The sequence below is a fragment of the Mus musculus genome, chromosome 14 (assembly GCF_000001635.26).
Source record: "Mus musculus strain C57BL/6J chromosome 14, GRCm38.p6 C57BL/6J".
In the NCBI taxonomy this organism is placed as follows: domain Eukaryota; kingdom Metazoa; phylum Chordata; class Mammalia; order Rodentia; family Muridae; genus Mus; species Mus musculus.
Window position 1 is genome coordinate 49,791,273 of NC_000080.6, and position 72,089 is coordinate 49,863,361.

The 72,089-nt window shown below is 40.3% G+C and overlaps 1 pseudogene across 1 annotated transcript; it reads left to right on the top strand.

Moving 5' to 3' along the window:
- The first annotated feature begins 11,512 nt into the window (after positions 1–11,512).
- On the top strand, positions 11,513–16,021 carry Gm8417 (predicted gene 8417; annotated as a pseudogene). The gene is made up of 2 exons (NR_164329.1): positions 11,513–11,670; positions 14,583–16,021. The product of NR_164329.1 is annotated as a predicted gene 8417 (transcript).
- Positions 16,022–72,089: the final 56,068 nt, after the last annotated feature.

A 72,089-nucleotide genomic window follows, 5' to 3' on the forward strand; every position in this document is an offset into this window, starting at 1 on the left:
AGACCTGCAGTATGAAATAGACATAAGACGTTTACATCAAATGATCAGAACAAAGCATTCCTTTTCTAATTTGTTTACAAAAAAAGTGTTTAAGGGTGAAGGGGAGACTTCCTTTCATATCAGATGATTGAAGGCATGTCTCATACTGAGAAAATTACTTGCTTTGGGACTGCTCTAACATATGAGGCATCCACACAAGAGGACAAATGAATTTGTCCCCAGAAAAGTCCCAGTGAAGGAAAATGGGGTGGCCACGTGACAAACTTTCCTCTCTCTCTCTCATTTTGCTTTTAGAAGCTTTCTGTGACTAGGATTCATGAGTGACATGTTTTCTTTTCCTCCTCTTGTAAAAGGCACTTTAAGGCACTCACTACGGCACTTCTGCTCAGCTGTGACACTGTTCCAGCAGTCTCTGTGACATTATGTCTTCCATTATTTTTAATAAAAATGAGTTATTCTGATCGATTTATTTAATTTAGTTTATTTACCTGCCCAATTTTCCAAAACTTTTTGGTGGATAGGAATTGAAAGAGTCTTTGGGCCTACACGGAAGAGCCCTTTTGAGGATCCAAAGTTCTTCTTTCTTCCCCTTTTAATTTAATCACCTCTCTAAAGGCCCCACTTTCAACTAAAGTCTTTATAATGTTGGCGTTAAGATTTAATTGTATAATATTTGAGGGGACACATCTCAGCTGTGACACAAACCTGATTTTACCGTTTATTTTACTTTGTGGCAGTGAAGGAGAAGTTGAGGTAGGAAGGGGAAGGCAGACTTGGAAGGACAATTCATGATGACAAACTATCATGAAAGTGGAAGATTTTCTCATATTGACTAGTGTGACCATACTAGAGTATAAGAGCTGAAGCTTTACCCTGTTCCAGTCTTTGCAAAAGAAAGTCCACAAGTCTCCAACTGCACCATCTCAAAGTTCCTTATCCTCATGGCTGCTCCCCCAAACTTGTTTTCATAGCCTTAGCATCTCCTTTACATGTCTTTCCTGCTGCATGTTTCTTCCAGATGGAGAAAGGAGTGGAGATGAGGCCAATGCTGGTATTTGTGCTCTGGGCAAAAGAATTGACCTATAAAAGTGTGTGAATGAATAATCCATTATATTTTGCAAGATTCTGTTATACTCCTAAAGGCTGCCTTCAACATGGTGGCTCACTGAAATTAAAGACCCTGAGACTCAGGATTGGACTAAAGTGCTCAACCATTCCTCTTTGAAACAAGGAACAATGTACACATAGAGAATATGCACACATTTAACAGCAGCACATTTAATCTAGGAACTCAGTAGCACACAAGAAAAGGAAGTCAGGGAAATACAACGAAAATAAAAATTTAGGGGAGCACGACAAAGAAGTAGGCTGAGGTTTTGTTTGTTTGTGAATTGAACAGAACCTGATGCAAGTAAAATGTCAGAGGGCCTGCTGGAACAGTCACAGCTGAGCAGAAGCTGCAGGAATCAGTGCCTTAAAGTGCCTTTTGCAAGAGAAGGAAAAGAAAACATGTCACTGTCTGAAATCTACTCACAGAAAATGTCTAAAAGCCAAATGAGAGAGAAAGGAAAGTTTGTCACATGGCCACCCCATTTTCCTTCACTGGGACTTTACTGGGGACAAATTCATTTGTCCTTTTGTGTGGATGCCTCATATATTAGAGCAGTCCCAAAGCAAATGATTTTCTCAGGATGAGTCATGCTTCCAATCATTCTGATTTGAAAGAAGTCTCCCCTTCACCCTTATTTTATTTGTAAACAAATTAGAGTAGAAATGCTTTGTTCTGATTCTGGGAGGTGGATGTTTTATGTTTTATGTCTATTTTATGTTTCAGGTCTTCAGAAAGAATATCAAAGACAAAATATTGCTTTGGTTATTTCAAAGATTTTGATCCTGGGTTTTGAATTCTGAATTCAGCTTGAAAAAATAACTACTTTTCTTTTCTCTTTTCCTCTTCTCTTCTTTTCTTCCCTTTTCTTTGCTTTCCTTTTCTTTTCCTTTTTCTTTTTTGCCTTTAAAGCATTAAGTTTTCTTTTTTATTAGATATTTTCTTTATTTACATTTCAAATGTTATCCCCTTTCCTAGTTTTCTCTCTGAAAATCCCCTACCCCTTCCCCCTGCTCCCCAACCCACCCACTCCCATTCCTGATCCTGGCATTCCCCTATACTGGTGCATAGAGCCTTCACAGGACCAAGGGCCTCTCCTCTCATTGATGACTGACTAGGCCATCCTCTGCTACATATATACAAAGCACTAGTTTTCAACCTCTGGGTTGTTCTTTGGAAGTTGCATGTCAGATATCCTGCATATCAGATATTTACATTAAAATTCATAACAGTAGCAAAAGTACAGCTATGAATTAGCAACAAAATAATGTTATGGTTAGGAGTCACCACAACAAGAACTGTATTAAAGGATCACAGCATTAGGAAGGGTGGAAAGCAATGTTTTAAAGTCTTACACATGGAATATTTTTACATGCCCAGCTACTCTCTGAATGAACATGACTTTATAAATAAATTTTTAAAAAAAGATTACAGACTTGTGGTAGAAAAGGAATTGAAATAAATTGTCTTGCTTCTATGGTTTCAGATGTCACACACACATGCATCTGCTTTTCATAGGATGTAAGAATAAAATCAATTAAACCCCATGACACAGACTTACTTACACCTGAGCTGATCTTCCTTTAGAAGGGATTAATACCCTTCACTCTGAGGTTGGCCGCATTTTCCTTCATCTGCCAGTGGACTTCAGTTCAAATTTAAGTTGTGAAAGACTTGCATTACAGCATCCTGTATCTATTTTGGTATGAGCTCCTGGACATTATTAGTCAACAAAACCCTTTTTTGGATGGCAGCTGTCAGGGTGCTGCTGGAGGTGTGAGAGATGTGAGACTATTTAAAGGCTGCCTTCCTTTAGACAGCCTGTAGTTCTTTTCCAGAAGGAAGGCAGTTCCATCCACTTAGACTGTCACCAAAACTTCATCAGATAGTTCTTCTCAGGACTAGTATGAAGAGCGATGCGGAAAAGATATACCACTTTGAGAAAACCAACGAGAAAGATGGGATATATTATGCTGTATATTATTGACAGTTTGTTAATAGATAACCTTTTCTCCTCAGAACAGTTCAAGCTCTCTGCCATTTCATACATATGGGAATATCCTTCCACTATACTACATACTTTCTGGAATTAAAAAAAGCAACACTTACTGACTGACTGATTATGGAGCTCAATTCAATGTTGAAAGGCATAACTCATGTTGCATGATTCCCTGTGTATTATATAGTGCTTAGGTAACCCAAAAGCATTATAAGATTACTTAATTTAATTATAAGATTACTTAATTACTTAATTTCCAAAATTTATGTGGTTAGACATTGAAGGAGAATTTGAAGCTACATGAGAAAAAAGAAAGAAAGAAAACATTTGTGGAACCAATTTTCTCCTTTCTTCCTCCCCCCTCCCTTTCTTTTCTTTCTTCTCTCCTCCCCACTTCTTCCCTAACTTCCCCCCCAACTTTCTCCCCTTCTCATGTCCCTGTTAGGGCAGAGTCTCCCTTGACACTCATGCTGCCCTCCATGGTCCCTCTATCACTTTCTATGTGGGATTTCCATTTTGCCTTGGAATCTTGGTAAACAGATGTTTACATTTTGGGTGTTATCCTGACCTAGAGAAGCATAGGAATGAAAGAATTTCCGTAGAAATGTTGCTTTCTCAAACCTGGCTTATTCAGCTGACTGCTGCAGGTGGAATGTAATTTTGGCCTTTGGATATCTTGAGCTTGGTGTTAACATTTGACCTTTATTCTTTAAAAGCAGTATGAGCAATAGTATGAGTTTTTAGAGTAACAAAACTCATGGAATGTATCTCTCTGTATTTATTACAAATAATAAATACATATGTATTATTTATTAGATTTATTAGACTTACTTCTAGGCTATAGACTAGTTAGTTCAATGATGGCTGCCTATGAGTGTGAGGTCCAAGAATCCAGTAGTTGTTATGCCTATGAGGCTGGATGTCTCAGCTGGTTTTCAGTATATGCTGGAGTCCAAAAGAAGTCAGCTCTAATTCTTTTGAAGGAGTGGATGTGGTAGCAGAGAGGGCTTTCTTTTTCCTTGGCCTTACATAGGCTTCTGGAAGAAGGTGTAGCCTGGACTAGCTGTGTCTTCCCCCATCAAAAGATCCAGATTACAAAGGGACCTTTGCACTTCAAATGGTTTAAGGAAGCAAAAATCCCTCATAGGTGTGGCCAGCCATTTTTTAATTTTAGTTAATTTATTATGTAGCCCAGTTGGACAATCAAACTAGCCATCACAACAATGTTAATCAGAAGTCAGATAAGAAAACACATTCAGTAAATATAATTGGAAGTCATTCATGCCTGTAACTGATCTATTAACTCCTAACTCCTTTACTCTAAGTTAATGATGCTTCATCAAATCCATAACATAGCACATACTTAAGCTCACAGTGTTTCAGAAATCAACTACAGTTAGAATATTTGACACTCTTGCTTCTCTATTCTAGTGTCCTGGATATTCTTTGGAAAAAAAGCACCTTTTGAGCAGGGGCTTAAAGCCTATATCTGCAATGCCAACACCTGTGAAGCTGAGGCAAGAGTAGTGTGCACTTTGGACAAACATATCGGGATTACAATGTAAGATTTCATCTCAGAAACATGAGAAACACAGTAACTTATTGATCCTGAGTTTTGCCTCTATTAGCAAATCATTTATTCACTTCTACATTTCTGAGGATAAAAGAAAATAGTCTTCCTTGGCAATAAAAGCAGTGAGTATGCAGTTGCTTCAATTATAAATATTTCATGTTTATTGTTTAAGATATCAACTCTGAGAATCATTGATTTGTAATTTAAAAGGAGAAGAAGAAGGAAAAGAGGAGGAGGAGAAGAAGGATGAGGAGGAAGAAGAAGGAAAAGAAGAAGGAGGAAGAGGAGGAGGAGAAGGAGGAGGAAGAAGAAGGAGAAGAAGAAGGAGGAGAAGGAGAAGGAGGAGGAGGAGGAGGAGGAGAAGGAGAAGGGGAGGGGGAGGGGGAGGAGGAGGAGGAGGACTGGCGAGATGGCTCATTGGTTAAGAGCACCACTGTTCTTCCAGAGGTCCTGAGTTCAATTCCCAGCAACCACATGGTGGCTCACAACCATATATAATGGGATCTGATGCCCTCTTCTGGTGTGTCTGAAGAGAGCAATGGTGTACTCATATACTAAACTAAATAAATAAAATATTTAAAACAGGAGAAGAGGGAGGAGGAGGAGGAGGAGGAGGAGGAGGAGGAGGAGGAGGAGGAGGAGGAGGAGGAGGAAGACACAATATTGTCCAATAAATGAAGCACAAGTCATGGCTACCATTATGGACAGAGTTATTCCTGGTGAACAATTCATTTGCAATAAAAGGATCTATTCAATGAAAGACATGATCTCTTTGATGAGCAAGACATTTAAAGGGAATTTTTATAACCCATTTCACAAGGATCCTTTTATTGCTATAAAATTAAGATTTATTTTATGTAAATGTTTCAGCCTGAGAGTTTATCTTTAAAAGATTCTACTAAGAACTGCACTGCTTTAGACACCTGTGTTTACTCTGTCTCTGCCTCAGTCCTCCCCTCTCATATCTTGACATCTTGATGCAAAGGACAAAAATCTATTTACTGCAGTTGAATGGTGGAATTCAGGGCCTAAAGACAACAAAGAGTGAATAAGAGGTGAAACAGTGCATTTTAAAAAAGATAATGTAAGTCTACAGTATTTTTTCCTTTTCTTATGAAAAGAGTTTTAGATAAGATAGAGAAGTAAGTGAATTTGTGTGTGATTCTGGAATAAGTGTTTAAAATGTAGAAACATAAACACAGCAAATGCTAGTGTTTTGAACTTAAAAGCAACTCCTGTGTATAAAAATTTATCAGTCAAGGGAGCTAAAACCATCCAGTGGAAGAAAGACAGCATTTTCAACAATTGGTGCTGGCACAACTGGTTGTTATCATGTAGAAGAATGCGAATTGATCCATACTTATCTCCTTGTACTAAGGTCAAATCTAAATGGATCAAAGAACTTCACATAAAACCAGAGACACTGAAACTTATAGAGGAGAAAGTGGGGGAAAGCCTTGAAGATATGGGCACAGGGGAAAAATTCCTGAACAGAACAGCAATGGCTTGTGCTGTAAGATCAAGAATTGACAAATGGGACCTAATGAAACTCCAAAGTTTCTGCAAGGCAAAAGACACCGTCAATAAGACAAAGAGACCACCAACAGATTGGGAAAGGATCTTTATCTATCCTAAATCAGATAGGGGACTAATATCCAACATATATAAAGAACTCAAGAAGGTGGACTTCAGAAAATCAAATAACCCCATTAAAAAATGGGGCTCAGAACTGAACAAAGAATTCTCACCTGAGGAATACCAAATGGCAGAGAAGCACCTGAAAAAATGTTCAACATCCTTAATCATCAGGGAAATGCAAATCAAAACAACCCTGAGATTCCACCTCACACCAGTCAGAATGGCTAAGATCAAAAATTCAGGTGACAGCAGATGCTGGAGAGGATGTGGAGAAAGAGGAACACTCCTCCATTGTTGGTGGGATTGCAGGCTTGTACAACCACTCTGAAAATCCGTCTGGTGGTTCCTTAGAAAATTGGACATAGTACTACCGGAGGATTCAGCAATACCTCTCCTGGGCATATATCCAGAAGATGCCCCAACTGGTAAGAAGGACACATGCTCCACTATGTTCATAGCAGCCTTATTTATAATAGCCAGAAGCTGGAAAGAACCCAGATGCCCCTCAACAGAGGAATGGATACAGAAAATGTGGTACATCTACACAATGGAGTACTACTCAGCTATTAAAAAGAATGAATTTATGAAATTCCTAGCCAAATGGATGGACCTGGAGGGCATCATCCTGAGTGAGGTAACACATTCACAAAGGAACTCACACAATATGTACTCACTGATAAGTGGATATTAGCCCAAAACCTAGGATACCCAAGATATAAGATACAATTTCCTAAACACATGAAACTCAAGAAAAATGAAGACTGAAGTGTGGACACTATGCCCCTCCTTAGAAGTGGGAACAAAACACCCTTGGAAGGAGTTACAGAGACAAAGTTTGGAGCTGAGATGAAAGGATGGACCATGTAGAGACTGCCTTATCCAGGGATCCACCCCATAATCAGCATCCAAACGCTGACACCATTGCATACACTAGCAAGATTTTATCGAAAGGACCCAGATGTAGCTGTCTCTTGTGAGACTATGCCGGGGCCTAGCAAACACAGAAGTGGATGTTCACAGTCAGCTAATGGATGGATCACAGGGCTCCCAATGGAGGAGCTAGAGAAAGTACCCAAGGAGCTAAAGGGATCTGCAACCCTATAGGTGGATCAACATTATGAACTAACCAGTACCCCGGAGCTCTTGACTCTAGCTGCATATGTATCAAAAGATTGCCTAGTCGGCCATCACTGCAAAGAGAGGCCCATTGGACACACAAACTTTATATGCCCCAGAACAGGGGAACGCCAGGGCCAAAAAGGGGGAGTGGGCAGGTAGGGGAGTGGGGGTGGGTTGGTATGGGGGACTTTTGGTATAGCATTGGAAATGTAAATGAGCTAAATACCTAATAAAAAATGGAAAGAAAAAAAATTATCAGTCAAAATACATGCTTAAGGAAAATAGTTTTATGACAGAATTTATTCTACCTATTTACCTTATCAATAAACTGTACACCAAATAATTTAGAAGGCTTACTAGCAGTGAAGAAGTACAAGATTGGCCAAATATTCTGAATGTTTTTGGATATAAGAAAACCTGAAAAAGCACAAAATGGATTCTACCTTGGTGCCATTATTTATACTATAATCTTACCATGATTAGTAACTTCATTGAATAATTAGAGTCAGTAGCATATTTTTGAATATTACTCCATACCAAAGACTACTTCTCAGAAGTTCAACTTAAAAAATCAAAAGCAACCAGGAATTTCCTACCTGAAGAATTAGTCAAACGGTCATGGAAGAAGACTTTGGAAGAAGCTGGAAGACTCATGTGAATCATTGTTGAGCAGTGATTGGGAGGGAGGAGGACTAGTTAAACACAGCCCTTGAAGAAAATGTTTCCACGAGTGTGTTTTCCCTTTTCATTCTGTCCCAGTGCCCCACATCCTTGCTGCAGGTTCCATTTCAAATGAAAATCAGTTAGACTCCCGTAAAAACATCCTCCACCAACACTAGCACTAAGTTTGAATAAGATCTGCCAGCTCTTTGTCAAAACTTCTTGATCATGTCGTTGCAAGACCAGAGATGCAATTTCTGTGAGGATCAGAATACCTGCTAAGAGTAGACCTCCACAGAACATCTCCCACAGTGCAGAATATGAGTTTCTCCCACACAGAGGTCAGGTTGGAAGAAACACTGTTTAAAAACTTATTTATTTATTTTTAAAAATGATTTTAGATGTACAGGTGGTTTGTCTGCATATATGTGTGTTTTCATGTGTGTGACTAGTGCCTGTGGATTCCAGAAGAAGTCATGTGCCCTGGAACCAGACTTACAGACAGCTGTGTGTTGAGGTAAAGGTGATGAGAATTGACCACAGGTCTTCCCTAAGAGAAGGCAGTGTGATTAGTTTCTGTACCCTCCTTTAGCCCCAGGAATGTGCATTTTAGCAGAGTCCCATGGACCATTTGCAACAGAAATCAAGGCATTTTATAAGTACTTGTGGCTAATAAGTGATATTAGTCAGGGAGAAAGGGAGGAAAACTGTAGCTATCTACTCTACAGGTACTATTTGAAACAGGAATGTCAGCATGTCAGCTTGCCCGGTGGCAAGTGGCATGAGTAGTGCTCAGTAATACTCTAGCATCTTAAATAATCAATGCAAGGGCATAGTTCAAGCAGTATAAATCCCTGTGACTCATTTTCAAGTGCTAACTTATACAAGCTAGATTTGCAATAAACCACAACTGGCCTTTGGCTAATGAGAAAACCCACGGGATGCTTATAATTAATTGTGAGGCTAAAGAAGAGCTGATGGCAGTAGGGTCACACTGGCCACAGAGCCGAGGGTTGACCAGTGAAAGCCAGCACAGATAGTTCTTCTGTCACTTGTATAACAGTGAGAAATCTGAAAGTGACATTGATACATCATTATTTCTTCTATGTTGCATACAGAGCTGAGAAGTAAATGGTGACAGTAAGTTTAGCCAGCTGTCACTGTCTCTGTCTTAGACACATACTAAGTTCCAGGTTATGTGGAGCATGTTTGCTGATTACAAGGTTCAGTCAATTAATACTTTGTATTTCCTTCTTGGTGGTACCTAAAGGTTGGTGCATCAGTCATCTATTGGATGGCTCACAGGGCCCCCAATGGAGGAGCTAGAGAAAGTACCCAAGGAGCTAAAGGGATCTGCAACCCTATAGGTGGAACAACAATATGAACTAACCAGTGCTCCCCTGGAGGTCGTGTCTCTAGCTGCATATGTAGCAGAAAATGGCCTAGTTGGCAATCAGTGAAAAGAGAGGCCCATTGGTCATGCAAACTTTATATGCCTCAGTACAGGGGAACGCCAGGGCCAAGAAGTGGGAGTGGGTGGGTGTGGGAGTGGAGGAGTGGGTATGGGGGCCTTTTGGGATAGCATTGGAAATGTAAATGAGGAAAATACCTAATAATTTAAAAGAAAATAGAGTGAGGCTCCCATGTAGCCAGCATCCAGTTTAAACGCTCTTAACTCTGATCTAATGTGTTTCTGATATGTCCATATCATTTACTACCCCTGTTTTATTTTTAACAAATCCAATACTTCATATCATCATGCCCTTAAGTATTTAATCATGCAACTGTACACTACGATTTTTGTTATGTTAACCATATCTTTTAATCTAATGGATATTTATTCAGTAACAATGATACATTTTATATTTGTTTAAAAAAAAAAAGGTTGGTGCATTGTCTTAGTTTCCAAGACCAAACCCACTATGAGGCAGTCAAATTTATGCTTCCTTCAGTAAGAGTCATAAGAAACAAAGGCTCTGGATACCTGTTGCCTTCTGCTTTTTTATGCACCCAGTTTGCCCTGCTTTTTAAATTCTTTTTTTTTTTTCAACAAGAGCAAGAAACTCAAAAAGAGATTCCAGACAGCTGGTTTCAAGAACAGAGAATAACATTAAGGAACTGATGTACTCAAGTATGTCTACCCCTTTAGAATAGCTTTTAATTAATTAATTTTATTTGTACAATGTTTTGCCGAATTTATAGGTCACCTTCTGCTACATGCATACGTTGCCCAATGAGAACAGTAGAGGGCAGCAGATTCTGACATACTGGCATAGAGATGGTCGTGAGCTGGCCTTGTAGGACACAACGAGAGGAGTGGCATTTGGTTTTGTGAAGGCTTTCTGCCCCAGTGTAGGGGAATGTCAGGACAGGGAAGTGGGAGTGGATGGGTTAGTGAGCATGGGGATGGGGGGATGGGATAGAGGAGTTTTTGGAATGTAAATGAGGAAAAGGGATAACACTTGAAATGTAAAGAAAGAAAATATCTAATAAAAACTTAAAGAAAAAAAAGTAGGGCTGACCACTGAGGATAAAGGATTTCTAAATGAGTTTCAGAAGAGATTGTTTGATATCTCTGGCACAGCTGACATAGTTTGCTGTATGAAGGAGAGAAGTTTACTGTGAGAAAGAGCTATTTTGAAAGAAAAAAGCATCGGAGTGTCAAGTTTGTCTAGCTAGTGGCATTCTGCATTTCTGTCTTACAGGAGATACATAATCAGAGACAGGAAGATGGCAAAGTTCTGACCAGATAGTTTGTGGTGGGTCAGGCTGTGGATGTGAGAGAACAGAAGTGTATCTTGCCATCTCTTCTATTTCTCTTGGAACTGTGCGTGCATTATACACCATTCAGGTTGTTTTTATTAGGCCTGTTAATTACCAGAATTTTGGTTTAGCTGACCCAATTTTGTGTACTAGCTGGGACCTTACCATACTATAGAACTTTATATAACGAGAAAACATGACCTGATTTTCCTTGACTTTAAAAGAAAATGCTGAAACATAATGTAGTTGGGTGTGACTGATCTGGCAGAAGACCTGATATTAAGTTGAACACACATAGAGTACAGATTTCATCCATCAATTAAATTTAATCATGTTCCATTCAAAAAACATTTCCTGGCTACCATTCAAATATACAAAGCTGTTCTGAAGGGAAGTGGGAGGAATATGGTGACAGTGAATATTTGTGCACAGTAAAAAGTGTGGGAGCCAAAGGTGGGCAAGTGCTTACAAATCACACATACAGACACACACACACACACACACACACACACACACACACACACACACACACTCATATGCACCTGGGATTAAAATGACCATGATGAAGAAGGAAGATCATAAGAACCAGAATTGAGGGAAAATGCTGTGAGTTCTGTTCTAGAACTCAGATTCCAGATACTGATCCCCCTTCACAATTAGGAGAATGAAAACGGGAAACTGAGTCCCTGAGAAGCTCAAGGATGGTGGGCATGGATATCCCTGCCTAAAGTTATTGAACCAACTGCACTCCTGAATCTTCAACTCACAAGGGATTGTAATTCTTTTCAGAGCTCCTGTGTAGACTGAGAGGTAACTTACATGGGAAGGTTTGAAGCCACCCACAGAGTTCTAAAACAGCTTTTCACTGAAGACCAATACACATGGTCAGAAATTGCATGCCTTTCCCCATTTATTGTCTTTATCCTTGGCATCAAGTTGTCTATTGAGCTCCAGTGTGTCTCTCTCAGCTAAGCATCTTCTGGGCAGGCAGCTGCAGCGCTGGAGGCAGCAAATCCTTAGCACAACATCATTCGGAAAGACTCAGTCCGCAGGCCTGGAGTGGTAGCAAACGCCTTTAATCCCAGCACTCAGGAGGCAGAGGCAGGCGGTGGATTTCTGAGTTTGAGGTCAGTCTACTCTACAAAGTGAGTTCCAGGACAGCCAGGGCTATACAGAGAAACCCTGTCTCGAGAAACAAAAAAGGAAGGTTTCATAGAGTCAGAATGTTGAGTAAAGTTTATAAAGCCAGCCTGGTTTGCTCTTATGGATACAGTAGCATTTGTGACATCGGCTGGACTAATGAACTACACACTTATGCAGCTGCCTTAATATTGATTGCAAAACTCCCCAAGGCTCACCAAGTCTAAGGCAGCTACAGCAACAGAGCCAATTAGGGCAATGTGGATTTGCCTTTGTCTTCTTGAGAGGCTCCTGACTGCACATAGTGGATCTTTGTTGCTGGACCTTCAGCCTATGGTCAATTGTCATTATATAAGTGTTTTTATGCTCAGTGTGCATTCATAGTAGAAATGAGGAAAATGAACTCATCTAAGATAAAGTTTCCCTTGTGAATATCAGGTGTGCTGCTTCATTCTATTCAGTAGTTTTAAAGTTATCTTTCAAGTTGTATGACGATATGAAGATTTCCTTTCTTAGTGTTTTCCCCTTTTCTTTTTCTCTTTGTTTCTTTGTTTGTTTCTTTGTCTGTTCTTCTCCACCCCCCTTTCTCTTTCTCCTTGAGATAGGGTTTTGCTACATAGTCCAGACTGGCAAAAAACGCATATAGATGAGGCTGTTTTGAAACTCAGAGCAATATGCCTATCTTTGCCTCTCTAGTGCTGTCACTAAAGATGTGGGCCACTGTGTGTGTGTGGGGCGGGGGCATGCATTGCACTGGAAAGTGCAAGTTGGAATTTAACGTAAAGAAGCCCTTCAAGGGTAGTCTAAGTTTATTCTCTAATATAAAAACTCATTTTTCAGTTAAGATATATGTGGTCAATCTCTTTTTCTTCATATTGAATTTACTTACAGATAATGAACAAAGTCTGTGAAACTTCTTTTAGGCTCCTTGCAAAGGTCAACTAGTAGAGATCTTGCTAGGCAAATGAGGTTCATGGCCCACAAAGGACAGAAATACAGTGTTTAATTGTGTCATTGGAAAAAACTTCCTGATATGGAAACAACTACTTGCTGGAAACTGATCAGGACAGGACTCTATACTGAAAATGTGAAAAATGACTTTAGATTAAAAAACATATAGTCCACAATTGACTGATTCTACAGATATTTTAAACTGCTCATTGTAGTTTGAGGGACATGCATGTTGGAACTGTGGGGACATGGTTTTTTATTGCATGATATTCAAATCTTTCAAACTGCTCTCAGGTCTCTGTTGTTTTAAAGACCACTCTTAGAATTAAATAGAATTCATATGGTGTCGATGGTGGTGACATGAATCATGGCTTAGTAAGGGTCTCCTTATCCACACCTCTCCATGTCAATCAATGATGCCCTTTATCTCATTTGGAAACACAGTCACCAAGTAAATGTTTAGAAAATTTCACACATAAGTCTATGGCTACAGTTGTATTTTTTTAACATTGCTTTTTATGGTTCTTGAAGATTGAATATGCCAGAGTGACAAAGAAGGAGATCCTGGACTGTGTCTTTTTAAGATTATCAAAGATAATGCTTGGCAGAACAGCTTATCTGTCCACTACTGGCAAAAAATGCTGCAAATTATTCAGACAACCAAAAGAAGCCATTAGGGTTCCTTAATAGCAAGTGACAGACAGAGTGGTATTGATTAGCTCCCTAAGGAATGCTTTTTAAAGTAGGTGGAGCCAATATCTGCTGTTCAGAATTTGGTTAGAGTCTGTGAGAACTAATGAACATGGAGAGACACAGAGAGAATAGCACTGAAGATGCAATGTGAACAGAAAGTAAGAGAATAACTTCCCTCTGTTCCTTTAGTATTCTAATGTCTGAGATAGTTTAACCTGAGACACAGATGTTCACAAACAGTGACATTTTCCCTCTTCCCTTCTCCCTGCAGAGCAGCCTAAAGACAATCTGGCTTTTCTGCCAAGATCTGCTCAGCATTTCCTCTCTCCTGGGCACTTGGCCACATAGAGGGTGTAGTGTAGAGGAAAGAAAGCAAAGGCCAGAGACTAAAAAACATGCCTATAGGGTTTGTTTAGGGTTAAGAATATTAGCCTCAACATGCCTGTGGTCTGACTTTTCTTCCATATTTTCTGGTGTCATGCAGCTCCCATTGTTTGATGCTAAACTCCTAAGAGCAGTGATGGGGACCTGCACTGAGCCTGAGAGATGGAGGGATTTGAAGGTCATCTGCTAATTCCTCTAAGTGGCAGGCTGCTTGCTGCTGCCATTCCTACAGGCCATCATCAGTTTCTTTTAAAGTTGGGATGTTGTTTCCAATGGTGGAGAAAAGGAGCATAGGGCCTCCATGCACAGACCTACCATCATCAGTTTCTTTTAAAGTTCAGATGTTTTTTCCAACAGTGGAGAAAAGGAGCTGGAATCACCTGGAGATTTTAACAAGGAAAAGAAAACAGTCTCAAGGGTACAAAGAAGTAGAACAACTGTCTCCTATCTCCTTTCTCTATGAGGCAGTCAAGGAGGTCATCGCATGCCTGGTTTAACTTAAAGCAGCTTATTTACATCCATATAATAGTGTGACATGCTTTGTTTGCCTACAGGACTCAATTACTGGAATTGTCCACTCCTTCACCTGTTTTTCCCATCCACTATAAGCAGACCGACTCTGATACCCACCTGTGTGGCTTTCTGTAGCATTCTCTTCCTCACCTTGGCTACAGGATGTCAAGCTTTCCCAAAGGTGGAAACAGCACAAGAATATGCAGAGAAAGAGCAGTCCCAGAAGATGAACACAGATGACCAAGAAAACATCTCCTTTGCTCCAAAGTACATGCTGCAGCAGATGTCCTCTGAAGCTCCAATGGTACTATCTGAAGGACCTTCAGTGATACCATTAATTAAAGTATTCTCAGTCAACAAAAAGAGTCACCTTCCAGGAGCCAGGCTTCTGCATCCTACCAGCCCTGGTGTTTACTCTTTCAGTGAGCCTGTGGTCTCAGCCAGTGAACAAGAGCATGGCCCCAGCCAGCTTGAAAGAATGTCTTCTGAGCACAGCCTTTCCAAGGCCATGCTAACTGTTGCTGTATCTTCACCTACTTCTCTGAATCCTGACCAGGAGGGACCCTATAACAGTTTGAGTACCCAGCCTATTGTAGAAGCAGTCACAGATGTAACATGTAGTTCCCTGGAGTATTTAGATGACCAGTTGTTTACAACTAAAAGTCAGGAAGCAGTTAGCTTAGGAAATTCACCTTCTTCCTCTATAAATACCAAAGAACCTGAGATAATCAAAGCAGATGCAACCACGGGAACAACTGTCTTTCCTGGTGCTGATTCTACAAGAGACACAGAGCCTGATAGGGAGAGGCCTTCAGAGATGGCAGCTGATGATGTCCAGAGCACTACCACCAAGCATTTGAAGACAGTCCCCAATAATGTCCTGACTACTGAGCCAACAGCCAGCAGTATTTTGGGAGACACTAAGGTCACAGTGAGTGTCAGCACAGCTGGCCCAGTCTCTTCTACCTTCAGTGAGGAGTGGGATGACACCAAATTTGAGAGCATAAGTCAGGGGAGGCCCCCAGAGCCAGGAGACAATGCAGGGACTCAAGTGAGCACAAAGCCACCACATGGAACCTATGAGAGTTTTGAGGGGACTGAGGAGATCCCCCCTTCCACAGCAGTTTTAAAGGTGGCTCCAGGGCTCCTGGAAGGAGAACCAGCCTTGGGAACAGCCCTGGTGACTGCACTGGGGGATGAGAGGTCACCAATCTTGACCCATCAGATTTCCTTCACTCCCATGAGTCTGGCAGAAGACCTTGAAATTTCCACCATGAAGCTGTTTCCAAGTGTAGGAGGCTTCAGAGCTTCCCACCCAGGGGAACAGGACCCAGCTCTCCTCAGAGACTGCACTTTCTACCTCTCAATATGAGTCTGTGCCACAGCAGGAATCAGGCAATGTGTTAAAATGTATGAGAAGACAGTAAAAAATTCAAACAACCGTAAATAAAGCATATGCAAAGTTCGATTGATTTGGAAACTGTCAGTTTGGATTTTTTTTTTTTAAACGGGGTTGGGGATTTAGCTCAGTGGTAGAGTGCCCCTGGGTTTGATCCTCAACTATGAAAAAAAAAGTAGTTATATTTGAAACTTTTTGAGATGGGATCTTAAAAGGATTCTTTGAATTTACTGTGCCTTTGCCCCTAACTGCTAGGAATGCAGATGTGAGTCACTGAGCCTGGCTAGTTTTATTTTGTTTATTTTGGTTTTGAGATTGGATCCCACTGTAGTTCTGACTTGCCTTGACTTGTTCTCTTGACTTCATACTTATGACTGTCCTCTTTCATCTGTCCCCTTACTGGTAGGGTCACAGATCTGTGTGGATATATTTGGCTTTGGTTTGTTTATGTATTCATTCATTCATTCATTCATTCATTCATTCATTCATTCATTCATTTGACATCCTGATCTTCCATCCCTCCTCTCTTCCCAGTCCCACCCTTGAACCCTTTGCATTCCATTCCCCCTTTCCTTCTCCTAAGTTAAGGGGAGACCCCCACACCTTGGGTACCAACCTGCCCTGGCATATCAAGTTATGGTAGGACTAAGCACATCTTCTTCCATTGAGGCCAGCAAGGCAGCTCAGCTAGGATAAAGGGATCCAAAGGCAAGCAACAGAGGCAGAGACAGTCCCTGGTCCAATTGTTAGGGGACCCACATGAAATCCAAGCTACACATCTGCTACAAATGTGTAGGGGTCTAGGTGTAGAGAGCCGTGCCATGAGCAATCATGTGTGTGCCGCCAGCAATCGCTGTGGAGAACGGTGCCGCGAGCAATCACCATTATAAGATGGCGCTGGCCTCCGCGGTGCCTAACTAGTAAACAAGCCTTGTACACAGGTGCGAGAGTGAACTCACTCCTAGTCACTCCCATTCTTGGGGCGTAATAGTGGGGTGATGGGCGAGCAACGAATCCGGAGCTGTCACGCCATATCAGGTGCTGAAATGTCATGCTGCGGGCTATATAAGCGGCGCCATTTTCCCGGTTTCGGGGTCTTCCTGAAGAAGCAAGCAATAAAGCTTTTGCCACAGAAGATTCCGGTTTGTTGCGTCTTTCTTGCCGGTCGAGTGGGACGCAATAAGTGGCGCCGAGGAACCCGGGAACTACCATCACACTGGCGCAAGGAAGCTCCCTCGTTTGTGGGGCGGAACCAGAACTGCGGGACAAAAAGCTCTTCAAGGTACTTACAATCTTGAAATTTCTCCAGAGTTAGAAGCCCTTTTGATTGTTTGCACGGTGATTGCACTTTTCCTTTCGGTTTCATTTTGCTTCCACTGCTGGAACTGCTGACTGGTTCTTAGTCGCGGTCAGGCCTGGACAGCGCCAGTATGGGAATCTCCCATTCTATAGTAGTTGCCTTACACTCTGTCCTGAAGCAGTGTGGCCTAAAAATTGTCATTAAGACCTTAGAGGGATTTGTCAGGGAGATAGACCATGTGGCACCATGGTATGCTTGCTCAGGGTCGTTAGCTGTCGCCTCTTGGGACAAACTGAAAGGATATCTAGTTAGGGAACAGCAGAACGGCAAACTTAAAGCAGGGAACATGCCGTTGTGGAAATTGGTGAAATCGTGTTTAACAGATGAGGATTGTCAGCAAATCGTAGAAGCAGGGCAGAAAGTTCTGGACAAAATTCAAGAAAGTCTATCAGAGGTAGAGCGGGGAGAGAGAGTAAAAGTAGAGAGGAAACAAAGTGCACTGAAGAATTTAGGCCTTTCCAAGGGCCTTGAGCCTGAGGAAAAGAGATATAAAGGAAAGAATGCCTTGGGAGAGATTAGAAAAAGGGATGGAAAGGGAGAGAAGAAGGGAGATTGAGCTGGAGAGGCACATAAGAAAAGGAGCCTCTACCTGCCACTAGATGAGTTTAAGCAGCTAGCTGTCAGTAGCTCAGAATCGGATAAGGAACTTAGCTCCTCTGAGGAAACAGACTTAGAGAAGGAAGCGACAGGCTATGAGGGAGAAAGATACCAGTCAGATGAAAGACGAGTTAATCAGTTACAGAATAACATGAAAGCAGCTAGAGACAAATGTCAAATAGTTGTGCGGTCTTCGGATCCGCAACTTCAGGGTTCTAGTGCACCTTAGCCCTATGTGCAGAGGTACCATTCAGAGCCTTATGTGCAGAAGTAGTTGTCAATTTTTACCTACTCCTCATGTAGGGGTAAACCCTTGAGGCATCAGGCCATTACAGGTCTGGCAAATTGATGTCACTCATATTTCCTCCTTCAGGAGAAATCAATATTTACATGTTTCTATTGACACCTGCTCTGGTGTAATGTTTGCCACACTTTTAACAGGTGAAAAAGCCTCTCATGTTATACAGCACTGCCTAGAAACATGGAGTGCTTGGGGGCAAGCCCACAATTCTTAAAACGGATAATGGGCCAGCATATACTTCTACTGAATTTCAACAATTTTGTCATCAAATGGATGTCACTCACCTGACTGGCCTTCCTTATAATCCTCAAGGACAAGGCATTGTGGAACGTGCCCACCGCACACTCAAGTCTTATCTTATAAAACAAAAAGGGGGAGTTGATGAGACTCTGCCCTCGGTGCCAAGAGTAGCGATATCTATGGCACTCTTTACACTTAATTTTTTGAATCTCGACGAGCAGGGACGTTCTGCAGCTGAGCAATATAGCTCAGACCCTGATAGACCAAAAGAAATGATCAAATGTAAGGATGTTTTAACTGGTCTGTGGAATCTTAATCCTATCTTAATCAGATCCCGGGAGCTGTTTGTGTTTTTCCAAAGAGTGAAGACAACCCATTTTGGCTGCCGGAATGACTCACCCGCAGGATATTCATCAAGGATGGTGCAGAAGATGCTGACCTCCCGAGGACTGTTCCTGATCCTGGCAATGCTGAACTTGTCTCAGGTTCCTAGTATAATGGGCGAACAGAGATGGGCTATTCTCTCGACTTTCCCTAAACCAATGCCAGTTCGCCATGATGCTATAGTTTTTCCAAAATTCTTTACTACTAATAAAACAGTGGATTTGCCATATTTACCCTATGATCCCACCCGAGCACCATTAGGAGAAAATCGCTCTTTACTAGAACAGGGTCCTTTATGTTTTCAAATTAATGGACCAGGAAATTGTATCAACCTCACAGCCCGAGCTTTGGGGAAGTTTAATGAGCACCGAGGAGGTTGGGTGAGCACAACCCAAGATACTTCCAATGTAGATATAACCTTTACAAATCGGACCTTTTGGCAGGAGGCAATTTGGGTTAATGGTACATTTCTACCACCTAACTTTTCAGACAAAGATCATCCACACCAACCAAAAATAGCCCCTCATTGTAGCTTGGAAGATGAAGGGCTGATCCTGCCTTGGTCTGATTGTCAATCCTCCATCACTCGTTGGGCAGATCAGAGTAAAACTTTTTCCTTTTCTCCCAACATGTTAGATGACCCAGAGAAGGAATTTGTTATGAAAAAGGGACTTTTCATACAGGACTTTAGAATGCATCCCTTTCACAAGTGGGTGCTTTGTGGAGTCAAGGGCAGTTGTACAGAACTCAATCCTTTGATTTTTATCCAGGGAGGAGCAGCTGGAAAGGCTTCTTTTACTGGCATCTCAAGATTTGCTCAGTATTGGGGAATACATGATGCCTCCCAGGACTCTTATGGATATACTAATACCAGTGTAGAGATCACTGGGTTCAATAAAACTTTGGTAAACCAGATTAATTATTCATCTACCCCAGTCTGTGTTTACCCCCTTTCTTGTTTATTCTTTCAAATGATTAATTTGAAGTCTGTTCCAATGATTCTTGTTGGATTTCTCAATGTTGGGATGTAACAAAGAACACCCGTGCCATGGTGGCACGCCTTGACCTGGTGGAGGAACAAATAGGTGTTCTATACCAGATGGCCTAGTTGGGTTGTGAAAGAAAACTGGAAGCTCTGTGCATTACCAGTGGTGTCCAATATTTACTTATGCAGCTAATCTGTCTAGACAGCTTTCTTTATATCTTGCAGGAAATTGGTCTGAAAGATTCGATGAGACCCTTGAGGCCCTGAGAGCGGCCGTTCTAAAGATCAACTCGACATGAGTGGACCTGTCATTGACAGAGGGCCTCTCCTCCTGGATTTCATCTGCATTTTCTTATTTTAAGGAATGGGTGGGGTAGGTTTATTTGGTGTTGCCACCTGCTGTGGACTTGTGGTCATGCTCTGGTTGGTTTGCAAGCTCAGATCCCAACAAACAAATGACAAGTTTGTGATAACTCACGCACTTGCTGCCATCAAGCAAGGGGCCTCCCCCGAAATCTGGCTATCTATGCTCAAAAATTAGTTGACATTGGTGGCTGGCCTCTTTTATAGAGTTCACCCTAGGTCATTTAGTAGTTACTGTCACATAGCACTGCGGTATCCAGGGACGGGCAACTTTCCTCATGCACAGATCAACCTAAGACACGGGGCCCGGTGGCGATAGGGTTACCCTATGACAGGAAAGGCTGTGACATTGGAGGAACGACCTAAGACAGGAGCCACAGCGGATGGCCATAATTACACAGGCCTAAACCAGCCTCAAATTTTAATAAAATAAAAAGGGGAAGACTTCTTATTGCGTCCCACTCGACCGGCAAGAAAGATGCAACAAACCGGAATCTTCTGCGGCAAAAGCTTTATTGTTTGCTTCTTCAGGAAGACCCTGAATCGGGAAAATGGCGCCGCTTATATAGCCCGCACCGTGACGTTTCAGCACCTGATATGGCGTGACAGCTTCTGATTCGTTGCTTGCCCATCACCCCACTATTTCACCCCGAGAATGGGAGTGACTAGGAGTGAGTTCACTCTTGCACGTGTGTACAAGGCTTGTTTACTAGTTAGGCACCGCGGAGGCCAGCACCATCTTATAATGGTGATTGCTCACAGCACAGCTCTCCACATCTAGGTCCAGACCATTCATGCTTTTTGGTTGGTGGTTCTGTCTTTATGGGTCCTCACTGGCCCAGGTTAGTTGGCTCTGTATGCCTTCTTGTGGTGTCCCTCAGCTTCTCAATCCTCCCCTTGACTCTTCCATAAGACTCCCTGAGCTCCTCCTACTGTTTGTCTGTGGGTTTCTGCATCTGTTCTCATCAATTGCTGAGTGAAACCTCTCAGGTAACAGTAATGCTATGATCCTGTTCATGCAGTTCTATTTTTAATAGTGAGTTAGAAAGATTTACTCAAAATTTAATCAAAGGCATAAATAGTAAAGTAAATCATGTATATTCCATAAAAATTATATCCCTCTCAGAAGTCAATGTCTTCACCTGGGGACAATTTGTACATACCCCAACTCTCCTTTGTACACTTGACAGTGTTTGCAGATGTTTTTAGTTGTTTTTGTTGATACTTACTGCATATGTCTCCTGGGTAGGTGCCAGAGATGCTTTAGAATTTTCTGTGGGAATGCACCCAGAAGAAATGGACTCAGACAATTTATCAATAGCATTGAAACCATTGTAGTTGAACATTTTTCAATTGTTGTATAATGAAAATATATTAATACATTTGAAAATATGAAAGAAACAGCTATATTTTAAATAGTTTAGCAACAATGTATTATACTTATTTAGATGTTGTTGCAAAATGTGTGCATATCTTTTACATTTCTTACCAAAAATAACTAGTGTAACCTCCCTCAAGCCTGAAGCAGGCTGAGCCAGACCTCGACCTTGCTGCCACTAAGGAGATTATCTAGGGTGGAGCCTCCCTAGATCACTCTATTGTTCAGCCACTGTCTCTGCTACCTGCTGGGAGGCTGCCTATCTATTCTGGAGACTACACCCTATCCTGCACGTGGTCACCTGCAGCTGGGCTCCAAGAATGAATTGGCGGGAATGGCCCTCCCCTTCCCCCTTTATAAGCACAGTCGCCATTAAACATTTGAGCCTTGATCAGAATATTGTCTTGGCTCCACTTCTCTCTCGTCTACCTAGTTTCCCTTTCTTTCAGCGCCGGCCTGCCACTCAGGTGTACTCCGTCCATGTGAGCCGCTGGACAGCTTGCAACAATCTGGTGCTCAGACTGGGACCTGAAGAAGTTCAGGATGATGTTGAAGGAATGCTGTTTTGTGTGGAGCTCCACGGGAAGAAAAAGAAAAGGATTGTATCAGACACTGAAGCAACAGGTACTTATTCTAGCGCTAGTTTAAAATTTCATTTTTTTAAAATTAGGTATTTTCCTCATTTACATTTCCAATGCTATCCCAAAAGTCCCCCATACCCACCCCTGCAATCCCCTACCCACCCACTCCCTCTTTTTGGCCCTGGTGTTCCCCTGTACTGGGGTATATAAAGTTTGCAAGTCCAATGGGCCTCTCTTTGCAGTGATGGCCAACTAGGCCATCTTTTGATACATATGCAGCTAGAGACAAGAACTCCGGGGTACTGGTTAGTTCATATTGTTGTTCCACCTATAGGGTTGCAGTTCCCTTTAGCTCCTTGGGTACTTTCTCTAGCTCCTCCATTGGGGGCCGTGAGACCCATCCAATAGCTGACTGTGATCATCCACTTCTGTGTTTGCTAGGCCCCGGCATAGTCTCACAAGAGACAGCTATATCTGGAGGGTTGCTACGGGCATGGAAAGATACGGGCTAAGTTTGGATTCCGCGCTAACCCAGTGCTGGATTCACTTGGGTTTGCAGCAGAATTACTGGAACTAGGAACTGATTAGGCGGTTGTCCGCAGCTTTTAAAAGCTGCCTCAGGCAAGAGGAAAAGGGTTTAAAAAAAGAAATGAATCAGGCTATTGTCCTCAGTTTTCAAGAGTTGCTTTGAGCAAGAGGAGTAGGGCTCGAAGTACAATTGTTAGAAAATCTTTTAGATAGGATAGATTCTTGTTGCCCATGGTTCAAGGAAGAAGAAACTTTAGATATTAGGACCTGGCAAAAAATTGGAAAAGCCTTGAAAATCACTCAGGCAGATAATTTCACCCTTTGCCTCTGGGCACTTGTAAAAGATGCTATTGAAAAGGTGATCTCGAAGGGGTTAGATAGTAGTCAGGCAGAGCTTGATCAATCTCAGGAAGGTCAATTTCAGAGAGGGTCTTCTCAGAAAAGGGTCCTCTCAACTCTAAAGTTGATAGATATAGAGACTCTGATGATGAGCTAATTCTAGACAAAGAAGATCACTCAGAAAGAGGAGAAGCCAAATATTCTGAGGAGGATTGGCCTCCTTGCAAGTCTCCCACTCCACCTATAGCCTCCACCATGGGAGATGCTACTCATAGGGACACACAACTAAGCAAATTAGAGTTTGAAGTTAGGCTGCAGAAATTGACTAATGAGCTTTGTGAGCTAAAAAGGATGTCACATACAGGTGCTTTAAATGATCAGAACAGTAATCCAGACTGGGATAGCAACATGCTTCTGGGAGAAGGTCCATATGAGGGCCAGGCTAATCAGATTGGTTTTTCCATTGGAGTGTACCGCCGTGCTTGGGGACAGTTACGGGTTAGAGGGGATGTTGGTGGGAGTTTAGCCAGCATTTGGCAGAGTCCTGATGAGCCTTACCAGAACTTTGTGGGTAGGCTATTAATAGCAGCTAGTAGAATCCTTGGAAAATCTGACACGGGAAGTCCTTTCATTATGCAATTGGCTTATGAGAACGCTAATGCAATGTGTCACGCCGCTATCCAACTGCACAAAGGACAAACAGATTTAGTGAGATATGTCCGTCTTTGTGCAGAAATCAGGCCAGCATATAATCAGGGTTTGGCTTTCGGTGCTGCTTTGCAAGGGACTGGTGTACAAGCAATTTTTTCGCGGAAATGAGGGAATAATGCATGTTTTAAGTGTGGAAGTTTGGGTCATTTTAAAAGTGATTGTCCTAAGAACAAAGGTGATGAGAGTGGGCAAGCAGGCCGTGCCCTAGGAATTTGTCCCTGGTGCAGGAAGGGCAAACATTGGGCTAAGGTGTGCAAATCCAAGCCAGGCACTCTGGGCTGTCCATTGCTGGGAAAGAGAGGAGGGGCCAGCCCCAGGCCCTGACTTACTCATAGAAAACAGCTTATGGGGCCATGAACCTGCTGCCCAGCCAAAGAGATCATTTTTGGACTTGTCAGGGCAAAACGAGGAGGTACAAGATTGAACCTCTGTTCCATCGCCCACACTGTATTAACCCCAGAAATGGGAGTCCAAACTCTGCCTACCAGAGTCTTTGGACCTCTACCTGTAGAAACTTGTGGATTTCTTTTAGGATGAAGCAGTTCTATTGTAAGAGGCCTGCAGATTTATCCAGGTGTTATAAATAATGATTATGAGGGAGAAATTAAAATTATAGCTGCTTCCCCTCATGGTGTTATAACTGTACCCGCTAATCAAAGAATTGCTCAACTTGTTTTAATTCTTCTACATCCACCACCGTCCAGATTTGTTAAGAATGAGAGAGGACAAGGTTGTTTTGACTCCTCTGATGTGAAGTAGGTCCAATCTATTACTAATCCGAGACGAAACCTTAAATTGACATTAATGGAAAAAGCTTTGAAGGATTGATAGATACTGGAGCTGATGTAACAATTATTAGAGGACAAGATTGGCCCTCAACTTGGCCTTTGACTGATACGCTTACTCACCTTCAAAGAATTGGTTACGCAAGTAAGCCAAAATGAAGCTCCAAATTGCTAACCTGGAGAGATGGGGAAGGAAAATCAGGACAAATTCAGCCATATGTTATGTCAAATTTGCCTGTAACTCTATGGTGAAGAGATCTCTTGTCACAGATGGGCGTTATAATGTACAGTCCTAATGAGATGGTGAATAAGCAGACGCTCAGATAGGGACTTTTGCCTGGACATGGGCTAAAAAAGAAGGGACAAGGAATTAAGACTTTTGAAAATCCTAAACCTCAATCCAACACAAGAGGCTAGGAGTATTTTCGGTAATGGCCACTATCTTGCCTGCATCCCACACCGATAAAATTCAATGACTTAATGATATTCCAGTGTGGGTGGATCAGAGGTCTTTACCTAAAGAAAAAATAGAAGCCACTTCTTCACTAATGCAGGAGCAACTAGAGGCAGGACATGTAGTAGAATCTCAGTCCCCTTGGAATACACCAATTTTCATTATCAAGAAAAATTCTGGTAAATGGAGATTGTTACAAGATTTAAGACAAGTTAATGAGACCATGGTATCTATGGGACCTTTACAACCTGGGCTTCTGTCCCCAGTAGCCATTCCTAAAGGATATTATAAAATTGTGGTAGATCTGAAGGATTGTTTCTTTACTATTGCTTTGTGTCCAAAGGATTGTGAAAGATTTGCTTTTAGTGTTCCATCTACAAATTTTAAGGAACCTATGAAAAATATATCAATGGACAGTTCTCTCACAGGGCATGGCTAATAGTCCTACCTTATGCCAAAAGTTTGTGGCACAAGCCATTCAGCCTGTGAGACAACAATGGCCTATCATTTACATCATTCATTACACAGATGATGTTTTGATGGTGGGAAAAGATTCCCAGGATTTGCTTTTGTGTTATAGAGATTTACAAAAAGCTTTAGCTGAAAAAGAGTTGCAAATAGCTCCTGAAAAGATACAAGCTCAGTATCCTTATAATTATTTGGGGTTTAGACTTACTAATCAAGCTGTTTTTCCCCAGAAGATAGTTATTCGCAGAGACAACTTAAGGACTTTGAATGACTTTCAAAAATTGTTAGGTGATATTAATTGGCTTCACCCCTATTTAAAGCTTACTACAGGGGAGTTGAAACCTTTATTTGATATTCTTAAAGGGAGTTCTGATCCAACCTCCCCTAGATCCTTAACCTCAGAAGGATTGCTGGCCTTACAACAAGTGGAAAAAGCTATTGAAGAGCAATTTGTCACTTATATAGATTACTCTATGCCTTTACATCTGCTAATTTTTAATACGATTCATGTGCCTACAGGATTGTTATGACAAAAGTCTCCTTTAATGTGGATACATTCGAGGATTTCTCCTAAACATAATATCTTGCCATATTATGAAGCAGTAGCTCAGATGATTATCCTTGGAAGGAAGCAGGCACTAACTTATTTTGGCAAAGAGCCAGATATTATTGTTCAGCCTTACAGCGTAAGTCAAGACACTTGGCTGAAACAGCACAGTACAGATTGGTTGCTTGCTCAAATAGGGTTTAATGGAACTATAGACAGCCACTACCCTCAAGATAGGTTGATAAAATTTTTGAATGTACATGAGGTGATATTTCCTAATAGGACCTCTCTACAACCCTTACACAATGCTGTTCTGGTGTTTACTGATGGCTCCTCTAAAGGGTGAGCTGGATTTCTTATAAATAATCAACAGGTAATCATAAAGACTCCTGGCCTCTCAGCTCAATTAGCAGAATTAACAGCAGTACTGAATGTCTTTCAGTCTGTGCATGAGGCTTTTAATAATTTTACTGATAGTTTATATGTTGCACAATCGGTACCCTTATTGGAGACCTGTGGTACGTTTAACTTTGATACACCAGCAGGATCCCTGTTTTCACAATTGCAAAACATCATTCTTGCCTGAAAACACCCGTTCTATATTGGCCACATATGATCTCATTCTGGTCTTCCTGGACCTTTAGCTGAAGGCAATGATTGCATCGACAGAGCTCTAATAGGAGAAGCCTTAATTTCAGATCCTGTTGCTTTGGCCAAACATGATCATGAAAAATTTCATCTCTCTAGCCATACCTTAAGGCTCTGACATAAGATCACTAAGGAGCAGGCAAGAATGATTGTAAAACAATGTCCTAAATGTATTACATTATCTCCAGTGCCACATTTAGAAGTTAATCCCCGAGGTCTTATGCCTAATCATATTTGGCAAATGAAAGTAACTTATTATGCAGAATTTGGAAAATTAAAATATATACATGGTTGTATTGATACTTGTTCAGGATTTCTCTTTGCTTCTCTGCATACTGAACAAGCCTCCAAAAATGTAATTGATCATTGCCTACAAGCCTTTAATGCCATGGGATTGCCTAAACTTATTAAGACAGATAACGTGCCATCCTATTCTAGCAAAAATTTTACTTCATTTTGTAAAGAATTTGGCATCAAACATAAAACTGGAAATCCTTATAACCCCATGGGACAAGGAATTGTTGAACATGCTCATAGCACTTTTAAAAAATTGGCTTTTAAAAGCAAAACAAGGGCAGTTATATACCTCAAGGTCACCAAAGGCACATCTTGTTTTTGCTTTATTTGTTCTAAATTTTTTGCAAACTGATGTTAAAGGTTAGTCTGCAGTGGATCGCCACTGACATTCAGTTACTTCTAGTTCTTATGCCATGGTAAAGTGGTGGGACCCATTAACTAATGAATGGAAGGGTCCAGACCTGATCCTAATTTGGGGAAGGGGCTTGGTCTGTGTTTTTTCACAAAAAGAAGACAGATCTCGATGGCTGCCTGAGAGATTATTTCGTCAACTGGACACCAATCCTGAATCTTCTAGTAAGTATGACTCTAACCTTGATTATGGCTAAAAATTCTCTTTAGCCAAAAAGTTAATTTGGAGCACAGCCTCCACTCACAGAGAAGCTGCAGTCTTTCTGCAATTCTCAAAGTCACCACCCCCACACCGGGAGCTCTAAGTCTAAGTCTAAGCCTGATCGTTGCAAATTTGCAATTGAAGGAAGTACCTGGACTTTCCCAAAGAAGCTTTTGTACTGTCACTTCTCATTGTCTCGACTTTGTTTTCCAAGCAGGTCAGTCAATGCCCTTCAGCCTGACTGCAACAGGTGTGCATCCCCACCTCCAACAGCACAGGTGGCAGTTATTAATCTTCATTCAAGAAGCATTCTAAGTACATATTGTGGCTTTTGGTCTGATTTGGGAATAAGGTTTGCTATGAGGGCCGGACAGTCTAAGGCAGGCACCCAGATTTCGGAATCATATCAATCTAAACAGATGTACATGCCAGGAGGTCGTGGTTTATTAATAATACATCACAGAGCCATGTAAAAGATTGGAGGCAAAGGTTAATGTCTTAGAAGTAGTAGTCTTAACAATAGGGCAGGACATAGCATATATTAAGGCTAGAAAGGCAGAAATTTCAGATATTAGCAATAGTCACTTGGACACTTGGAACATTGATGAATTGGCCAGAGATTTAAAAAATTACCTAAGTGATTTAAATCCCCTGGATTGGGTTCAATATATAATCCTACTTGCTATTATTGGCATTATATTATTAGTAAATTGTTGTGTTTCCACTCATCTTTAGAGCACTCCTGAGATCTGTAGTTACGACGAGGCAGGCCATTCCGGAACTTCGGCAGAAATATAAGAATGGGGCAATGCTATGCACACTCCAGTGAAGTTTGCTTGGCAAGCCGAAAGGCCTGGGGGCACTCACGGGGCAAAGAGTTTCACAGAAACTCACCTCCTGGAATTTTGGCATTCTCATAACCCGTATATTCTTACCCTATCCCCGAGTTAGTCTGGTGTATGGATCCACGTGCTCTCTTTTAGTATTATCTTATTACAAGTGACTTTTAAGATTGAATTCTGACATAGCTATGCCCTTCGCCAGTGTTCCAATGTCCTAGTAAGTCCTTGAAGCTGACAAACTTGGAATTCAGTAGGAATTCAGTAAGGAAGTTACCTACTCAGTAACTAGTTAAGCATTACAAAGGACCAAGCAGGAATAGCTCAGGGCTAGTCTGCAGAGTGTTTACCTGAGGCAGTAACCAGCCTTACCCAAACACAATGGCCTAGCGAATAGGTGGGTTTACCTTGAGAAAAGTTAGAGAATCCCACTGAGACAGGTTTCTTCACTAGGCCCAAAGAAATCAGGCAGAACTATAGAGCATAAATAAATTTTATGCCTCAGTCCAGCTTTTTTTTTAATATTAATAACAGGGAGGAAATTGTAACCTCCCTCAAGCCTGAAGCTGGCTGAGCCAGACCTCGACCTTGCTGCCACTAAGAAGATTATCTAAGGTAGAGCCTCCCTAGATCACTCTATTGTTCAGCCACTGTCACTGCTACCTGCTGGGAGGCCGCCTAGCTATTCTGGAGACTACATCCTATCCTGCACATGGTCACCTGCAGCTGGGCTCCAAGAATAAATTGGCGGGAATGGCCCTCCCCTTCCCCCTTTATAAGCACAGTCGCCATTAAACATTTGAGCCTTGATCAGAATATTGTCTTGGCTCCACTTCTCTCTTGTCTGCCTAGTTTCCCTTTCTTTCAGCGCCGGCCTGCCACTCAGGTGTACCCTGTCCATGTGAGCTGCTGGACAGCTTGCAACAAGCTAGGTAGATGTTTATCTTGTAGAGTTAACTACTTAGGTTCTCTGACCTTCCTTTCCAAAATTTAGTCATCTAGAAATAATATATGGAGAAATGTACGTCATCTACCTGCTTCATTTCAAATTTTCTACATCTTTTAATATTAAGAGTTGGAGACATTGATTTGCTGTTGATGAATTATACTTTTCCTTTCCTCATATGGTTGGATATATAATATCATCTGGAACAGAAGGCTCTGCATAAAGTGTATATACTCAACTTCAAATTGTTTCAGAATGTGCAAACCTTATGACCTAGTCCAGGGAAGACTATTAATAAAAAATGTCAGACTTGTAACATGGCTTATAAAGCTTTGTTGGTGTGTAATTAAAATGGTAAAATTATCAGCTGACAAACAGTAAAAGGATATTAAATAATTTACATTCCTATTAACATTTTAGGTTTTTGAGACAGAACCTCAAGCAGTTTAGATTAAGATGTGTTTTGAACTCCTGATTCTCTTCCTGTCACCTCTTGAGTACCCTAATTATAGTTCTGCATTACCATGCTCAGCTTCTAGTTTATTTTTAAAGACTGAAATAGCTGTAAAGTGAAAATTTCTATAGATGCTTCCAGAAAATATTTTATAAGTTGCTTTGAAAACTTGGGACAGTATTTTACTATGTAGCCTGTCTAGCAACAGTACACAGGATTCATGTTTCCAGAACATGAAGACATGTTGTTCCAGGGTGTGTCTTATACAATTAAATCCATATTGCTATGTTTTAAGGCTTATAGGAGCTTCTTCAGATACAAGCTAAAAGGTAAAATGGTTAATAATAGGCTATTTTCATGATCAAATAGTCCCTCAGTAATACTCTCATTTACCTACTGCTCTGTGAACAGGCTCAGTGATTGAAATCACAGACTCCTCTTGAAGAGGTCTTGAGTTTGCTTCTCAACACCCACATTAGATGGCTCCAGGGAATCCAAGCATCTTCTTCGGGGTTCCATGGACACATAAAATAAAATAATTGTGAAAAAGATGTCTACTGTAAACTTGCTATGTGCAAAGTACTGTGCTTTGTGTTTGGAATATAAAGAGTTTGCTTGTTTCAAAAACAGAAAAAGCTAGTAGATAAATATTATTGTTCTTGTTTAGTAGCTAAGGAAACTGAAGTTTGTTGTTCAGTTTGTGAAGTTTGTTGTTCAAGACAGGCCCAAAGTGGGATCCAGTTCAAGGGGTGGTCCCAAGGCCTGACACTATTACTGAGGCTATGGAATGCTCACAAAAAGGAATCTATCATGACTGCCCTCCGAAAGACCCAACAAGCAGTTGAAAGAGTTAGATGCAGATGTTTGCACCAAATGAATGGACAGAAGCAGCTGACCCCTGTTGTTGAATTAGGGAAGGCTGAAGGAAGCTGAGGAGAAGGGCGATCCTATAGGAGGACCAGCAGTCTTAATTAATCTGGACCCCTGAGATCTCTCAAAAACGGGACCACCAAACAGGCAGCATACACTAGCTGATATGAGGCCCCCAACACACATACAGTAGAGGACTTCCAGGTCTGTGTTCATTCAGAGATGATGCACCTAACCCTCAAGGGACTGGAGATCCCAGGGAGTTTAGAAATCAGGTGAGGTGGCGGGTAGGGACATCCATGTGGAGATGGGGTGGAGTGGGGAGGAGGTGTGGGATGTAGAGCAGAAAGAGGATGGGTGGGGGTGTGGGGAGTGGACTATGTAGTATAAAAAATAATTTAAAATTAAATTAAATTTAAAAAATGCCTGCAAGAGACTGCTTCTCAATAGGTCCACAGCCCCTTTTTCCTAATAACCTTTCTCTCTTACCTCTGGTTGGTGGGGTAGAAGGTAGGTTGAAACATTTAAGAACTCAAAATAAAGTTAAGTTTTGAAAAACAAAAGAATCACAAAGCTAATGAGTAGTTGAATCAAACTTCAGACACAAGTAAACTGACTCTTTGACCTGCATTCTTGACCACTGGGTTCTAGGTTTCCATGAGTGGCATTACTGTCCTTCCTCTTTAACACAGTCCACATCCTGACTACCTTATCTGTCCAACCAAGAAACTAGGTGAGCACTGGTTATTGTAATTACTATTTTTTTATTTGTTTGTTAATTTTTAAGATGCTAACTTTCTTTCGACCTTTTAGGTATGCAAAAGTGAATAATAATATGCAAAAGTACTTCTGAAACATTTTAATGTGACATAGTTCTGCATAGTTTGTTTCTCAACAGACTGATTGAGTTAGTATTCAAATATGTCTGAGAAGCTCAGGAGCCATCTTCCCATTTGTTTCAATTATATTCTAGGTTTTTTTGTTTGTTTATTCGTTTTTACATAAACTTCCTTACTTCTGCCTTAGATTGCCCCACAACTCCCTTGAGCAGCAAAAGCAACACTGTTTACTGGTCCTTGATTCCCAAGTTCTCTTTGTTGTTCTAGTCTTTGAAAGAGCTGGCTGCCCCTTTTCTGTTTATAACTTCATAGTGAATTTAATATATAGGAATTTGGTCTACTTTAAAATGTTCCCCTCCTTTTCAGACATCACTCAAGAGAGAAAAATGGCTACTCAAGCAATGAACACTACATTTCCTGTGGTGACACAAGAGCATATGGCCACCATCGAGGTTCCCAGAGGCAGTGAGGAGCCTGAAGAGGGCATGCCATCTCTCTCTTCTGTGCCTGCTGAAGTGGGTGATGCTGAGCTGTCCAGAAGATGGGAATCTCTGGCCACTCCAGCCTCTACCACTGTTGTCCCTTTGTCTCTCAAACTTACCTCTTCCGTGGAAGGTCAGTAGGGGAGTGTGGGCTCAGTGTTTGAGGGAGGAGTGTACATCTTTACTGTTAACTACAGGAAGGAGAGAGGCAGCTGGCCCTTTCACCAGCACACACATGTTCCCTACCTGGAAAGATGGTCAGCTCTCTTTGCTTGTAGAAATGTGCTATCCTATCAACCTATGAGGTAGACTCCTCTTCTGGTTCCCAAGTCTAAGCCTCCTGAGGGCTCCTGCCTAAGAGCCAGGGTAAGGAAACAAAAATAACAAGGACTTGGGATTGAAGCCACCTTTGGTCCTGTCTAAGACTGGGGCCCCAGGTAAGCTTCTGATCGTTTGTAAGCCTCTGCTCATTTCCAGTAATGTCTACCTAGGTTATTGTAAAAAGCAAGTTAACCATGAAAAGGAGTTTCTATATCCTAGGCCATCAAATGCCCTTTTCTCTTGAACTCACCAACAGTTCTTCTTAATTGTATTAAATTTAGGTTTTTTAAATTAAAATAGAATCTTTGAAACAATACGTTCAGATAACAGTTTACACTCTCCTACTCTTTCCAAATCTTCTACACTCTCCCATCCTCCAAATCCTCATACTTTCTTTCTCTCTTTCATTAGAGCAAAAGTAGGCATCTAACAATAAAAAATACTACAAAACAGAAAAAACAAAACATAAAGGAACAAAACAAACTAACAGAAGAAAAAGAGCCAAAGAAAAAGCGCTAGAATTACTTAGAAATACAGAGACAAAAATGTTCCCACACACATAAATACAACACATAAATAAACACAAAACCCAAAGGTATGATATATTTGCAAAGGATTTATTAGGAAGAAAAAGAAGTCCCAGTAAAGCATAATGAGACAAAGCACCTCTTAAAATGTCACTGAATTCATTTTGCATTGGCCACTTACTGCTGTGCTTGGGTTCTGGCCTTAGCAGTGATTTGTACACCCAATGCGAGAAAAAACCATTTTTTCCTTTGCTAGACATTATCAATTGGAGATAGCTTCTAGGTTAGGTACAGGGTGTTGTGTTTACTCCCCTTTTAGTGCTAGGTCCCTTCTGGCCCAGACCTGTGCCAGCCTTACTCATCCTGCCATAGTAGTCTCTATTTCTGTGTGTATAGAAGACCTTTTCCTTGGATCCTTCCATTCCCTTTGGCTCTTACAATCTTTTCACCTCTTCTTCTATAGGGTTCCTTGAGTCCTGAGGGCGGGATTTGATGGAGACATCCCATTTAGGGGTTTGTATTCCAAGGTCTCTCACTCTCCACATTTTCCAGTTGTTGGCCTCTGTATTTGTTCCCATCTTCTGTAGGAGGAAACTTCTTTGTTAATGGCTGAGCAAGGCATTCATCTGTGAGCATAGCTGAATGGCATTTTGTTCCTATATTCCTTTAACAGAACAGTAGCACCTGTTTCCCCCCTAGGTTACTGGTCTATCTATCTCAGGCAAGTAGTTTTCTCAGGCGGTGGCAAGGATGGGTTTTATCTCATGGAGAGGGCTTTAAATCCAGCCAGAGACTAGTTGGTTACTCTCTGATTTTAGCAGGCAGGTCAGCAATTTCAATAAAAGGGTTTGAAACTTGGTTGGTATTTTCTCTTTTCTTTTGCAGAGTACCATCTAGTACCACGAACACTAGTCAGTAGGGATGAATGAGGGCTTGAGGTAGGCACCAGCTTGACTTCTCGATATTCTATGAATTGTGTAATATTGCCTTTAGTAATATGGCCTTGCCATCAGTTAATGGAAAGCAACCAATAGTCTGGGTTGTTTGGAAATTCCCATGAGAACTAGATTAGATACAACCCATTCCTGGAACTGAAGGCTTTCTTTGGTGATGAGAGATATTACATTGGGGCTCTGTCTTCCTTCTTTATTTGGCGATTCATTTAGATCACTTTCATAGATGCATATGTGTTTTAGGAATCTTGTACTTTATCAGGTTTCCATAAGACCCCTGAAATGGCCCTTAGTTTTAGCTGTTGCCCCTCCCAGTATTCTCTCCCTTTTCCTAGTTCTCATCCACCTTCCCATTTGATTCTCTTCTTCCAGTCCCCACCCTTTGTCCATCTATAACTATCTATTCTACTTCCTTTTCTGAGTGGGATCCATTCCTCTCTAGCCTTTTGCTCCATACCCCACCAGTGTGATTAAATAGATTGTAGCCTCCTTATCAAAGATTTAAAAGCTGACATCCACATATAAATAAATACATACCATACTCATCTTTTTGGGTCTTGGCCACTTCTCTCAGATTTATTGTTTTCTAGATGCATCCATTGATTTCATTATTTAATTTTAACAGCTGAGAAATGTTCCATCCTATAAATGTACCAAACTTTCTTTATCCATTCATCCATTCATGGACGTCTAGACTGTTTCCAATTTCTTTGTATTATGAGTAGAGCAATCTGGCTTGTTATCAGACTCTCTTGGTAATTAAAATATGCATACAAACATGCACATATAAACATATACATACAATTTTGGTCCTTATATCTTTATTTCAATTGTCCAAGTAAAGATGCTTGTTTTTATTCGTTGATCTAATTTGAACACTGTAATAAATACTTTCTTATTCTTCTAATCTTCCTTCCAAAACAAAACTCTAGAGCCGTGCCAATAACCTTCATAAAATGTGATGATCCTTGCTCTCCACCTTGCTCCTCTGACTGGTAGCCAGCATCTTCAGTTTCTTTTCATAATCCCCTTCAATCAATACCACCTCTAGGTGTCTTCTATCTGTACTTACCATTGCAAGTACACATTTTAATTTTTTTGAAAATTAAATTTTAAAAGCAAAATTAGGATTTGAGGTCAATTTTGGGGGGGAGAGATAATAAAGTGTGGCAAGGTTGATGTGAGAAGTGCTGGGCTAAGTTTACTGTACATAAGGCACTGGTTGCTTGCCTTTTTAGCTTATGTTAACATTTTCTATAATTATTATCTTGTGGGTCAAGTCTTAACTCTTGTTTGGCAGACCTAATGGATACAAGTACTGGGACAAGGGAGGAGTTCATACAAGTTTTGAGCTGTACAATGGCACCCCCTGCAATGACTGTGGAGGATCTCCATATTTATGCAACACTTCTTTCTAAAGGAAGAACTATTTGGTCCATCAGCCCAGCAAATAGAACTGCCTCCTCTAGGCCTGGAACAGCTTGAGTTTGAAGATATCCTTGTCTCTGACCACATATTTCAAAACCAACAAACAAGATGTGAGTTTTATTCACTAGGCAAACTGACCTAGTAAAATGTGGCCTGCCATTGATTTCCTATGGTCTGTGAGCTAAGAATATTTTCTATATTTTAAAATGGTTGGGCAAAAATGTAAGAATAATATTTTGTGATATGTGGAAGTTATATAAGCTTCGAGGTCCAGTGTTCATGAGTAAAGTTGTATTGCAGTCCAGCTACATGACTCATTTACATGTTGTATGTGGCTATTTGGGACCATAGCTCAAAACTGAGAAGCTGTAAATTAAATACCAAATAACAACAAAACTCAAAGTGTTTATAATATTGAACTTTAAAGAACAAGTTATTATTCATGGCATGCAAGCTTATGTTTTATATATATATGTAAGTATGTGAACATTAGGCACAACTGAAGAACTTTTAATGAATCCCTACACACACACACACACACACACAGAAAGAGAGATGTGTGTGTGTGTGTATGTGATATAAATCTTACACATATAAACACACCTATTCATTCATATATATTATGTTAGACTTATTTTGGAGAGCTTTTTAATGATTTCCTCTATCTAGGTTCTCTTGTAGTGAGTTCAATTAATATTACATGGACAGGATATGGTATTTACATTCAAAATGAGTATCTTAGTTGGTTTCATTTGCAAGCTGGATGAGAATGGTAGGTTTAATTAGAGGAGTTGAGTTTTTCTATCAGATTTTTTTTGGTGGAAGTTTAAATATGTACTGTTTTTATAGAGCCACTTTGTCAGTGATGGGTTATTCTATTAGTAACATCTTTAAGTTCCTGTCCAGAGACAGTTTTTTTTTTCTTAATTAAGGCTGAGAAATTCATGTCAAATTGTACTATCTAAGACATTGGGTTTGGTCATGAAAAATGTAATTGACATATAACTGTACATCAATAAAAAGTAAGAATGGAGATAGGGTCCACAAACATGTGACTGTTTGAGTTAGTACCCTGAAAGGTGTGAAATGTCAGGCTAAGGGTGTAAAGGAAAGAGGCTAGTTACAGGGATGCTGACCCTGAGCACAGGGGAGCTTGAAGGCAGCCAGCCATGTCCTAGGAGTGAGGACAAAAGATGTCCTGGGATTCTATGCTTTCTCTTTTGCAGGGAAGAGGGTCAGTTGAGTATGTAGGCAATTCTTTTTCTTTTTCAAAAGATTTATTTATATTCTCACTTGTTGTATGGATTTCATACTACCACTGTTTAATTTATTTCATTTTCCATTTCTTAGAATTATTTATTTTATGACTATGAGTATACTGTGCTGTCTTTAGACATACCAGAAGAGGATATTGGATCCCATTAAAGATGGTTGTGAGCCACCATGTGGTTGCTAGGAATTGAACTCCAGACCTGTTGGTGCTCTTAACCACTGAGCCATCTCTTCAGTACCTCATTTTACTTTTTAAAAGACAAGGTCTTACTCTGAAGCCAAGACTGCTTGGAACATATTATATTGCATATTATACTATACAACTATTTTATACTATACTATTGTAACTCATGCTCGAATTGAACTTGTGATGGTCCTCCTGTATCAACCTGCAAATTCTGATATTATAGGCATGAGCTACCACTCTTGGATCATACTACCTATTAATGTTTAAATTCGTATGTTATTCCCTATAAAAAGATCTGAGAAAGATGTGATTCACCTATCTAGATTTGGAAACATTAAATTTGTTCAGATTTTAATAGGTGCTGCCTATGTTTACTAGTGTATTTCTGCAGCCAAACTGCCTCTTTGTACACTGACAAATGTATCCTATTTTCTTTCCTTTTAAAAAGATTTATTTATTATTTGTAAGTACACTGTAGCCCCTGTATTCCATCTTCTATTCCAGAAAAATGTATTCCATGGAAATATTTCCTATGAAAATGGTATGAAAAGTCTAATTTGCTTCATTGTGTTAAGTTACTAAGGACAAATATTGATCTCCATCACACACACACACACACACACACACACACACACACACACACACAGAGTCTGTACATTCCAAATGAATCTTCTCTCCTAGACAGCTACAGTTAGCTTATGTTGTCTCAACTGACATCTTTACATCTTGCACAGGAGCAGGCTCAGCTCTTCCTAGTCGTGTGTGCACAATGGCCTGTCAGTGCCAGGTGCTGTGTAAAATGATGACTAAGTTCTTGTCTTTATGGTAATCATGTGTTTTCTGTCTCTTGCTGTTTGCGTGCTGTTTATGAGTCTAGTGCTCGTTTAAACCCCAAATTGAATATTTAAAACAGTGTCAATGAGGTGATGGCCCCCAATCACATCCTTCTACAATTTGCTTTGTTTTTGTGTACACCACTGGCACAAATTCTGTTTCCAAGAAGTGAAGGCTCAAAAGTATAACATATAAAATGTATCACCACAAAGTAGTATGTATCTCTCATTTTGAATAGGCTGACTCCTTTTACAGTTTCAAGAGAAAATCCACAGTAGTCAGCAGTTTTTGCAAAATCAATAATCAGCCTAGCCAATCTTTAGTTCATCTTTTCCATGGATGTGGAGTTTTATACACAGGTTTTACTCATCTACCTAAATCAAATATTCTTTACAGTAACTATTGTTGCTGAAATAACATATTTTATTCCAGATTGTGGGGCAATGGGCTACGTGCGTGCAGACAGCCTGGTTTCCAGCCCAGGCTAGATCTTGAACCCTGGGAACTGGTAGTGATAATTCACTTACATGGGATGGAAGGAGTTCTCTCATGTCTCCTGGATCCTGGCTCCTGTCGGAGTTCCCGCCCCCACAACCCCCACAGGAGAGGCGTGGCTATCAGCCACTTAGGAACGGCACTAAGCCCTCTCACATGCAAATAAGGTTTTCCCCAAACTCTCAGCCCAAGCCAATGAGAGGAGCTTGTTGTCAAACTCTAAATCACAGCCAGAACTGTATATAGGAGAGCCATGCAGGCAATGAAAGAAATTCGAGAACTATTCCTTTGTCTGACCCTTTTGTTCCAAGAGCTGTAACACTTGGGAAGAGATCTTCTCTCCCTAAGAGCCCTTCTGAGTTCCGCAGCATTCCTTCCTGGATTGTTGGCTTTTCAACGACCCAGGCTCGGAGTTACCTAGCGACCCGGAAGGCGTGGCAGAGGGTACATCTGTCTCCCTCCTGCACTCACTTCCCTTGCTAGGGCATTCCCACCCGGCCTGGATAGAGGTCTCCGTGGGAAACTTCTGGTACCTAGGCCCACACCAGGTAGCTCAAAACTCATACACATAAGGCTAGTTCAGCTTCTGTGATTGAAGTAGGTTATTTGTCTTGGCTCCAACCTTTTATTTTCTCATTAACCTAGGTTTAAGATTTATTTATCATGCATACAGCATTTTGCCTGCATGTACACCTTCAGGCCAGAAGAGGGCACCAGATTTCATTATAGATGGTTATGAGCCACCACGTGGTTGCTGGAAATTAAACTCAAGGACCTCTGGAAGAACAGACAGTGCTCTTAACATCTGAGCCATTTCTACAGCCCATTAATACAGCTTCAAATTAAATACTAAAGTGTTAAGGCTAGTTTTCAGGAAAATTTAAATAATATTTTCTATTAGACATTTTTGAAATTTAACGTTTTCAATAATATGGTGTGGATAAATATGGGGAGTTTCAAAATATGTTTATTTGTATTCAGAAGAGAGAAATAAAGTAAACAGAGAATTTTAAAGAAGCAACATCAAGGAATATCCCTTGATTTTTATATTTGTTTAGCTTGTGTGTGTGTGTGTGTGTGTGTGTGCTGCGTTTGGCATGCATGTGTCATGGTACCATGTAAAAGTCAATGGACAACTTTAGAAGTTATTTTCTGCTTCCATCATGTGGGACCCAGTGACCAAACTTAGGTCGACAGATAATTTTACTCACTGAATCATCTCACAGAACTATGAGGTTTTACTTAATTTTAAAAGATACCTCAAATAACATGTTTTAGAGTATTTGGTATTTCAGAAATTGAAAATGGAATTCTAATGAAAAACAAACCTCTTATTCAGCTTTCTGTGTCTCCTTCAATGAGATATAATATGAAAAAATTTAAAAGGTATCAAATTTCATCTCAGGGTTTGACAGGAAACTTAGTAGGTTTTACCATAGCAAAGGCTAGGTCTTGGGTAAATGAGTTTATAAGCAGGCAGAAAGGCTTCTGAGAAACATATTCTCTACCTTGGCTTTTAGGACAAAATTATGAATGGTTTCCAGAAAAAAAAATTCACAATAGCAACCCGCAGGCTTCTAACACTTTAGAATCAACCAAACCTGCAATCAGTAATAAGCAGCCACAAGTTACCAAGGGGCCAATCCGCTGTAACTGAACGACATCAGAAAAGGCAAGCTAAGTGCTGTAGAGGCTACACTGTCAGACACAAAGCATGAAATAAGCACTTACAGAGAGATGCGGAGAGAAGTCACAAACATGAAATAATAACAGGAGCTTGTAAATATGACCCAGCAGATGACAGGGAGAGTGTTAGGAGAAGAAAGAGAGACACTTAACACTTGGATTAGAGATAATATAGTCAGAAGAAAAGGACAGACCACTTCCAAAGAAACAAGAGGTTGAGAGTGAAGTCCACAGCAGACCACTGGAAACGTAAGCTAGAAAACAGAATACCACCTCAAAGTGTTGAGAAGGGAGTAATGGAGAATTCTCTTCCTGTGCTTTTCAATAATAAAGACAAAGTGCTAAAAGTTGACTTTATCAAATGAACTTCTAGAAGAAGAAGGAGGAAGAGGAAGAAGGAGGAGGAGGAGGAAGGAGGAGAAGGAGAAAGGAAGAGGAGGAGGACAGAGGAGGAGGAGGAAGGAGGATGAGGAGAAAAATGCAATCCTGTCAGGAAGGGCCAAGATTCATAAAGAATTAGGAGGAAATAAATCAATAGACATGTATAGAAAATATAGCCATTTATACTTTATGGAGTAGAGAGAAGACAAAGCTAAATAGTGAACAGCAATAGACATAAACCAAGAGGTACCATAAGGCTGAAAGTGTGGTTTTTTTAAAAAAAATTATTCATTTTTAAAATTTATTTACATTTCAAGTGTTATCCCCTTACCCGGTTTCCCCTTCTCCCGAAAACCCCCTGTCCCCTCCCCCTTCCCCCTGCTTCAATGAGGGTGTTCCTCCACCCACCCACCTACACCTGCCTCCCTGCTCTTGATTCCCCTACACTGGGGAATCTATCAGCCTTCATAGGACCAAGGGCCTCTCCTCCCATTGATGCCCAACAAGGCCATCCTCTGCTACATATGCAGCTGGAGCCATGTGTAATCCTTTGTTGGTGACTTAGTCCCTGGGAGCTCTGGGAGGTCTGATTGGTTGAAATTGTTGTTCTTCCTATGGAGTTATAAACTCCTTCAGCTTCTTCAGTCCTTTCTCTAACTCCTCCATTGGGGACCCTGCACTCAGTGCAATGGTTGGCTGTGAGCATCCGACTCTATTTATAAGGATCTGGCAGGGCCTCTCAGGAGACAGCTATATCAGGCTCCTTTCAGCAAGCATTTCTTAGCATCCACAATAGTGTCAGAGTTTGGTGACTATCTGGGATGAATCCTCAGGTGGGACAGTGTAACCTCCCCCCCCTCAGCCTGAAACCTGACTGAGGTTTCGCTGTTAGCACAAAGAGAGCACCTGGGTTGGAGCCTGCCACCCTATCATTCTGCCACTCCCACTGCTACTGCCTGCTGCCTAGCTGTTCCGGAGCTATCACGAGGTCACCTGAAACTAGACTCCAAGGATGATTTGGCTGGAATGGGCCCCTTCCCCTTCTTCATAACCCAGTGTCTGGAAATAGTAAAATTGAACCTTGATCAGACTGATGTCTTGGTTCCATTCTTTCCTGCGCCACCTAGTTCCCTCTTCTCTTCCAGATTCCAAGATGCCTCTCAGGCTAGAACCCAGACATGTGGGCCGCTGGTTGGCCCCAACAGGACAGTCTCTGGATGGCTTTTCCTTCAGTCTCTGCTCTGCACTTTATCTGCATATTTGCTCCCATGAGTATTTAGTTCCCCTTTCTAAGAAGGACCGAAGTATCCACACATTTGATCTTCCTTCTTCTTGAGTTTCAAGTGGTCTGTGAATTGTATCTTGGGTATTCTGAGCTTTTGGGCTAATATCCTCTTATCAGTTAGTACATATCATGTGTGTTCTTTTGTGATTGAGTTACCTCACTCAGGATGATATTTTCTAGTTCCATCCATTTGCATAAAAATGCCATGAATTCATCATTTTTAATAGCTGAGTAGTACTCCATTGTGTAAATGTACCACATTATCTGCATCTACTTCCGTGTTGAGAGATATCTGGGTTCTTTCCAGATTCTGGCAATTATATATAAGGCTGTTATGAACATAGTGGGACATGTGCCATTGTTATATGCTGGAGTCTTTTGGGTATAAATTTCTGGGGGAATCAGCATCCCTGACTTCCAACTGTATTACAGAGCAATTGTGTTAAGAACTGTATGGTATTGGTACAGTGGCAGGCAGGTAGATCAATGGGATAGAATTGAAGAACCAAAAACGAACCTACACACCTACAGTCACTTGACCTTTGACAAAGGAGCTAAAAGACAGCATTTTCAACAAATGGTGCTGGATCAACTGGCAGTCAACACATAGAAGAATTCAAATTGATCCATTCTTATCTCCCTGTACAAAGTTCAAGTCCAAGTAGATTAAGGACATCCACATAAAATCAGATACACTGAATCTAATAGAAGAGAAAGTGGGGGAAAGTCTCAAACACATGGGCACAGGGGAAAAGTTCCTGAACAGAACACCAATGGCTAATGCTCTAAGATCAATAATTGAAAAATGGAACCTCATAAAATTGCAAAGCTTCTGTAAGGCAAAAGACACCATCAATAAGACAAAAAGGCAACCAACAGATTGGGAAAAGATCTTTACCAATTCTAAATCTGATAGAGGTCTAATATTCAATATATGCAAAGAACTCAAGAAGTTAGACACCAGAGAACCAAATAACCCTATTTAAAAAATGGGGAACAGAGCTAAACAGAATTATTAACTCTGGAAACTCTAAAGGACTGAGAAACACCTAAAGAAATGTTCAACATTCTTAGTCATCAGGGAAATGCAAATCAAAACAACCATGAGCTTCCACCTCACACCAGTCAGAATGGCTGAGATCAAAAATTCAGGTGACAGCAGATGCTTGTGAGTATGTGGCGAGAGGAACACTCCTCCCTTATTGGTGGGATTGCAAGTTGGTACAACCACTCTGGAAATCAATCTGGCGATTCCTCAGAAAATTGAACATAGTATTACCTGAAGACCTAGCTATACCACCCCTGAAAGTGTTTTAAAGCTCTTTAAAAACATCTGTTGGTTTGCTTCTTCATGTGTACAGTGCCACAGCATGCATGTGGAGGTCAGAGGACAACTTTGGACTGCCTGCCATTCTGTCTTACCTCATTGAAGTTCTGCTGCTGCACTGTTTATTCCAAGTGAGCTGGCCTGGGAACTTCTGGCCAATTCTCTTATTTCTACCTCCCTTATTTCTAAGTATTGCATGGATAATTGATGCTTCTCCCTGCATCGGTATTTGTTTTAAACTAGGGATTTTTTTTCTCCTGCACTGTTTTCCTATCAGTGATTAGAGCCCTGTTTTATGGCTGGTAAGAGAAATAAAGGAATATACATATAGTTGAAAGAATTTATATATAAATGCACATATGTGTTTGTGTGTGTATGTGATAGATTTGTTTGTTATGTGTATCTGTGCATGTGAGCATAGTTGATGTCAGAGGCTGGATCCATCTAGATCTTTTGAAGTTAAAGATGGCTCTGAGCTACATGATGTGGATGCTAGGAACTGAACTTGGCCTTCTATAAGAGCAGTATGGTCTCAATATCTCAGTCATCATTTTGGCCCTCATGTAAGAATATTAACTATATTCTAGTTCTTTAGTTCAATGGAGAGTTCTCTGGGGGTTATTCTAGTAGAAAGCTTAGGGCATATGTATGTATGCTCTTCATATTGGAATTTGAAATTAAATTTTATAAATTCATATATACAGATATGGGGTTATTCTAGTAGAAAGCTTAGGGTATATGTATGTATGTTCTTCATATTGGAATTTGAAATTAAATTTCATAAATTCATATATACAGATATTCTTTGCATATATCTCATATGTGATAAAATATGAAGGTGAGAATATTTAAGATTTTATAACTGTTAGTAGATTCATTAAATTCTCAATCAGTTTAGAACCTTGAGGTATTAGATTTTGTGATAATTAGAAATGTCCGAGGTTTCTCAGCACCTCTATTCTTAGGGAGCCATCTGCTGGAGAATTGCTGAATGTCCTTAGAAGAAATTTAAGTTCTTTGGCTTTTAAGTTTCACACTCAATTTTATGCTCAACTTGAGAAAAATCTGGTTGTAAAAGTAGGGCTGTAGTAAAAGGTGACTGCAAACACCTTTAGTAACATTGCTATTAGGTAAAACAATTTAATTCCATTCATTAATATTGCCATATGTTTGTGTATATGCATGCAAATGATACACGTGAGTGCAAGTGTTCAATGCCATGATGTGCACAGGACGGGTCAGAGAACAACTGGGGGCAGGGGGGGGGGAGGGCAGTTCTCTCTTTCCATCATGGGCTTCAGAAATGAGCCCAGATCTTCAGATTTCTCTAGCAAGTGCTTTACTCACTGAGCCATCTTTCTGGTCCCTTATTTTTGAACTTTAGATACTAATTCAGCTCAGGTCAGAAACTTCCTTCTTCAAGGTACCCTTCTACTTTTTCATGTGCACTAGTTTGCTTGCCTTAGATCTAGTTTTAAACTTAGAAAGGGGGAAGGGAAAGGCCAGTGAAAAGACAACTCTGCCTTATAAAAACTAAGTAAATAGGCCAAAGGTGAGGATTCACATGAAAAATGAATTCCATAAAAAAGGCAGAAGAAACAGGTAAGGAGCTGCCCAGAGTCAGTCATGTGAAACATTTGGGGGATACATATTCCTATTCGGGTACTTTTCCTCAGGCTTAGATGAAACCCTTGCAAGGGTGTCTTCACTCCTCTTATGCACTAATGACAGACTGGAGATGTACCTTTGGTGAGGTTTTCCTATGAGATGAAATGTGTAATAGTCTAAATTAAAGGTTGATTTTCAGTGACCACAGATCAAAGATGCTTTTGTAATTAATATGAAAAGTAAGCCCCAATCTAGGGAGACAACAGTTCTGAGTTTGAGCAGACTCATTTTCAGCTCTGTCAAGATATTATTTAAGAACCCAATGTGGTGATTTGATCCACATAAATTCCTTCCCTGTTCACCTAACAAAGTGAGTTTGTGGAGATAATACCAGAAAGGCCTTTGAGTTCCTCAGAAGACCACTGTTAAGATGGTTTAACAGTCAGGCCAGACAGATGATATTGGCTGAGAAAGGGTATTGTCTAGACACATTTTTTTTCTCTTCTGGCCATGTATAACAAGGTATTTCTTTATTTTATCGGTGAACATATCACTTAATCTCATCAAGTGATGTTCAGACATTTGCATTGTTATCTAATACTCTTGTTTACTATTGTACAGTTTTCTTTATTTTTTCTCCCTCCTCTTCCTTTCTCCTTTTTTTTCTTCCTTTCTTCTTTGTTTCCTTCTTTCTTTCCTTCCCTCTTTCCTTCCTTCCTTTCCTCCTTCCTGCCTTAATTCCTTTAAGAGAGAGTGTTTCACGTAGCCTATGGTAGTTTCCAATTCCTTATATAAGTAATAATGGCCTTGAACTTCTGAAACTCCTGCCTTTATCTCAAGTGATGGCATTACAAGCTTGTGGTACTACACTAGGTTTTTGTGGTGGTGGTGGTGGTGCAGATCAAACCCAGTATTTGATGTGTGCTAGGCAAGCACTCTGTCAACTGAGGTACATCCCAGTCCTTACAGTTTCACTTTCAACTCTTAGTTCATCTCAGTAACACCAAACAAAAGGAGCAAGGACCTAGTTCCCATTGCTGTCTGTTGATAACTCACACATTTCCACTGTTCCTGGACTTTCAGCCTTTGCATGTGTGTGTCATCAGCATGGCCATCACAGAATGTGTCTAAAATACATTGAATTTTGCATATTATCTTTGCATTCCCATTGGTGATGGAGGAATCTTCTTCCTTCCCTCTGTGTCTCACATAATCATAATCAGCAAGTGTTCAGCTACAAATAGTATCACTGGATCTAGGCAGCTCTGCATCATATTTACTTTCAGGAACCATTACCCAATCCCTCACCTAAGTTCTAAAATCATTCTCATGGGTTTCCTTCTTTTGTGCTCAGTTGAGACCACTTCTTACCTTGTAGCCTGAATAATTTTGAAATGTTTTAAGCCTGATAGGCTCTATTTACTCCTGCTCATCATTTTATATAGTTGTAGTGTACCTTCATGCCATCCACAGTCCTCAGTGACCTCCTTGATAGCCTCTGGACAGAGCTGTACACAACTGCCTTAAGGCTCTTGGTGTTGCTAGTCCTTATGCTAGAGATGTTCTTCCTACACATTCTGATCTCAGTTATACAGAGAATTTCTTATTTGACACATAATCTCTATACCATGAGAAAAGTTTTCCTCAGTTTCACCATTTGATGTAACAGCATCTGGTACTTTCATTCTCTTTGACAGTGCTCATCAGAGTGTAGTCTTTGTACATGCTGTTGTATCCACAACTACTCTATGTTTCCTTGACAGACTAATTCCTTGGGACTAGAAAACTGTATCTCTAGTGTCTGTATTAGCATCCATCAGTTGCTCAATAGGAACTGGTTAAAATGTGAGAACCATTACATGTACTAAATCCAAAGAACTTAAGACTCATATAAGAACAAATGCTTTTTTTTTTCTTTTGTGGTTCTAGGACTTGAGCTCAGGTCCTTACATAGTTTTGGCATATACTCTCCTATTGAATGTCATATCCATTAAGAATTGCTATTTTTTTTACAATCTAGAAAGTCTTTACATGGTAAGAGTCAAGGTATATGTATATAGTCTTGAAACAAGACACAGACAATGAAGGATTGGGATGGCTTTAGTTGTCTGTTTGCTTGTCTTTGCTTTATGAGGAAAGTTCCTTGCCACAATGGCTGCTGTGTTTACATCCCAGAATTATCACAAAGAAAGAATATGATATATGATAGTATATGTAAGCGAGTCCCAAAATTCTACTAGAGAACTCCTACAGCTGATCAGCAACTTTATCAAAGTGGCTGGATACAAAATTAATTCAAAGAAATCAGTACTCCTACTGTATAAATGATAAATGGGCAGAGAAAGAAATTAAGGAAACAACACCCTTCACAATAGCCACAATTAATTTAAACACAATGGTCCTGGAGAAAGAGCTGAGAGTTTTATGTCTTGATCTACTGGCAGCAGAAGGGGTACTATGTGCCATACTGGGCATAGCTTAAACAGGAGACTTCAAAGGTGCCACCATAGTGACACACTTCCTCCAACAAGGCCACTTCTCTTCTAATAAGGACGAGCCTCCTAATATTGCCACTCCCTATGGACAAACATTCAAGTATATCAGTCTATGGAGGATTGCCTTAAGTATTCAAACCACCACTGCAACCACTGTCTTTTATTTGAAGATTTGAACTGTTTATTTCTAGTCAGACAAACAGGTGACTTCAATGCAGGTGTCACATTTTTGTATTGACACTGATGCCTGTATTTAAAGCAGAGATAAAGAGCCTACATCCTTGCTGCCTCCAGAGAATAAACACATAATGTACACTGCTTTTGAGTCCAAGGTACTATTCCTTCATAGACCTTTCATTTGAATTTATGTTGCTTGTGGATTAGTAGTACTTGGAGATATATGCCTGTCTGTTTTTAAATCGTCATCCAGTGCAGTTTAAACACTCCTGTTGTGGGAATTTTCCACTTGTTTATTTTTATCTCTTCTTGTTACTGTTTTGTGAGGTGCTTTCAGTCCTCTCTTTAGCAGGAGGTAGGCTATAAATAGGGAAAACACACCGACATGATGGACTCCTGTGGTTTGTCCCCACTGTGCTCCCAGATGTCCAGAAGGCTGAAACCCAGAAAGTCACTAGTTCCAGCAGTCAGCAGTCCTGAGGAGCCTGAAGAAAACAATGGATGGCATTGGACAGACACCGGATTTCCTTTCGCTTTATGCTTCATCAGACTCCGAAGAGCAGCTCTGGATGCTGTGTTTTATAAGTTACTGTTTTCTTCTCACCTAGGGTATGTGAAGGTGTCTGGAAAGAGAAAACAATTGAGAGATGAGCTCAGCTTGGTGATTCTCAGTTGTAACCCCAGCACTGAAGCAGGAGGATTGCCATAAGTATGAAGAAAACCTGGGCTATAGGGTGAGTTTTCCCTAGTGTGAACTACATAGGGAAACCCTGCCTCCCCGTCTACCTCCAAGCTGAGTTGATACCAGCAATAGTTTTGTGGGTTGCACTATGCAACGTGTTGTTCTCTTAGACTGATGGTATAACAACCATCTGAAGAACTCTCTCACCCAGGATTTCAGAGAGAAACAACTGACAGAACTTGTTTATTCCAAGAGTGATATAGAGGACTGTGTCATTAGTAAGATGCCATTCACCTTGCCTACCACAGCTATATGCCACTATAAATACCCTTCTCTTTCTAAGTCCTATTTAGAGAAAAAATATTTCAATGTGAATTTTAAGGCTTAAAAAAACAAACATAATGCAGGGTGGTCTCAAACTGGACATGTGGCTTCTGATATCCTTCAATTTCTGATCCTACATCGAGCACTAAAATTGTAGGCAGTCAACAGCATGCATTGTTAGGGATCAAATCCATGGGTTCATAAAGCTGCACCTGAGGCAAATGCTCTCCCTACTGAGCTACACCCCAAGCCTACATTTCAAATGCTCATGAGTGGAGTCCACAGTGTTCCATTGAGCATTGCTGAGGTGGCATGGAAGCCAGGGCTAATTATGTTCACAATTAAGTGTGTACCTGAGGGCTTTGACAATTCTCTCAGAGTTTTGTTACATTCTCAATTTCAGAATTATCTCTTGGCAGAAAACAAAACATTTCAGTTGAAAGAAGAATCGTTAGGTTAACTGTGTGCATAATTTCCATGTCCTAACCTCTTCCCATGATTCCTTCAGTTGCTCTGTGGAGGTCTCTACTGTGGTCCATCCATTGTTGGAGTCACTGGGACATGCAGGGAACATTGCTGAGAAGAAAAGTTTTCTCTCACATTCTTCTTTCTGGGAATGGTCTTCTTATTTCACTATTACTATATGCCACTATAAAAAGATGAAAAATCCATCCACAATCAGATCTGGCTGAAGCCTTTCTTGGGAATCCAACTCACCTAAACTTTTTAAAGCTCATAGATTCTAGCCTCCAGCACTACTGAAAGCTTAAAGAAGAAAAAGGCTAATTTTGAGGTAGTTTCCACTCCCGGTCTGAAACTTTGGGTCTGTCTCTGGTAGTTATATTCATGGATGAGCTTTGTATGACATCACTTTGATTCTTGGGAAAATGATAACTTATCAGACAAGAGGGACTCTATGAATGTTCATAATAGACACAAAGTTTAGGTATCACACTGTAGTAGAAACTCACCTGATTAGGATTGTATTTTATTTTCTATATAATAGTTATCCAAAGTTGTTTTAATAACTAATTCCAAAATCTTTAATAATAACTAATTATTCCATCAAGGTATAAACCTTGGAGACCACCCTCCAGCCCTAGCCCCATTACTTTGTTCCTTTATTTTACTTTGGCATATCATTTTTATTTCATCTTTTTATTAGGTATTTTTTTATTTACATTTCCAATGCTATCCCAAAAGTCCCCCTTACCCTTCCCCCCACTCCTCTACCTACCCACTCCCAATTCTTGGCTCTGGCGTTCCCCTGTACTGAGGCATATATAGATTTCAAGACCAATGGACCTCTCTTTCCAATGATGGCCAACTATGCCCTCTTCTGATACGTATGCAGGTAGAGACAAGAGCACTGGGGGGGTACTGGTTAGTTCATATTGTTGTTCCTATAAAGGGTTGCAGATCCCTTTAGCTCCTTGGGTACTTTCTCTAGCTCTTCCATTGGGGGTTCTGTGATCCATCCAATAGCTGACTGTGAGCATCCACTTCTGTGTTTACCAGGCCCCGACGTAGCGTCACAAGAGACAGCTATATCTGGGTCCTTCCAGCCAAGTCTTGCAAGTGTATGCAATGGTGTCAGTGTTTGGAGGCTGATTATGGAATGGATCCCCGGGTATGGCAGTCTCTAGATGGTCCATCCTTTCGTCTCAGCTCCAAACTTTGTCTCTGTAACTCCTTCCAAGGGTGGTTTATTCCCAATAATAAGAAGGGGCAAAGTGTACACACTTTGGTCTTCGTTCTCCTTGAGTTTCATGTGTTTTGCAAATTGTACCTTGTATCTTGGGTATTCTAAGTTTCTGAGCTAATATCCACTTATCATTGAGTACATATCATGTGAGTTCTTTTGTGATTGGGTTACCTCATTCAGGATGATGCCCAGGTCCATCCATTCGCCTAGGAATTTCATAAATTCATTCTTTTTAATAGCTGAGTAGTACTCCATTGTGTAAATGTACCACATTTTTTGTATCCATTCCTCTGTTGAGGGGCATCTGGGTTCTTTCCAGCTTCGGGCTATTATCAATAAGGCTGCTATGAACATAGTGGAGCATGGTTCCTTCTTTCCATTTAGAACATCTTCTGCATATATGCCCAGGAGAGGTATTGCAGGATCCTCCAGTAGTATTGTGTCCAATTTTCTGAGGAACCGCCAGACTGATTTCCAGAGTAGTTGTACAAGCTTGCAATCCCACCAACAATGGAGGAGTGTTCCTCTTTCTCCACATCCTCACCAGCATCTGCTGTCACCTGAATTTTTGGCGTTAGCCATTCTGACTGGTGTGAGGTAGAATCTCAGCATTGTTTTGATATGCATATCCCTGATGATTAAGGATGCTGAATATTTTTTCAGGTGCTTCTCAGCCATTTGATATTCCTCAGGTTAGAATTCTTTGTTAAGCTCTAAGCCCCATTTTTTTAATGGGGTTATTTGATTTTCTGGAGTCAACCTTCTTGAGTTCTTTATATATATTGGATATTAGTCCCCTATCTGATTTAGGATAGGTAAAGATCCTTTCCCAATGTGTTGGTGCCATTTTTTGTCTTATTGACGGTGTCTTTTGCCTTACAGAAGCTTGGCAATTTTATGAGGTCCCATTAGTCGATTTTCGATCTTACAGCACAAGCCATTGCTATTCTATTCAGGAATTTTTCCCCTGTGCCCATATCTTCGAGGCATTTCTCCACTTTCTCCTCTATAAGTTTCACAATCTCTGGTTTTATGTGGAGCTCCTTGATCCACTTAGATTTGACCTTAGTACAAGGAGATAGGAATGGATCAATTTGCATTCTTCTACATGATAACCACCAGTTGTGCCAGCACCAATTGTTGAAAATGCTGTCTATTTTCCCACTGGATGGTTTTAGCTCCCTTGTCAAAGATCAAGTGAGCATAGGTGTGTGGGTTCATCTCTCAGTCTTCAGTTCTGTTCCATTGGTCTACTTGTCTGTCGCTATACCAGTTCCATTCAGTTTTTGTCACAATTGCTCTGTAGTACACCTTTAGGTCAGGCATAGTGATTCCACCAGAGGTTCTTTTATCCTTGAGAAGAGGTTTTGGTATCCTAGGGTTTTTTTTTTATTCCAGATGAATTTGCAGATTGCCCTTTCTAATTCGTTGAAGAATTGAGTTGGAAATTTGATGGGGATTGCATTGAATCTGTACATTGCTTTTGGCAAGATAGCCATTTTTACTACATTGATCCTGCCAATCCATGAGCATGGGAGATCTTTCCATCTTCTGAGATGTTCTTTAATTTCTTTCTTCAGAGACTTGAAGTTCTTATCATACGGATCTTTCACTTTCTTAGTTAGAGTCACACCAAGGTATTTTATATTATTTGTGACTATTGTGAAGGGTGTTGTTCCCCTAAATTCTTTCTCAGCCTTTTTATCCTTTGTGTAGAGAAAGGTCATTGACTTGTTTGAGTTAATTTTATATCCAGATACTTCACTGATGCTGTTTATCAGGTTTAGGAGTTCTCTGGTAGAATTTTTAGGGTCACTTATATATACTATCATATCATCTGCAAAAAGTGATATTTTGACTTTTTCCTTTCCAATTTGTATCCCCCTGATCTCCTTTTGTTGTTGAATTACTCTGGCTAGGACTTCAAATACTATGTTGAATAGGTATGGAGAAAGTGGGCAGCCTTGTCTAGTCCCTGATTTTAGTGGGATTGCTTCCAGCTTCTCACCATTTACTTTGATGTTGGCTACTGGCTTGCTGTAGATTGCTTTTATCATGTGTAGGTATGGGCCTTGAATTCCTGATCTTTCCAAGACTTTTACCATGAATGGGTGTTGGATTTTGTCAAATGCTTTCTCTGTATCTAAAGAGACGATCATGTGGTTTTTGTCTTTCAATTTTTCTATATAGTGGATTACATTGATGGACTTCAGTATATTAAACCATCCCTGCATCCCTGGAATCAAACCTACTTGGTCAGGATGGATGATTGTTTTGATGTGATCTTGGATTCGGTTAGCGAGAATTTTATTGATGATTTTTGCATTGATATTCATAAGGGAAATTGGTCTGAAATTCTCTATCTTTGTTGGGTCTTTCTGTGGTTTAGGTTGATACCTAATTGTGGTTCATAGTATTTGTGGCTTCATAGAATGAATTTGGTAGAGTATCTTCTGTTTCTATTTTGTGGAAATGTTTGTGAAGAACTGGAATTAGAACTTCTTTGAAGGGCTGATAGAACTCTGCACTAAACCCATCTGGTTCTGGCCTTTTTTTGGTTGGGAGACTATTAATCACTGCTTCTATTTCTTTGGGGGATATAGGACTTTTTAGATCACTAACCTGATCCTGATTTAACTTTGATACCTGGTATCTGTCTAGAAATTTGTCTACTTCATCCAGGTTTTCCAGTTTTGTTGAGTATAGCCTTTTGTAGAAGGATCTGACCTGAGTTTGATTATTTCCTGTTGTCTACTACTCTTGGGTGAATTTGCTTCCTTTTGTTCTAGGGCTTTTAGGTGTGTTGTCAAGCTGCTAGTGTGTGCTCTCTCTAGTTTCTTTTTGGAGACACTCAGAGCTATGAGTTTTCCACTTAGAAATGCTTTCATTGTGTCCCATACGTTTGGGTATGTTGTGGCTTCATTTCCATTAAACTCTAAAAAGTCTTTAATTTCTTTCTTTATTCCTTCTTTGACCAAGGTATCATTGAGAAGAGTGTTGTTCAGTTTCCATGTGAATGTTGGCTTTCTATTATTTATGTTGTTATTGAAGATCAGTCTTAATCCATGGTGATCTAATAGGATGCATGGGACAATTTCAATATTTTTGTATCTGTTGATGCCTGTGTTGTGACCAATTATATGGTTAATTTTGGAGAAGATACCATGAGATGCTGAGAAGAAGGTATATCCTTTTGTTTTAAGATAAAATATTCTGTAGATATCGGTTAAATCCATTTGTTTCATAACTTCTGTTATGTTCACTGTGTCCCTGTTTAGTTTCTGGTTCCATGATATGTCCATTGATGAAAGTGGTGTGTTGAAGTCTCCCACTATTATTGTGTGAGGTGCAATGTGTGCTTTGAGCTTTACTAAAGTTTCTTTAATGAATGTGACTGCCCTTGCATTTGGAGCATAAATATTCATTACTGAGAGTTCCTCTTGGAAGATTTTACCTTTGATGAGTATGAAGTGCCCCTCCTTGTCTTTTTTGATGACTTTGGGTTGGAAGTCGATTTTATCCGATATTAAAATGGCTACTCCCGCTTGTTTCTTCAGACAATTTGCTTGGAAAATTGTTTGCCAGCCTTTCATTATGAGGTAGTGTATGTTTTTTTTTTTTCCTGAGATGGGTTTTTTGTAAGCAGCATAATGTTGGGTCCTGTTTGTATAATCAGTCTGTTAGTCTATGTGTTTTTATTGGGGAATTGAGTCCATTGATTTTAAGAGATATTAAGGAAAAGTAATTGTTGTTTCCCATTTTGTTTGTTTGTTTGTTTGTTTTTGTTAGATTTGGCATTCTGTTCTTATGCCTGTCTTCTTTTAGCTTTGTTGAAGGATTACTGTCTTGCTTTTTCTAGGTCTTTGTTTCTGTCCTTGTATTGATTTTTTTTTCTGTTATTATCCCTTTGAAGGGATGGATTAGTAGAAAGATAATGTGTGGATTTGGTTTTGTCGTGGAATACTTAGGTTTCTCCATCTATGGTAATTGAAAGTTTGGCTGGGTATAGTGTTCTCTTAGTGTCTGTATAACATCTGTCCAGGAATTTCTGGCTTTCATAGTCTCTGGTAAAAGTCTGGTGTAGTTCTGATAGGCCTGCCTTTGTATGTTACTTGACCTTTTCCCCTTACTGCTTTTAATATTCTATCTTTATTTAGTGCATTTGTTGTTCTGATTATTATGTGTTGGGAGGAATTTCTTTTCTGGTCCAGTCTATTTGGAGTTCTGTAGGCTTTTTGTATGTTCATGGGCATCTCTTTCTTTAGGTTTGGGAAGTTTTCTTCTATAATTTTGTTGAAGATATTTTCTGTCCCTTTAAGTTGAAAATCTTCATTCTCATCTTCTCCTATTGTCTGTAGGTTTGGTCTTCTCATTGTGTCCTGAATTTCCTGGATGTTTTGAGTTAGAATATTTTTGCATTTTGCATTTTCTTTGATTGTTGTGCCGATGTTCTCTATGGAATCTTCTGCACCTGAGATTCTCTCTTCCATCTCTTGTATTCTGTTTCTGATGCTTACATCTATGGTTCCAGATTCCTTTCCTAGGGTTTCTATCTCCAGCGTTGCCTCACTTTGGGTTTTCTTTATTGTGTCTACTTCCCTTTTTAGGTCTAGTATGGTTTTGTTCATTTCCATCACCTGTTTAGATGTGTTTTCCTGTTTTTCTTTAAGAACTTCTACCTGTTTGGTTGTTTTCATGTTTTTCTTTAAGGACTTGTAACTCTTTAGCAGTGTTCTCCTGTATTTCTTTAAGTGAGTTATTAAAGTCCTTCTTGATGTCCTCTACCATCATCATGAGTTATGCTTTTAAATCCGGGTCTAGCTTTTTGGGTGTGTTGAGGTGCCCAGGACTGGGTGAGGTGGGAGTGCTGCATTTTGATGATGGTGAGTGGTCTTGGTTTCTGTTAGTAAGAGTCTTAAGTTTGTCTTTCGCCATCTGGTAATCTCTGGAGTTAGTTGTTATAGTTGTTTCTGGTTAGAGCTTGTTCCTCTCATGATTCTGTTAGCCTCTATCAGCAGACCTGGGATACGAGCTCTCTCCTGAGTTTCAGTGGTCAGAGCACTCTCTGCAGGCAAGCTCTCCTCTTGCAGGGAAGGTGCACAGATATCTGGCGTTAGGACCTGCCTCCTGGCAAAAGAGGAAGGCCTGAAATAGGGCCTGTCCCAGAAGCTTTTAGCTTCTGTAGTCCACACTCTCCCCTGAGCAGACTAGTCTTGGAGGGATCTGGGAACCAAGATGAGTTCCCCTGGTGTACAGGCAAAGCCCTCCTGGGTGGGGTGGACACCTCTCCTCTGGCAGGGAAGGTGCCCAGATGTCTGGAGCCTGAAATGGGGTCTTCCTCAGAAGCTGTCCCCTAGGGACCTTGGGGGTGTCTGCTGACTCTGCGCCCAAGGTGACCTGGTGTTGGTGCCTACCAGAAAGAATTTGTGACCCTGGTCAGGCCGTGTTTTCTGCTTCCCTAATGCTGTTTCAGGCCCTATGCGATTGGATTGAAACAGAAGTTGTGTTACACTCACCAGAGGTCCTAAGATTGCATGGAGAGTCCTCTAAGGACCTTGGGTTGTCCGCTGACTTTGTGCCCAGGTGACCTGGTTCTGGCGCCGACTGGAAGGAACTTGTCATATAATATTTTTTAAAAGGAACAAAATCAGAAATGAAAAGGAGGACTGTGACTTTGGTATATTTTTTAAAAAGAGAAAAGTAGGATATGAGTCTCAGGTAGGCTGTGCCAAGGTTAGGAAACTTGAATCCTTTTGAGTGGGCTCTGGCTCTCCAAATTCATATTAATATATTCATATACTTTGTAAACAACATATATATATATATATATATATATATATACATATATATATATATAACAATCTGTCATTGCATGAAGCAGCTCAGCAGTGGGGAATGGAGGGATTCTGACTGCTTAAGTTGTGATGCTAACATTCATTAAAAGCAGTGGCTGTGACTATATATATATACATATATATATGTATATATAATATGTGTATATATATGTATATATATGCATATATATATACATATGTGTGTGTGTTTGTTCATGTGGATATTTACATGCGTGTGAGTGTGTGGGAATGTTGGATGTCTTCTACAAATGATCTTCACCTCATTTTTGAGGCAGCATCTCTCCCTGAATCTGGAGTTCATTAATTAGGATATATTGGATGGCCCACAAGCTCCAGGTATCCACTGGCTCTACCCTGCACTAATAGACTTACAAATATATGACACCATGCTCAATGTTAATATGGGTGTTGGCGATAAAACTTAGGTATTTCTCTTGTTCATTGTGCACTTAACTGACTGATGTATTTCTCTAGCTTCTCCCTCCACAATTTCTTTTTTATGTTCGTTCTTTTTCCTTTAATCTTTTTTCTTAATTAAAACTTAACTTTATAAGACAGAATACAAAGTAGCAGGTTCCATTATGGCACTTTGTAACTATGTGCCATTATTCTTTATTCTTTCTCCCATGACCATACACATTAACTAAGTTTTGGTTGGAGAAAAATTTGAGGCTAGATTATCCAGAACATGATCTAACATTTTCGACTTTTTCTTTTGAGACAAGGTGTCTGGTATGAAATTCGCTATGTAGCTGAGGATGACCTCAAACTTAATACCTCTGCAGATGCTGGAGTTACAGGTATGTATTTCTATGCAAGAGTTTATGTGTTGCTTGATATCAAACATAAAACTTTGGAGATGCCACATAATTGTTTTTTAATTGGGTTTTTGATATCCAAGACAAGCTATAACTCAAACCTTAGACTGTTTTAAATGATCTTCATGCCTTGTAGTATTCTGTGCTGTAGAAAAAATCAGATTTGGGAAATAATGGACCAATTACTTTCACTAATACAAACTCATACAAAATTATTTTAGTTTCAAAATGATGACCAATTGTAAATTTACAAATCATCTGGTTGTACTTGAATATGGCTTCAGTTCCAGTACTAGGGCAGCAGAAGAAGGCACATCTCTGAGTTCCAGTCAAACCTTAACTACATATGGGCTCTTGACCAACCAGGAATATATAGTAAGGCTCTGGCAAGCAAGCAAGCAAGCAAGCAAGCAAGCAAGCAAGCAAGCAAGCAAGCAAGCAAGCAAGCAAGCAAGCAAGCAAGCAAGTGAGCCAGCCAGCCAGCAAGTAAACAAACAAGCAAGAAAGAAATAGATAAAGATCCAAGTACTTAATTAGATGGTCCTATACAGACTGGCTTTTTGGAGGCTCTTTAAAGAATGAAAACAGCTTAGCCTTGCCTAGGTCACTAGACACTCTATATAATCTGGTTTCTCTACCACTGGTGACACCAGAGAACAGAGCTGCTCTTTTATTATCTCACCCCTAATTTGCCCCTTAAATGCTTATGGGTGGTATTTTGAGAACTCTTTCCTTATTTTTTTTCCAGTTTATAATGTCTTGTAGGAGGTTCTAGTGGCAATGCTTGTCTAACATAAATTTAGGCTCATTTGATTTTGAAAAGTATGGAAACACAAATATCTTAGTGTCAAATCTTCATCTTGACTTAATTTCTTTTATTTATTTAAGCAAGGTGGTGAAACTTAATGCTTCTCAGAATCAAAAGCACTCATCTGTCTTTTCATATTGAATCATCTTGAGTTAGAGAGTTCATTTATTAGGAATTAGTTCATTATTTAGAAATGCAAGCCTTTAGAAATCCAGTAGTCAATTTTCCTTTGGAGAAAGGCAAAAGGAACTGTGAAATGAGGCCAGACAATAATCAGCCACAGTTAATAAAAATATTAATATGGTACATTACACTCCAAGAAAACACTGCAAACTAATTTCCTTGTAATCAGAATGCACTTACAGTAACCATTTGGGGAATTATTAACTCATGAAAACACTTAAGTAGGCTCTTCTGGCAATTAAACAAGAATAAATATTAGAAGATCTGGGAAAAAATGTTCTCAATGAAAGACACAAAAGCTACTTTGTTCTCTGAAGAAAAAAAAAGGTGACAGTAAGCCAAGGTGATGTTGAAGGGCTTCCAGCTATGTCTAAACAAAATCAATCCAGTGGCTACCCTTATCTCTATAAGGTTATATAATGCTAACTAACAAGCCCCAACTAACTAAGATGATTAGCTTAATGAAATGCAGGCCCACTGTATTAAGAATCTGGAATAAAGCCCTCAAATGTAACTGTATTTACTTAATCTACCTTAGAAAAAATGCATTTCACCTTTGTGTGTTCATGAGTGCACGTTTTCCTTTGGATGCTTGGTGTGAACATGTGTGAAGAGGCCAGGTTCTCTTATCGATGATATTCCTCAATCTCCACTTCAGGCTGTGAAACAGGGAGTCTTAGTTTGGGTTCCTATTGCTATGAAGAGACACTATGCCCATGGCAACTCTTATAAAGAAAAGACTGTCTTACTGGTTCAGAGGTTCAGTCTATTATCATCATCGTCGTTGCAAAAAGCATGGTGGTGCTCAAGCAGATATGGTGGGCAGACTTAGTGCTGGAGAAGGAACACAGAGTTCTGCATCTGGATTCTCATGCAACAGGAAGAGAAAGACACTGGGCCTGGCTTGATCATTTGAAACCTCAAAGCTTATCCCCTTTGACACTCTTCCTCCAAGAAGGACATATCTTCTAATAGTGCTACTCCCTATTAGCCTAGCCTATGGAAGCTATTTTTATTTAAACTACCACATAGGGCTTCTTGCTAAACATAGAGCTCATTGATATGAATAACAAGCCCCAAGAATCTTCTTACCTGCCTTTCCCCAATGCCTGGCTTATAGGAGCATAGTGCCTTTGTGCAGGTGTTGTGGATCTGACACAATTATTTTTTTTTCCATTTTTTATTAGGCATTTAGCTCATTTACATTTCCAATGCTATACCAAAAGTCCCCCATACCCACCCACCCCCACTCCCCTACCCACCCACTCCCCCTTTTTGGCCCTGGCATTCCCCTGTACTGGGGCATACAAAGTTTACCTGTCCAATGGGCCTCTCTTTCCAGTGATGGCCGATTAGGCCATCTTTTGTTACATATGCAGCTAGAGTCAAGAGCTCTGGGGTACTGGTTAGTTCATAATGTTGTTCCACCTATAGGGTTGCAGATCCCTTTAGCTCCTTGGGTTCTTTCTCTAGCTCCTCCATTGGGAGCCCTGTGATCCATCCATTAGCTGACTGTGAGCATCCACTTCTGTGTTTGCTAGGCCCCGGCATAGTCTCACAAGAGAGAGCTACATCTGGGTCCTTTCAATAAAATCTTGCTAGGGTATGCAATGGTGTCAGCGTTTGGATGCTGATTATGGGGTGGATCCCTGGATATGGCAGTCTCTACATGGTCCATCCTTTCATCTCAGCTCCAAACTTTGTCTCTGTAACTCCTTCCATGGGTGTTTTGTTCCCAATTCTAAGGAGGGGCATAGTATCCACACTTCAGTCTTCATTCTTCTTGATTTCATGTGTTTAGCAAATTGTACCTTATATCTTGGAAATCCTAGGTTTGGGGCTAATATCCACTTATCAGTGAGTACATATTGTGTGAGTTCCTTTGTGAATGTGTTACCTCACTCAGGATGATGCCCTCCAGGTCCATCCATTTGGCTAGGAATTTCATAAATTCATTCTTTTTAATAGCTGAGTAGTACTCCATTGTGTAGATGTACCACATTTTCTGTATCCATTCCTCTGTTGAGGGGCATCTGGGTTCTTTCCAGCTTCTGGCTATTATAAATAAGGCTGCTATGAACATAGTGGAGCATGTGTCCTTCTTACCAGTTGGGGCATCTTCTGGATAAATGCCCAGGAGAGGTATTGCTGGATCCTCCGGTAGTACTATGTCCAATTTTCTGAGGAACCGCCAGACTGATTTCCAGAGTGGTTGTACAAGCCTGCAATCCCACCAACAATGGAGGAGTGTTCCTCTTTCTCCACATCCACGCCAGCATCTGCTGTCACCTGAATTTTTGATCTTAGCCATTCTGACTGGTGTGAGGTGGAATCTCAGGGTTGTTTTGATTTGCATTTCCCTGATGATTAAGGATGTTGAACATTTTTTCAGGTGCTTCTCTGCCATTTGGTATTCCTCAGGTGAGAATTCTTTGTTCAGTTCTGAGCCCCATTTTTTAATGGGGTTGTTCAATTTTCTGAAGTCCACCTTCTTGAGTTCTTTATATATGTTGGATATTAGCCCCCTATCTGATTTAGGATAGGTAAAGATCCTTTCCCAATCTGTTGGTGGTCTTTTTGTCTTATTGACGGTGTCTTTTGCCTTGCAGAAACTTTGGAGTTTCATTAGGTCCCATTTGTCAATTCTCGATCTTACAGCACATGCCATTGCTGTTCTGTTCAGGAATTTTTCCCCTGTGCCCATATCTTCAAGGCTTTTCCCCACTTTCTCCTCTATAAGTTTCAGTGCCTCTGGTTTTATGTGAAGTTCTTTGATCCACTTAGATTTGACCTTAGTACAAGGAGATAAGTATGGATCGATTCGCATTCTTCTACATGATAACAACCAGTTGTGCCAGCACCAATTGTTGAAAATGCTGTCTTTCTTCCACTGGATGGTTTTAGCTCCCTTGTCGAAGATCAAGTGACCATAGGTGTGTGGGTTCATTTCTGGGTCTTCAATTCTATTCCATTGGTCTACTTGTCTGTTTCTATACCAGTACCGTGCAGTTTTTATCACAATTGCTCTGTAGTAAAGCTTTAGGTCAGGCATGGTGATTCCACCAGAGGTTCTTTTATCCTTGAGAAGACCTTTTGCTATCCTAGGTTTTTTGTTATTCCAGATGAATTTGAAAATTGCTCCTTCTAATTCGTTGAAGAATTGAGTTGGAATTTTGATGGGGATTGCATTGAATCTGTAGATTGCTTTTGGCAAGATAGCCATTTTTATAATGTTGATCCTGCCAATCCATGAGCATGGGAAATCTTTCCATCTTCTGAGATCTTCTTTAATTTCTTTCTTCAGAGATTTGAAGTTTTTATCATACAGATCTTTCACTTCCTTAGTTAGAGTTACACCAAGATATTTTATAATATTTGTGACTATTGAGAAGGGTGTTGTTTCCCTAATTTCTTTCTCTGCCTGTTTATTCTTTGTATAGAGAAAGGCAATTGACTTGTTTTAGTTAATTTTATATCCAGCTACTTCACAGGAGCTGCTTATCAGGTTTAGGAGTTCTCTGGTAGAATTTTTAGGGTCACTTATATATACTATCATATCATCTGCAAAAAGTGATATTTTGACTTCCTCTTTCCCAATTTGTATCCCCTTGATCTCCTTTTGTTGTCGAATTGCTCTGGCTAATACTTCAAGTACTATGTTGAAAAGGTAGGGAGAAAGTGGGCAGCCTTGTCTAGTCCCTGATTTTAGTGGGATTGCTTCCAGCTTCTCTCCATTTACTTTGATGTTGGCTACTGGTTTGCTGTAGATTGCTTTTATCATGTTTAGGTATGGGCCTTGAATTCCTGATCTTTCCAAAACTTTTATCATGAATGGGTGTTGAATCTTGTCAAATGCTTTTTCTGCATCCAACGAGATGATCATGTGGTTTTTGTATTTGAGTTTGTTTATATAATGGATTACATTGATGGATTTTCGTATATTAAACCATCCCTGCATTCCTGGAATATAACCTACTTGGTCAGGATGGATGATTGCTTTAATATGTTCTTGGATTCGGTTAGCAAGAATTTTATTGAGGATTTTTGCATCGATATTCATAAGAGAAATTGGTCTGAAGTTCTCTATCTTTGTTGAATCTTTCTGTGGTTTAGGTATCAGAGTAATAGTGGCTTCATAAAATGAGTTGGGTAGAGTACCTTCTACTTCTATTTTGTGAAATAGTTTGCGCAGAACTGGAATTAGATCTTCTTTGAAGGTCTGATAGAACTCTGCACTAAACCCGTCTGGTCCTGGGCTTTTTTTGGCTGGGAGACTATTAATAACTGCTTCTATTTCTTTAGGGGATATGGGACTGTTTAGAAGGTCAACTTGATCCTGACTCAACTTTGGTACCTGGTATCTGTCCAGAAATTTGTCCATTTCGTCAAGGTTTTCCAGTTTTGTTGAGTATAACCTTTTGTAGAAGGATCTGATGGTGTTTTGGATTTCTTCAGGATCTGTTGTTATGTCTCCCTTTTCATTTCTGATTTTGTTAATTAGGATTTTGTCCCTGTGCCCTTTAGTAAGTCTAGCTAAGGGTTTATCTATCTTGTTGATTTTCTCAAAGAACCAACTCCTCGTTTGGTTAATTCTTTGAATAGTTCTTCTTGTTTCCACTTGGTTGATTTCACCCCTGAGTTTGATTATTTCTTGCCATCTACTCCTCTTGGGTGAATTTGCTTTCTTTTTTTTCTAGAGCTTTTAGATGTGTTGTCAAGCTGCTAGTATGTGCTCTCTCCCGTTTCTTCTTGGAGGCACTCAGAGCTATGAGTTTCCCTCTTAGAAATGCTTTCATTGTGTCCCAAAGGTTTGGGTACGTTGTGGCTCCATTTTCATTAAACTCTAAAAAGTCTTTAATTTTTTTCTTTATTCCTTCCTTGACCAAGGTATCATTGAGAAGAGTGTTGTTCAGTTTCCACGTGAATGTTGGCTTTCCATTATTTATGTTGTTATTGAAGATCAGTCTTAGGCCATGGTGGTCTGATAGGATACATGGGACAATTTCAATGTTTTTGTATCTGTTGAGGCCTATTTTGTGACCAATTATATGGTCAATTTTGGAGAAGGTCCCGTGAGGTGCTGAGAAGAAGGTATATCCTTTTGTTTTAGGATAAAATGTTCTGTAGATATCTGTTAGGTCCATTTGTTTCATAACTTCTGTTAGTTTCACTGTGTCCCTGTTTAGTTTCTGTTTCCACGATCTGTTCCTTGATGAAAGTGGTGTGTTGAAGTCTCCCACTATTATTGTGTGAGGTGCAATGTGTGCTTTGAGCTTTACTAAAATGTCTTTAATCAATGTGGCTGCCCTTGCATTTGGAGCGTAGATATTCAGAATTGAGAGTTCCTCTTGGAGGATTTTACCTTTGATGAGTATGAAGTGTCCCTCCTTGTCTTTTTTGATAACTTTGGGTTGGAAGTCAATCTTATCAGATATTAGGATGGCTACTCCAGCTTGTTTCTTCAGACCATTTGCTTGGAAAATTGTTTTCCAGCCTTTCACTCTGAGGTAGTGTCTGTCTTTTTCCCTGAGATGGGTTTCCTGTAAGCAGCAGAATGTTGGGTCCTGTTTGTGTAGCCAGTCTGTTAGTCTATGTCTTTTTATTGGGGAATTGAGTCCATTAATATTAAGAGATATTAAGGAAAAGTAATTGTTGCTTCCTTTTATTTTTGTTGTTAGAGTTGGCATTCTGTTCTTGTGGCTGTCTTCTTTTTGGTTTTTTGAGGGATTACTTTCTTGTTTGTTCTAGGGCGTGATTTCCGTCCTTGTATTGCTTCTTTTCTGTTATTATCCTTTGAAGGGCTGGATTCGTGGAAAGATATTGTGTGAATTTGGTTTTGTCTTGGAATACTTTGGTTTCTCCATCTATGGTAATTGAGAGTTTGGCCGGGTATAGTAGCCTGGGCTGGCATTTGTGTTCTCTTAGTGTCTGTATAACATCTGTCCAGGCTCTTCTGACTTTCATAGTCTCTGGTGAAAAGTCTGGTGTAATTCTGATAGGCCTTCCTTTATATGTTACTTGACCTTTCTCCCTTACTGCTTTTAATATTCTATCTTTATTTAGTGCATTTGTTGTTCTGATTATTATGTGTCGGGAGGAATTTCTTTTCTGGTCCAGTCTATTTGGAGGTCTGTAGGCTTCTTGTATGATCATGGGCATCTCTTTCTTTATGTTTGGGAAGTTTTCTTCAATTATTTTGTTGAAGATGTTTGCTGGTCCTTTGAGTTGAAAATCTTCATTCTCACCCACTCCTATTATGCGTAGGTTTGGTATTCTCATTGTGTCCTGGATTTCCTGGATGTTTTGAGTTAGGATCCTTTTGCATTTTGTATTTTCTTTGACTGTTGTGTCGATGTTCTCTATGGAATCTTCTGCACCTGAGATTCTCTCTTCCATTTCTTGTATTCTGTTGCTGATGCTCGCATCTATGGTTCCAGATCTCTTTCCTAGGGTTTCTATCTCCAGCGTTGCCTCGCTTTAGGTTTTCTTTACTGTGTCTACTTCCCTTTTTAGTTCTAGTATGGTTTTGTTCATTTCCATTACCTGTTTGGATGTGTTTTCCTGTTTTTCTTTAAGGACTTCTACCTGTTTGGCTGTGTTTTCCTGCTTTTCTTTAAGGGCCTGTAACTCTTTAGCAGTGCTCTCCTGTAATTCTTTAAGTGACTTATGAAAGTCCTCCTTGATGTCCTTTATCATCATCATGAAAAATGCTTTTAAATCTGGGTCTAGATTTTCGGTTGTGTTGGGGTGCCTAGGACTAGGTGGGGTGGGAGTGCTGCGTTCTGATGATGGTGAGTGGTCTTGATTTCTGTTAGTAGGATTCTTACGTTTGCCTCTCGCCATCTGGTAATCTCTGAAGCTAGCTGTTATAGTTGTCTCTGTTAAGAGCTTGTACTTCAGGTGACTCTGTTAGCCTCTATAAGCAGACCTGGGAGGGTAGCACTCTCCTTGGTTTCAGTGGGTAGAGTATTCTCTGCAGGAAAGCTCTCTTCTTGCAGGGAAGGTACCCAGATATCTGGTGTTCGAACCGGACTCCTGGCAGAAGTTGTGTTCCACTCACTAGAGGTCTTAGGATCCCGTGGGGAATCCTGTGTGGGCCCTTGCAGGTGTCAGGCGACTCTGCTGGCAAAGAAGCCCTGGGCTGGAGTGGAGCAGAAGGGGCTTTTGTCCCGGGTCAGGCCCGGGCAGTCTGCTTCCCTATGTACTGCAGTCTCAGGTTCCGCGCGATTGGATTGGGGCCGGCGCTGTGCTCCACTCACCAGAGGTCTTAGGATCCCGTGGGGAATCCTGTGTGGGCCCTTGCGGGTGTCAGGCAACTCCGCTGGCCAGGAAGCCCTGGGCTGGAGTGGAGCGGAAGGGGCTTTTGCCCCGGGTCAGGCCCGGGCAGTCTGCTTCCCTATGTACTGCAGTCTCAGGTTCCGCGCGATTGGATTGGGGCCGGCGCTGTGTTCCACTCACCAGAGGTCTTAGGATCCCGTGGGGAATCCTGTGTGGGCCCTTGCGGGTGTCAGGCAACTCCGCTGGCCAGGAAGCCCTCCTGACACAATTCTTTAAGCTTGCTCAGCATGCTCCTCATCCACTGAGCCTATTCCCCAGGCCTGCACTTCACTCTTGTACTAACAGTCAGAGCAACCAAGTAATTGGCCTTCCAATTCAATTCACATAAAGATTCTCTACAGCCACTTATGATAATATCAATTATTAAGACCCTGGGAAGGAACTGAAAATGAAGGCATACTCACCACTGTGGAGATTTTGACTTAATACTTAACATTTGAGTTTCTCTGTAGGGATGAAAATCACTTTGAATTAGTAATACTTGAATTTTCAAGTTTTCCTTGAGTGAAGGTAGCAGCTATTTGAAACAGGGTGGGTTTTGTGAATTCTTGGCAACTAAGTATCCACAGCAACTACTCACTGCAGAAAGTTTGCTGTGAAATCACCTTAAAGAATATAGGACACTACCACATGGATCTCTTTATCATAAGACTTATAGGGCATTGTACCTCTCTACAGGATGGTTGCCTTGGGGTTACTGTGATTAAATGACATTTTGAGGGTCCACCAATATTCATATCACTAAAGGATATATTTTAAAAGAATATATAACCATGGCTATCATATGTAAAAGATTTCCTCTATTTCATTAATTTATGAAGGAATCAGGAGCCACCACTGACTCAATTTAGACATTAGATTGTAGACTCTAGATTATAGATTTATCTGGAGTGAGGAGCTAGTGATGCAAATGAAGGATGTAAGGCTGCCTCTTTCCAAAGGACAAGGGTCATTCCACCACTAAATTTTCAACTAGAGAATGACCTGTATTGCCATCATCCATCTATAATTAAAAGAGCTGTGAAATACTTCATATATTATAATATTCAGAACCCTAACAGAAGTAGGTAATGCACTAAGGTGAAATATTTCAGTGAAAGATATTTGATAGACATATTTCCTGATTCCAAAAATCAAATTAATTTTTTATCCCTTTCTTTCTTTCTTTCTTTCTTTCTTTCTTTCTTTCTTTCTTTCTTTCTTTCTTTCTTTCTTTCTTTCTTTCTTTCTTTCTTTCTTTCTTTCTTTCTTTCTGAGACAGGGTCTCATGTAGTTTAAACTGTTCTCATACTCCCTATGTTTCCAAGAATGATTAAACCTCTGATCCTCTTGCCTCCAATCCTCAATAGTGAGATGATAGGCATACAATAATCATGCCAAGTTTATTTTTTCATATATGCTAAAATAAATTTATGCCCTTAATTCAGCAGCATTTATATTGCTAAAGACCAGCATATAGGATAAGAGGGGAAGTGTCTGTCAGGAAGGACTGTAACTATAGCTCCAAGCTCTCATGGCTTGAGAACATGGCTCATGAACTTATTTCTTACTGACTGCATTGTTTATCTTTACCTTCCACTGCCCCTCACTTACATCTTACTCCAGCAACTTCACTAGATCTTCCCCATTTAGCCATGAGGTGGAAAAAGAGGAATTCTGGATGTAGCCCAAACCTTGTGTTAGTGGGAACAGTGACTTAGACTGTAGTAGATTGCAGAGGCACAGGCAGTGCAGTGGTAAGTGTGGCTTACAAGAGGTAAAACTGGCTTAGAGAGCAAATGGTCTTCTCAAAGAAGACACTCTAGGAAATGGAAAAAACCAGGAGTGACAAACAGAGCAAATGGTTTCTGTTCAGGAAAAGCCACCTGGATGTTCCTGTTGATGAGCCCTGGAATGAACTTGTTAGCTTTTCAAAAAACTTATATTTTTATTTCTTTATTATTCATGTGTAGCTGCATGCCCCTAATTGGTGAATGTCAGACATTGAAAGCCTCTGTCTCAAACAAACAATAAATGTGGATGGTTACCAAAGAATGGTATCTGAGTTTGTCCTATGGCTGACCTGAATGTACATACATATATGTACATTTATGTCCTATACACTGCATTTACCTATGCACACTTATTAATATATGAAAATTATAGGTGAGTCCCAGTTATAGGCTAGCTATATCTAGGAAACATGATAAAAAACAGTAAAAGCACTCTGTGACAGTCAGATCACTTTATGAGAGTTGAAATAAAAGATATCTGCCAGTACTGTATGCACATTGTAGGCCATGTGCATGCAAAATCTAAGGTGACCACACAAAGACACCTTTATACCTTTGTTATACTTTACCAACACACCACTCCTTCCTCTATGTTTTGTCCCCACTAGGGAAGAAGCCTGCTGCCATACTGCTAGGGAATTTCAGGGAAGCTTCCTCCTCCATACAGGTCTTAATCTCCAGGTTTCTTCTGAAAAGTCTGAATTGTGTAGAACTGTGCAAATGGCAGGATTCCAAAATAGAGGTGACCCATGGGTGGCAGACCCCTCACCTGGATCCCAGGCCAGTTCCCTGGCGACCTGGGTTTCAGCCTACCATGAGGTTGTTCTTACAATCCTCTCAATCACTTCATCTAAAATATCTAAAATAAAGTTTGAATCACAGTGAAATCCAGGTCCTCTGTGTTTGTAAACCTACAACTATTCTTGGAATGCACATGCCTCTCAAATATATACTTGCTGGTGTATAAAGAGACTGAAAGATGTAACAAGCTTTCTAGTTGAATTTGAGATGAGAGAATACTTCCTGAATTTTTCATTATCCTTTAACGTCTACCACGCCTCTATCACACTTGTCCCCATAACAAACATAACTGGGTTATATGTTGTAATTAGTAAACCCTTTTTACTACCTGGGAAGGTGGGGCTTATGGTCATTTGTAACTTGTTCCATGTTCCATATGCAAAACTGATAATCAGAGATCCTAGATCTGGGCCTTCCATTTATTTATTTATTTATTTATTTATTTATTTATTTATTTATTTATTTATTTATTTATTTTTGGCAAGCTTTCTCTATGTACCCCTTGATGATCTGGAACTCACTATAAAGACCCAGTTGACACTGAACTCAAAGAGATCTGCCGGCCTCTAACTCCCATCATGTGCTAGAACTTAAAGTTGTACACCACCACACACTGGAAGACTCCATTTTTAAATACTAAAACCTAAATTATTGTATATATGTGTATATGTATGTATGTATGTATGTATGTATGTATGTATGTATGTATGTATGCATGCATATATGTATGTATGCATGTGGGTGTGCATTTGGGGGTTAGTGGAAAACATTCTGGTCTGATTCTCTTTTAATCATGTAGCTTTCATGGACAAAACTAAGGTCACCAGGCTTGGTTTTAAGTGTCTATGGATGAGTTATCACTCACTCACTTGTTTCCCCATATTCATTATCATTCTCTCTCTTTCTCCTTTCTCTCCCTCTCTTTTTTCTCTCTCTCCTCTTTCTACCTCTCTCTTCATCTCTGTACCCTCTGTCCACACAGAGACACACTAGGTACCCTTGTTAAACAGACAAATGATCTCAAACTCATAGTTCTGCTCACCTCTGTTTTCTGAGTGCTGGGATTAATGCTGTTAATCACCACCCCTGCCCTGTTTCCTCATTTTTAATACCTGTTTTTCTTCTCCCTATTGAAGAAGACAATTCAGTTGCACTGGTAGTAATCACATTATGCAACTTACATCAGCATAAGTTGAAAAAATGTAAATCACAGCCTTGGGAATGAATGAGTTCTTTCTCTCCCCCCCCTCTTCCTTCCTTCCTTTCTTTCTTCTTTTTATTCTCCTCCTTCTTCTCCTCCATTTCCACCTCCTTCTCCTTTTCCCTCCCCCTCTGGTTAAGCAAAGACCTGAGAGAAAGCAAAAATGGATTCACTTTTAGGATAATAACTGCTCTAAAACTCAAAGGCACTGCATGTGAATGTTCACACCAGATGGGGTTGATGTTTGACACCAGTCACAACCAATACTGTCTCTAGGGTCTCTACACCTTTATTTTTGTAGTGTTGGGGACCTGGGTCAGAATTTTGCCTGTACTGTGTAAGCTCTGTACCACAGGACTGGCTGCCTCATCTCAGCATCTGAGCATCTTCTCACCTGGACATGAGGCATCAGGAAATAGCATGTGTGTGTGTGTGTGTGTGTGTGTGTGTGTGTTTCCCCCCAAGGTGACAAAGAGATGCCTCATAAATATTCTAAGTTTCAGACTCTTTTTATTTAGGTTACAGTTGCCAATTTTTTATGGGACAAAATCCCAAAGAAGAAGGAATTTCACAAAGTCAAATATACACATAAATGTGTTATTCAGACAAGAGGAACTGAATTAATGATGTTTCCTCTCGTGAGTCATCTGTGACAGACACTTCCCATCCCCATTCAGCTAGGCTCCCAGGAGGGGTGCTGCAGACAGGAACAACTGCAATTCAGAATCTTGAGCCTAATTCTCTCTAAAAATGTCAAAGAAATCATCACAAAGATGTTTACACTTTAAAGTGCAGATAACTATAAGGATTGTTATACATAATGACACATGGCATCCAGGTCTTGTCTGAGGCATTATCTGCAGTCACCATGTGCAAAGATGGCACTTCCTCAAATTTTGCAGTAGGTGGTGCTGTTGTCAACTAAAACTCCAGGAAATTGCTGACCTAAAGGATTTGTGATGGCTATTTTCTTGATTATCAATTTGAGTACATCTGGAACTAACTAAAATCCAAGTGCCTGGGTTTCTCAGATTCTCTAGGATTTATCTCACCTAAGGAAGTAGTCTCTTCACTCTCAGCAGAAGATGGACTCCTACCTCCAACCCCCTCTGATACTGCCCTTTCTGCCTTTGAGGAAATTAATCCTTCCTTGTGTGCTAACCAGCAGTGACATTTATTTCTTTCTTTCTTTCTTTCTTTCTTTCTTTCTTTCTTTCTTTCTTTCTTTCTTTCTTTCTTTCTTTCTTTCTTTCTTTCTTTCTTTCTTTCTTTCTTTCTTTCTTTCTTTCTTTCTTTCTTTCTTTCTTTCTTTCTTTTCCTTCCTTCCTTCCTTCCTTCCTTCCTTCCTTCCTTCCTTCCTTCCTTCCTTCCTTCCTTCCTTTCTCTCTCTCTCTCTTTCTTTCTTGAAGATTTTTTAATTAGATATTTTCTTTATTTACATTTCAAATGTTATCTCCTTTCCTAGTTTCCCCTCCAAAAATCCCATAACCCCTAAGCACCCCTGCCCTGCTCCCCAACCCATCCATTCCTATTCCTGGTTCTGGCATTCCCCTATACTGGGGCATAGGACCTTCACAGGACCAAGGGCCCCTCCTCCCATTGATGACTGACTAGGACATCCTCTACTACATACATAGTTAGAGCCACAAGTTCCACCATGTGTTTTCTTTGATTGGTGGTATAGTTCCAAGGAGCTCTGGGGGTACTGGTTAGTTCATATTGATGTTCCTCCTACAGGGCTTCAGCCCCTTTTAGCTCCCTGGCTTTCTGGCTCCTTCATTGGGGACCTTGTGCTCCCTCCAATGGATGACTGTGAGCATCCATTTCTGTACTTGCCAGGCAGTGGCAGAGCCTCACAGGAGACAGCTATATCAGGCTCCTGTCAGCAGTCTCTTGTTGGCAACTGCCTAGTGTCTGAGTTGGTGGTTGTTTATGGGATGGATCCCCAAGTGGAGCAGTCTCTGGATGGTTGTTCCTTCAGACTCTGCTCAGAAGTTTGTCTCAGTAACTCCTACCATGGATATTTTGTTTCCCATTCTAAGAAGGAATGAAGTATCTACACTTTGGCCTTCCTTCTTCTTGAGTTTCATGTGTTTTGCAAATTGTATCTTGGGTATTCTAAGTTTCTGGGCTAATATCCACTTATCAGGGAATGCATATCATGTGTGTTCTTTTGTGATTGGGTTACTTCAGTCAGAATGATATCCTACAGATCCATTCATTTGCCTAAGAATTTCATAAATTCATTGTTTTTAATAGCTGGTTAGTACTCCATTGTGTAAATGTACCACATTTTCTGTATCCATTCTTCTGTTGAGGGACATCTAGGTTCTTTCCAGCTTCTGGCTATTAAAATAAGGCTGCTATGAACATAGTGGAGCATGTGTCCTTATTGCAAGTTGGAACATCTTCTGGGTATATGCCCAGGAGAGGTATTGCTGGATCTTCTGATAGTACTATGTCCAATTTTCTGAGGAACCGCCAAATTGATTTCCAGAGTGGGTGTACCAGCTTGCAATCCCGCCAGCAATGGAGGAGTGTTCCTTTTTTTCCACATCCTTGCCAGCATTTGCTGTCACCTGAATTTTTGATCTTAGTCATTCTTACTGGTGTGAGGTGGAATCTCAGGGTTGTTTTTGATTTGCATTTCCCTGATGATTAAGGATGTTGAACATTTTTTCAGGTACTTCTCAGCCCTTCGTTATTCCTCAGTTGAGAATTCTTTGTTTAGCTGGGCACCCCATTTTTTAATAGGGTTATTAGAATTTTTGGAGTCTGGCTTCTTGAGTTCTTTGTATATCTTGGATATTAGTCCCCTATCAGATTCTTAAAAAGATGTTAAGCAAGACAACACTGATGTTTCTTAGGCCCATCAACTCTAGAGCAGTGGTTCTCAATCTTCCTAATGCTGCCCACCATTTAATATACTTCTTCATGTTATAGTGACCCCAAATATGAAATTATTTCTGCTGCTACTTCATAACTATAATTTTGCTACTCTTATGAATCATACTGCAAATATCTGTGTTTCCAGATGGTATTAGACAACCTCTGTGAAAGGGTCATTTGATCCCCTTTAGGCGTTATGATCCATAGGTTGAGAACCACTGCTTTAGATCTATAGCCAGATTTAAGTCTAAACAGGCTCCTAGAGAGGGCATAGAAAGTATATTCCATAGAGAGGTGTGCTACACTACTAAAGACCTTAATGAGTTTGCTAATTTATTCAAAAAGACCTCTGGGAAATATAAATGAAATTTGAAGGGTGTGGTATAATGGCAGAAGGAATATAAAACTGGATCAAACTGAGTTTATTGACATGGGCATACTGAATGGAGATTCTAGATTCAACATAGAAGCTTGCACAGTTTAAGAAAAAACAACTTTCAAAAGATCATTTGAATGGTTGTTTAAAGCATTTGTTAAAAGATGGACTACTAAAAAATAAAAAAAATAAAATAGAATAAAATATAAAAGATGGGCCACTGAAAAGGAATTGGTGATGCCTGACATATTGCCAGTGATGAAGGAATTTTAAGATTTAGGGAAATTGCAATATTACAGTGAGTACGTCATATAAAACATAATATTCCACATTGAGAAGGCCCAGAAAATATGTTCTTCACTACTCTTATGTGACAAAAATAGTGGAAGGGGCACTGGCACATTTAAAGAGC